The 63,977-nt window shown below is 48.1% G+C and overlaps 2 protein-coding genes across 2 annotated transcripts; both read left to right on the top strand.

Moving 5' to 3' along the window:
- Window positions 1–33,826: 33,826 nt before the first annotated feature.
- On the top strand, window positions 33,827–39,625 carry CCDC86 (coiled-coil domain containing 86). Its single transcript, XM_054971923.1, has 4 exons — window positions 33,827–34,118; window positions 35,178–35,307; window positions 37,613–37,687; window positions 38,739–39,625. Exons 1-4 carry the CDS (start codon window positions 33,904–33,906, stop codon window positions 38,856–38,858), a joined length of 540 nt encoding a protein of 179 aa, XP_054827898.1. The 5' UTR covers window positions 33,827–33,903; the 3' UTR covers window positions 38,859–39,625.
- Window positions 39,626–41,249: 1,624 nt separating this feature from the next.
- Window positions 41,250–55,384, top strand: LOC129324679 (acyl-coenzyme A amino acid N-acyltransferase 1-like). The gene is made up of 4 exons (XM_054972040.1): window positions 41,250–41,643; window positions 46,203–46,687; window positions 50,366–50,568; window positions 53,676–55,384. The coding sequence occupies exons 2-4, from the start codon at window positions 46,225–46,227 to the stop codon at window positions 54,270–54,272; spliced, it is 1,263 nt and encodes a 420-aa protein (XP_054828015.1). The 5' UTR covers window positions 41,250–41,643; window positions 46,203–46,224; the 3' UTR covers window positions 54,273–55,384.
- Window positions 55,385–63,977: the final 8,593 nt, after the last annotated feature.

Genomic DNA, 63,977 nt, shown 5'->3' with positions numbered 1-63,977 from the left:
GACTGGAATGACAGGCCCCTGACTGGAATGACGGCCCATGGGTGCAATCAATTATGTCTTGGCTCCTTGCTAATGCTATTTCTTTAAACTTGAAAATATTTGCCGTATGGTACTCTATCGTATCAGGACAAGCTTTACTGTATAAACTCAACATTACCTCCACTGACCTATCAAAATCTGCACGAAAAGTTAACTCATTCAGCCCCTACTCCTCATAAAGGAACTAATTCCAGTAAGAAACAACTGAGCAACAAAATGGAAAGCATTCCAGAGTAAAGAGATTGTTTTTTCCCCCATTTCCTTGCAAGCCGAATAAGTGGGGAAGGGGGGAAACAATCCAAACTTTAAAAAAAAAACCAGTTTTATATGTCACTAGCAGTTTGTGCTACCCAGCAGTACTGAGGTTCGGGGGGGGGGGACATTTTCTCTTTCTCCCAATAAAGACAGGCCCTTGATTTTGCACTTTTGTTCAACAGGCCCAAATGAGTTCACTTTCCACAGGGTCTCTCAGAGGCTGTACATATATCATGTTTTTTGATTTAGCATTTGGTATGAAAATTGCTTTCTTATTAATTTGAGTTCAATAGTTTTTGTTATCAACATTATATTGCCTTTTCAATGGGTGGTGGGTAGGGGGTGAAGTTTTGTTATTTTATACTAGAAACAGAGCCCGTTGTGCAAATAAATACAATGGGCTCTAGAAAGCTGGGGCTGCGGAGGGCTGGTGGGAAGTTGTGGTTAGAAAGGGCTGGCAGGTGGGGGGCAAGGTGGGTCTGGGGAGAGGTGAGAAGCAGGAGGGGTCTGGGGAGGGATGGCAGGTACGGAGGCAATGGAGGTTTGGGGAGGGCTGAGAGGCAGGAGGGGTGTGGAGAGGAATGACAGGTAGGGAGGCAATGAGGTTTTGGGGAGGTCTGAGAGTCAGTTGGGGTGTGGAAAGGCAGGTAGGGAGGCAATGGGTGTTTGGGAAGGGGTCAGAGGCAGGTGGGGTGTGGAAAGGAAATGCATGGAGGGAGGCAATGGGTGTTTGGGAAGGGGTCAGAGGCAGGTGGGGGTGGGGAGAGTAATGGCAGTTAGGGAGGCAATGGCGTTTTGGGGAGGGCTGAGAGCCAGGTGGGGTGTGGAAAGGCAGGTAGGGAGGCAATGGGTGTTTGGGAAGGGGTCAGAGGCAGGTGGGGGTGGGGAGAGTAATGGCAGTTAGGGAGGCAATGGGGTTTTGGGGAGGGCTGAGAGCCAGGTGAGGTATGGAGGGGAAAGGCAGGTAGGGAGGCAATGGGGTTTTCGGGAGGGGTCAGAGGCAGGTGGGGTGTGGAAAGGAAATGCATGGAGGGAGGCAATGGGTGTTTGGGAAGGGGTCAGAGGCAGGTGGGGGTGGGGAGAGTAATGGCAGTTAGGGAGGCAATGGGGTTTTGGGGTGGGCTGAGAGCCAGGTGGGGTGTGGAAAGGAAAGGCAGGGAGGGAGGCAATGGGGGGTTGGATCGGAGAGCGGAATGCCGTGGCTCCAGAGGCCTTGCAGGGCAGTGGCACTCCGCTCACGCCGCCTTTCCCCGGGCCCAAGGAGAGTGGAGAACTGCTGCCCTGCGAGGCCCCAGGAACCGTGTGCACTGCTCTCCTCGAACCCGGGTTGAGACGCCGCAAGAGGAGCACCGCTGCCATGCAAGGCCCCGGGTCTTTGCAGAGTGGCGTGCCCGGCTCCGGCAGGGCTGACATGGCAGCGGGTGCTTTGCCCTCGTCCTGTCCCTGCCGAAAGCAGCGCGGCGCAGTTCTGGCAGGGGTCAGAGGGCAGCAGGCTTCTCTCCTGCCATGGCTACCCTGAGGCTTTCTGACACGCCGCCCTTGCTGCCCTTCCTGCGCCACCGCGGGAAGGGCTGAGAGGGGCACCGCTGTGGTGCAAGGGCTGAGCGGAGTGCTGCTTTGCAAAGTGGCACACCTGGCTCCAGCAGGGCTGACGCGGCAGCGAGCACTTCGCCCTCGCCCTGTCACCCCGTCCCTTCTGAAAGCGGTGCGGCTTGGCTCCAGCATGGATCAGAGGGTGGCGGGCTTCTCTCCCGCCGTTGCTCCCCCAGGGCTTGCCGACGCGCCGCCCTTCCCGTGCCGCTGCCACCGCCCTCCGAACGGGCTGTGAAACCTGCGGCATCGAGCGGCACCCTCCAGAAGCGGCCTGCCTGGTGCACTTACTGGTGCATCGGAAACCCGCTAAGGGAATTATAAAGTAGGACTAGCAACAAAGCCCGTTGTGGGGGGGGGGGGAACCAACAGGCTCTAGAAAGGGCGGGGCAGGCGGGGCAGGCATTTCCTCTTCCACAGCAACATGATCTGGTCAAGGGGAGGGCCGGGCAGCCGGGCCTGGCATTGCCCCCTCTGCAGCACCCCAATATGGGCAGGGGGAAGACAGGGTGGCTGGGCCTGGCATTGCTTCCTCCCCAGTGCTGACCAATCATGTTGGGAAAGGGCTGGGAGGCGGGACCGTCCATCCTGCCACCTCCTCACCCCAACTGGGCTGCAGAGGGTTTGGTAGGTGGACCCTTCCCTCCACCAGCCAATCCCAGGCCTGATTTGGACACCGCAGAGCCAGGAGCATCCCTGGGGGTGGGGAGAGAGAAGGGCCCTGGAGTGCTCCTGTGCACTGCAGCCACCCGATTATGCCAAGAATTGGGCCACTGTGGAGACCAGGAGAGCTTCTGGGCAGGCAGAAAGGGCCCAGGAGCACTCCTAAGCCCTGCAGCAGGCTTATTTAGCCCTGATTTGAGCTGAATCGGGCAGCTGTGGAAACTTGGAGTTCTATCTGTGTGGGGGGCAGAAATGGCCCTGGAGTACTCCGGTGCTCCACAGTGCGTTGAATTGGGACTGCTTTGGTCTGAAATCGCCCTACTGTGGTGCACAGGAGCATGCTGAACCATCAGAGAGTGTGCCCAGGGAGCGGCATTCCCCATGCTTCCCCCAATTGGCCTGGCCCTGCAAGTGTATGGCAGATAGACCTGAGCTGTATGGGTCTGGAGGGCAGGTCAACTCACTGTGCAAAGCTATGGCAAGTAGACGTGGCCTTGAGACATGCAGGTGCCAAGTAGCCATGGCAAATAGATCCGGCCTTCGGAAGTGCGATCAGATCTACCTGCTTTGCAATGCCATGGCGAATAGACCTGTCCTTCAGACATGTAGAAGCCAGGTCTGCCCCCCCCGCCCCCACCGGGCCGTTCAATGCCATAGCAATTAGACCTGGCCTTCAGATGAGTAGAGGTCAGGTCTACCCACCAAACAAAGCCATGGTGAGTAGACCCAACCTTCGGATATGTGTGTTGGCCAGGTCTATCAGCCTGGCAAACCTGTAGCAGGTTGATCCAGAGGCCAGGTCCACTTACTGTGCAATATCATGGCAAGTAGACCTTGGTTCTGCACATCTGGCATGCAAGCTGCGTTACCAACTGCACACACAACCTCTCCATGCAGCAGATCGAGGCTTGGAGGTGGGAAACGGAGGTGGAGCTATGGAGATAGAGGGCAAGCAACACTCTCCACACCTGTGCCCTCTTCCCCACAGCAGACCGAGGCTTGGGCAGGATCCTTGGGAGGCGGAGCGCAGTCAAGCCAGGCATGCCCCAGGCCTCCTTGACCCAATCGTGTCTGGTGAGGGTGGAGCCGACAGCTCTGCAATGCCATGGAGAGTAGACCTGGCCTTCGGACATGCAGGGGCCAGGTGTTCTCCCCTTGCAATGCCATGGAAAGTAGACCTGACCATCAGAAGAGTGGAGGTCAGGTCTACTTACCAAAGTCTTGATGAGTAGAGCTAGCCTTCAGAGGTGTACAAAGGCCAGGTCTATCCGCTCTGCAAAGCAATAACAGATAGATCTGGCCTCTGCCACTTCGGAGGCCAGGTCTACTCCCTGTGCAAGGCCAAGGGAAGTAGACCCGGGCTCTGCAGGTCCATCATTCAATCCACATTACCTGCTGCCTTCTCCTCCTGCCTTCTCCTCCACTGCTGGGGGGAACCTTGGGAGGAGGATCACAGGGAAGCAAGGCTTGCCCCATAACTGCCGGCCCATAACTGCACTGAGCAGATTTTGAAAAATATTCCTTGGGCATCAGCTGACAATTCATTACAGGGATCTTCACCGTGTGACCAAAGGGACACTGCACCCAGTCTTTGCTTGCTCACTCACCTGCTGCAGCAGTCATTTAGTGTCTGCACCCACCATGGTGTGTCAGAATCACAAACATGCCAGCAGGCTCCAAAGGGTCGCAAGTTTGGGGACCCATTTTTTTTACTCTTGGATTTATAGTCTATTATCACTGCAACCTGACCAAAAGTGGATTAGAACAAACTCAGTAAATAGATAAAACAGCAAAAGCATGCAACAAAATAAGACCATGAGTTTGTCAACTGTTAAGCTAAGGTATGAAATGGGTTTTTTCACAGAGAGACGTGCTCTGGGCCAGTGGTCGACAGAATTAGCAAAATTGAGCAAGGAATTTGAGTGGGGTGTGACACTTGAGGGGGACATGGAAGTCTGGATGGCTGTGGAAAACGCTGTGGGAGCAGGAAGGGAGAGAACAGAAGGATTTATGCCTGAAAATAGAAGAGGTGGCTGATATAGACTTCATGAAATTGTGATGAAACTGACCAGGCGAGAGGAAGGATAAAGATATAGGAGGACAGTGGCATTTGGAGATCAGTTGTAATTTGTGGGGATCTCCAGGAGGGTTGACAACCACAGAGTCATCAAGCCAGGTGGCCTTAGCATGGACCTGCCTGCTGCCAGAACTGCCACTGTCTCCCAAAGAACCCCAGGAGCAGCGAAGGCTGAGGGTAAGGGCAGAGTCATGGGCCAAGCACAGGAGCGCATGCCTGGCAGCCCACGGCCTTCCCCCTGCTGAGGAAATGTCAGGAGAGCCAGTACAGGATCTGATCTACTCCTCCTGAGTAGCAGAGATGAGCCAGCTTGGAGAAAGAAGCTTAATGAACCCAGCCTCACCTGTAGGAGAAACTCCCTTTATAAGGCCGCAGCTAGCATGGGATTAGCTAGTCACAATTGTGCTATTCTCGACTTGGCTGTTGGTGAGCTCTTAGGCTCTGGCTGCCTGAGCCTTGGTGGGTCACAGTCTTTGATTTTGGAATCTGTTACTTGACCATGGAGTTTGACCTGAGAATCTTTGTTGTTGGCCCTGTTGTCGTCAGAACTTGCCTCCAACCTAGTGAGCACGATATTTTTAATCCTTCTGTTTCTATTTGATGCTCTCCATTATACTCTTAGATTATGTTGCTGCTGTTTCTGTGGGTTTGTCATGAAAATATGGTTTAGAGCAAATTATACTAAGTGATACATGTGTATTCTAATGAACTTTGTTTTAGAATTTCATTAGGCTGTCTTGTTTTTGGGCATAAATTGAGCCAAATGTGTAAGTTTGGTTTTCTATAGTGCCTTTAATAAATATGAATCTGCCTTTCGGATCTCTTAGTGTATTTTTACGTTGGAAGGGTAAATACTTTTACTTTACCCTTTCAACATAAATTTTAAATTTCCGGCATGAGAGAGATGGAGCTCTTTCAATGTGCTATCATTCTCTTCAACACCGACACCACACCCTCCGCTTTTCTCCATTTCTCAGCTTCTTCTGGTGGTAGCTAGGATATTTCACCCCATGAAGTAGGTTCAGGTATTTCTGCTGTTCTTAGTGCAGAGGTAGTCAAGTCAAGTTTATTATTACAGTCTGCGACTGGTACATATAAAACCATTTGCAAATCAGTTTAAAAACAGTTGAGACTGGATACTGGGGAAGAACGATGAATAAATATAAGAGTAAAAAAATAAGATAATCATAAATTAGTTGTTTAAGCTGCCTTATGTGATTTACGTTGCTTGTAGACCTGGGCACAGAATCTTGCTACTTGACATGGTGTCTGGTGATTCTGATCAGACAAAAGATAATCAAGTTTGATTTTATTTGAACTTCCAGGGAATCTTTCTACTAATAGAATAATGGTTTCCGCTCTAATTTTACTATGACTTAGGCAGTTGAAGAAGATGTGCTTCATTGAGTCAGTTTCTCTTAGGGGATAGGAGCAAAACCTAAGAGAGTAATGGACAGCTTTAAACTTTCCTTCCAGAACGGCAGAGGGTAGAGTTGAACTTCTAGCTAAAGCAAATGCCCTTCTGGAGTTACTGGATTCAAGAAAGTAAAAATAGGCTGCAGGAGCGGCAATATATTTAGTAGTATCTGAAGAAATAAAACCTGGTGCTCTAAGAAAATGTTTGTCTTTCAATGTCTGTCACTGTTTGCTTAATTAGTGATTTTTCTCGGTCTAACCCCATGACTAGCAAACTTTGAGGGGAAAGACCCAATTTTCCCAGGGATTTCAGAGTCGCCTTTTGCCAATTAGATTGAAATTTGTCTTGGAATAACAGAGGGAGCAGACGTTGCGGGTTTAGACACCCTGACAGCCATTTGAAAATTGAAAGGATGGTGATTCTGGCCTCTACCCTTAACATTCCTGTTTCCAGTCTAACCCATGAGTTAGGCATGCATTTGGGCACTTGTAATAGAGCTCTAAGGAATTTGGAGTGCACTCTCTCAAGCTGAGAGAAAGAGGAGGATGGCAGCCCCAAGAATGATCCGTATACTAATTGGGCCAATGGTTTGGCTTTAAACAATCTGAGTGCAGCCGGTACATACTGCCCCCCTTGTGATCGATAGAATTTCAGTATACCATGTGCTGTTTTTTCTCCCACATCAGCAATGAAACTGCTATGTGTTGTTTTGGTACCTGAGGCTTGCAAAACTACACCCATATATTTGAAGCTGGTAAGTTGTTCTAACTGATGCCCCTGAAGCTCCCATCGTCTGATCTTTGGATTTTTATTGAAAGCCAGGATCTTAGTTTTTTGGTAATTAGTTAGGTGTTCAGTATCACAGAATTAGGAGAATGTTAACCTTTTAATCCTTCTGCTAACTGAAGAGCTCTGGCTAAAGCAGTAAGTTCAGCTTTCTGAGCAGAGGTATTGGGTGGCAAGGGTTTAGCTTTTATATTCTTTGTCCAAGTTACTACTGCATACCTTGCGTTTCTAACCCCATTTTCGACAAAGCTGCAGCCGTCAGTAAAATAATGTCTGGGTTTGGCATGGGGACATCAGTCAGGTCCTTTCGGCTAGAGTAAACTTCATCGATGGTTCGGAGACAATCAAGGGTTGGGCTCTCCTCATCTACTGGCAGTAAGGATGCTGAGTTGAGAGCACTAATTACAGTTAGCTTCACTTGTGGGTTTTCAGCAATCCCTGATACGTGGTCATGCATACATTTGTGAACGAATCTCTTCCCTGTAGTCCATCAGGGCGAGCACAGAATGTGGGACTTTAACACAGACCTTCTGTCCCAAAGTCAGCTTCTGCGAATCTTTGACTAGCTCTGCTGTGGCTGCTACAGCACGGAGACAGGCTGGCCAGCCTTTTGCTACAGCATCCAACTGCTTAGACAGGTATGCTACTGGCCTTTCCTAATTTCCCAGATGCTGGGTTAATACTCCAGCTGCTGTGCCATTCCTCTTATGCACAGAAGAGCAAAAAGGCTTCATAAGGTCTGGCAGACCCAGGGCAGGGGCTTCCAGCAACTGTCCTTTAAGAGTCTGGAATGCTTGCTTCTGCTCTTTTCCCCACAGAAAAAGGATCCCGTTCTCCCCCCTTTGTAGCTTCATAAAGGGGCTTTGCTGTTTTTGCAAAGTTGGGAATCCAAATTTGGCAATACCCTGCAGACCCCAGAAATTCTCGCACTCGCCTCCTGGAGGAGGGCTCTGGAATGGAGCAGACTGCTTCCTTACATTCATGGCCCAGGGACCTGATTCCTTCTGATATATCAAATCCCAAATATTTTACTTGGGGCTGACAGAGCTGTGCTTTCTTCTGTGACACTTTGTAGCCAGCTTTGTATAGCACCTTTAGCAACTTCTGGGTAGCCTCATAACAAATCCCCTTACAATGATTGTTTTATCTGTCACGGGGACTACTGGCTGAGTTACTACTGAACGTTCAGCTCCAGTGTCCACTAAGAAAGAAATATTTTGGCTCCTCATGCAAATTTCAACCATGGGCTCCTGGGGGCCAAGATTGAAGGTGCTCAGTCTGGCTTATGCCTCCCATTCTTTGTCCCATTCAGAGTCTATTTGCCATCCATATTTGTCCTCTCTCAATGCTGCTTCCATGGCTGGTCCTCATCTTTTATACATTCCATCTCGGACTTCCCCTCGGCTCTGGGGGTCCCATCTTTTCCTTCTTCTATCATCTCGTCCTCTTCCACATCCCCTGATACTCTGTAGCCTCTCTTTGCACTCATCTTTCTAATGCCCTCTTTTAAAACACCACGCACATGTTTCAAAATCTAGGGGCTGCCTGCCTCCTCTCTCTCAGGGTGCCCCCCATACGTCCCCTTCCAGGGGGGTACTGTCCGTGTTGGTGCTGCTGGGCCAGTGCTACAGCCAGCAATTCTGCCTTCTTTTTCATTTTTCTATCGGTCTCTCTTTGTGCTTCCTGTTCACGATTAGAAAAAACTTTATGGGCAATTTCAAGCAGCTGCTCTATATTCATTCCCAGGAACCCTTCTTGCTTCTGTATTTTCCTTCTAATGTCCCCGGCTGCTTGGGTGACAAAAGTGTTCAAAACCATTCTACTATTTTCTTCTGCTTCTGGGTCATAGGGAGTGTATTGACGGTAGGTCTGGTAGACCCTTTCTAGGAAAGCACCAGGAGGCTCATTTGGTCCTTGTTGACACTCTTGTATTTTTCTCATATCGGTTGCCCTTTTTCCTGCAGCCTTTATCCCTTGCATCAGGGCCTGCTGGTACCCGGTTAGTTTAGCCATGCCTCCCTCTTCATTGGCATCCCAGTTCGGATCTGCCATAGGAAATGCCTCTTTCACCTTTTGTTTCTGCATCCTCCCCTTCTTTCACTAGCTTTGCTAGGTATTTCCTAGCTCCTTGTATAATACGTTTGCGTTCCTCTGTATTGAAGAACATGATTAGGAGCTTGTTACAGTCCTGCCAAGTTGGTTTATGGCTATTAATTATGGACTGAAACAAAGTAGTCACCGGTTCTGGCTGATCTGAGAATGGAGGTGTGTGAGTCTTCCAATTGTACAGATCAGTAGTTGGAAAGGGTATATATATTAAATGCGAGGTCCCTGAGCGAGGGTCCACTGTCTCTCTTAAGGGACAGGCTTTAGTTTTCTTCAAGGGATAGACATTGCTCTCTTCCCCTTCTTTTTCTAGCTCTGGGATATCTTTATACTCATCTTCTGCCTCTACATTTTCTTTCCGTGTCTAAGATCTGGTTTTGGCAGGGGTAGCATTGGAGGGGTTTCTTGGTCCACCCCCAGCTCCCCTTACTTGCTCTTCTACAGGCCCTTCCACTCTCTCTCCTCCTCTAGGCAGTGAGGGAGCATATGGTGGTGGGGGCACCTCTTCTTCTTGGGTTTGTTGAACAGGCTTAGACTTCGGCTGGAGCCTAGCTTCTAGAGGGGCAGTGGGGCAGGCAGTATCTCGCTTTACTGGCACCACCGGGTAGATGCCTCCCTTTGGTGGTCGCCTTCTTGACTATGGATTCATCCTCCTTCCTTTCCCTAGGGCCATAAGCTGCACCTCCTTCTTCCTAGCCCGGTACCCCGGCCAGTTCTTAACCCAGGGAGGGGGATTCAAACAAGTATCAAACCATGACTGTGCATATATAATCTGATCATCATGTTACTTAAGAGTAAAGTGATAAACATTTAGGGCAGTTGTTTCGTCAAAAGTCCCTTCCTTTGGCCAGCCTAAATCAAATGTAGGCCAGAAAATTTCCAACAGCTCAGGGGTTGGATTCTCCCCTGACTGGACCCATCCTCCATACACCTCCTGGAAATGTTTCAACATCAATTTCAAGGGGGTTGTTTCTGGGGATGAGCATGAACCACCCATTATCAACACAGAGCCCAGACAAGACGAGACAGTCTAGGGATTAATAACAGTGAGAAAGCAGTAAGGGGTCTGCTTCTCACGAGGCCCTACGCACTCGCTTCTCGTCTTTGACGACCTGACGAAGTTGCCCAGCCAGGAAATGCGTCTCGGAGATTCACACACCAATCGCCCTAGGTGTTCCATTCATGTCATTCACATGACAAGTTTCCATCCCAGTTCCTACAAGCACCAGCGGGTTCAGTTGAGTCCCTCTGACTCATTTACTTGGGCTGTGCTAGGGGGTGATCAAGCCCCTCTTCGCTCCAAAGTGGAACGGTAACCCCAATTACTCCATACTCACATGTCCCGGGACTTTCCTGGATCACTTGTTCCTGATTCCGTCACCGGGTCGTTGACGCCCCAGTGGCGCACCGCTGACACCCGAGGAAGGCAGGGCCTGCTCCTGAAAAACTCAGGGGGTGCCCACAGGTCCACTACCAGTCTAGAACCAGCGGCCACGGACTGGGGGTCAAGGGGGTACCCCAAGGGTCCCCTCAATCCCAGAAGAACGAGCCCCCAAAAATATAGCAGGGTTCAGTGTTCCCAAGAATTGAGACTAGACAGAATCTTCACGAAGGAATGATGTTTATTGCCGGCAGAGCTCAGCATGACTAGTGCCACAAAGAACTGAGCTCCCGATTCATTCACAGTTCCTCATTTTATACATACAGCATATAGACACATCACATGGTGTTGGTGTCAGGTAAGCTAAGCTCATTTTAGCTAGAATGTATCTGTTTTCCCATCTAACAGCGAGGCACTTCAACTGACATTTTAGATAAACATGTCCTCATTGCTTCCGCTTTTACTTTGAATGCAAGCTATTTTAGATAAGCATGTCTACATAGCTTCCTCTTTCACTTTGAATGCAGGCTACTGTAAAATGTGAGAACAAAGTTTATTTTTCATTATAATCATTCAGTATTAATGGCACTCAGCATTTGCAATCTATTAGTAATTAAACAATTGGTATTTCCTTCAGCTACATTGGAAGCTATTTCCCCACGTTTTTCCTGGCTGGCACAACAGGCTGTCTTCTACTCCCACCCCCTTCTCATGTTTGCTGTGAGACAATGAGAGAGAGAATTATGTTGTACTTGAAAAGGAGATACTTTTGTCTGCAGTTACTTAGTTTGTTTGCTTTCTTCTTTTTAGCTGGCTCTCTGGAGAGCTAAAAAGGAGTAGTTTCAGTAAGGATTGTTCCTCTCAAGTTGACTGAGACTTCTGAGATAATTTTGAGTCTCCTAGACTATTTTGAGATGCAGCAATGACTGGCAGTGTTATCTGAAAGCAGGATGTTATAACTCATAAGGTTTGCCTTTTTTGAGAGTTAATGATCTCATATTGCCTATTCAAAGCCATACCATACTGCTGTTATTCAAAGAGCAATATACACGAATCGCTAGCATCTTTTTCACCTTAATAATTACTTCAACTGGTCCACTTTGTTGGGGGAAAAGGTTAAAAAAATAGCTTTTCTTCAGAGGTGCAATGGATCTTGAATCAATAGAGAGTCAGCACACGAGTTTAGCTTTTAAAATCATTTACTTCTAAAGGAAAAAAGGTTAATAGGATTGCCTACAAAATAACAAATGCCTGGAGCTACATTCTCACTACTGGTTACAAACAAAGAGCTGGGATAACTGAATAGAGAATCTTCTTCTTCCTCTGTCTTCTTGACCCTGAAAGAAAATCACCTGACCTGTTGACCAATAACAGTTTACAAACACTAAAGTTTTCTGGGCTTGCAGATTATTGGCTTTGAGCCAAGTTCCCCTTCCAGGTCAATCTAAACAATAGCATGGTAGGTAAACACATTAACCCCATAATGAGTGAATCTCAGACCTTGCAACACACATATATTCCAACACATTTATGGTACAGGTTTCTCATATTTGTTTTACATATTGGGAAATGTCTTGTTGAGGTAGTGGTGCTCATTCGAGTCTTTCTCCATGAGGCTGCTCCCTTTGCCAAAGATTGCTGGCATTGATTGTGTGGGCCTGGTGTGGGATGCCGAGGAGAGTATAGCCATCTGTCTGGTGTACCGATTGCCCAGCGCACCAGCAGATGCTGTGCCTGGCCTGTTAGAGGTGGTGGCTGGCTGGGCCTTGGAGTACCCCAGGCTTCTGGTCTTAGGGGACATCAGTGTCCATGCTGATGATGCTACCTCCTCACAGGCCATGGACATGATAGCCTCCATGGCAGCATTAGGACTCTCCCAGTTTGTATCAATGCCCACACATCGAGCAGGACACACACAGGATTTGATCTTTGGGTTCGGGGTACAGGTGGATCTGGATGAAGCTATAGCAGTGCCATGGTCAGACCACCTCATCCTGAGGGCTTGTCTGGGCACCATGACCCCCTCCTGCTTGGGCGATGAGCTGATTTATGCTCACCCGTGGAGTCAAATGGATCCAATTGAATTGCAGAACACTCTGCAGGATCCGATGCCCCCTGGTGGCTCATTGGATGAGCTGATAGAGGACTGGAATGTCCGTTTCTCTGAAGCTATTGATGAGATCGCTCCCCATCGCTCTCTCCGCCCCCGAACTAGAGTAGCTCCTTGGTATACTGATGAGCTATGACAAATCAAATGGGAGCTGAGAAGGCTAGAGCGAGTGTGGCGGCGACTCCATGATGAAATGACAAGAACATCTTATAGGACGTTTATGAAGGCCTATGAGATGGCACTGAAAGCTGCAAAGAGAGACTACTATGCAGCTTCCACTGCGTCCACTAGTTCTTGCCAAGCACAACTTTCCAGAGTGATTCGGTCTTTAACGTCCCTCACACATGGGACAAATAAAAATGTAAATTCGGTAATAAGCTGTGAGGCTTTTGGAGACTATTTTGCGAATAATATCTTGTCACTCCGCTGGGATCTGTCCACCACAGTTGATGCAGTATGTGTACTGGAGGCCCCTTGGTCATCCTCAGGGTTGATATTAGATCAATTCAGGCCACTCTCCCAGGAGGAGGTGGGCAGGGTCCTTCATGCTGTGAAACCTACCACGAGCTCACTGGACCCATGCCATCACGGCTGGTGAAAAGTGGTGGTGATGGGATTTGGGCACCGTTAGCTGACATCATTAATCTTTCTCTGAGTTCTGGTTTTTTTACAGACTCACTGAAAGAGGCAGTGGTGCGGTCCTTCTTAAAGAAACCATCACTGGATCCTGCTGATCCAGCCAATTATCGCCCAGTTTCGAATATTCTGTTCCTGGGTTAGGTAACTGAGAGGGCAGTAGCGGAACAGCTGCAGGTATACCTGGGTGATGCCTCTATCCTGGATCCATTCCAGTCCAGCTTCAGGCCTGGCCATGGTACAGAGACGGCTCTGGTTGCCCTCACAGATGGTCTGCGGCGACACCTGGACTGGAGTGGGTCGGCACTGCTGATACTTTTAGATCTTACAGCAGCATTTGACATGGTCAGTCATAATCTTCTGACCCATTCCCTTGCCAATGTGGGGATTTGTGGAACAGCCCTGCAGTGGCTGAACTCCTTCCTTCACAATCTAGGACTGAGAGTGGCACTCAGGGAACAGATGTCTGCTTACCATTCTTTGGTATGTGGCATCCCTCAGGGGGCGATTCTTTCCCCGATGCCATTTAACATCTATATGTGCCCCCTTGCCCTGTTAGCCCGCAGCTTTGGGCTAGGTTGTCACTGGTATGCGGATGACACTCAGCTCTATCTGCTGATGGATGGTGTTATGACCTTTACTTTCTTTAGGGTATATTTTTCTTTTAATCTATCCCTTAACCCTCTGGGTAGTCTGCTGCCACCCGGAATATTTTATTCCAAGATATTTTATTTAAATTTTCCCTTTGGTAACGTTCCTAAGCGTCAGGCTCCTTCGTGGTTCTATGTGGCCCTGAAGATAAGAATGGGATATAGCAATGACAGCTATACTGGGATATAGCAAAACAAAAATAAACTTTTATTTAGTCAAGAAGTGTATCGGTTTCATAAACGTAGTTCTCGGTTCTTAAAGTTACTTCATTTACTCTCATTCACACAGCTGGCCTCTCTTTCCCTGACTGAGTGTCCTTTCACAAACATGCTCAGTTCAGGTTCCACACAGGTTATATTTCTCTCATAAACACTTCAACATATTCAGGCAGCACATAGCTAGCCTGCTTTCTTCTGACTAAAAATTTTCTCTCTACTCTCTGTCTCAAACTGCATTCACTCCACCCACCCTCTCAGTCCTCAACCAATCATATTGTCAGAAACTGTTTTAACCTAAGTAACGCCATATTTAATCGTGTAGTGTTTAGACTTCTTTCCCTCCAGGCAACACCTGCAAGGAGCTGATTCCATGGGAAAGGATCCTGTCTTATCTGCTGTTTCGACCTTGGCCAGCTCAGCACACCTCTGAGAAGTTTTGCTGAATGAACTTGGGGGGGAGGCTGGGCTCCGGGAGTGTGAAATGTAACAACCTTTGCTCTATGATTCATTCCTAGCAACGATTTGCTCGGCCAGGATCTCTAATCCTGGAATATGCACGTCTGGGCTTGAATGCTGTCTTTCACAATAAACCTTTTGAAATCAAAAGACCTCATCTTCTTGCAGAAGGGAGTGAAACAGACTATCGAGTATGGAATGCCATAGCCTGACACATATCACTCACTCATCCATCTCCTTCACCCCCCACTCTTCACCTATCTCATCAAGCATTTAAAGATACATGCACACATTTACTTGGAATCATTACAGATGGCCAGTCTGATCTTGCTTTGGATTCCTTGGTCAAGGGTCTTAAGGCTGTGACGGTATGGTTACATCAGAGTCACCTGAAATTGAATCCCCTGAAGACAGCGGTTCTATGTCTGGATCATGGGGCAATCGAGCTGGGAACCGGCTCCCAGCTGTTGATGGGGTACAATTGAAACCTTCCCTGATGGTGAGGAGTCTGGGTGTGACTTTGGATGCTACACTTTCAATGGAGGCCCAGGTCATGACTGTTGCCAGGTCTGCCTTTTTTCGTCTTTGACAGGGCAGGCAACTGGCGCCCTGTCTTTCACCACAGGACCTGGCCACAGTAATCCATGCAACGGTCACCTCCAGGCTAGACTATTGCAACTCACTCTATCCTGGACTGCCCTTGGGTCTGACCCGGAAGTTACAGCTGATCCAGAATGCAGCAGCATGTGTCCTTACTGGAATGCCCATCCAAGCGCACATTCATCATGTGCTGTGCCAGCTGCACTGGGTTCCAGTGGAGTTCCAGATCCGGTTCAAGGTGTTAACCTTGGTATTTAAAGCCCTTCATGGACTGGGACCTCCATACCTGCCAGACCGCCTCTTCCATTACGTCCCCTGCAGGGTGTTGCACTCTGCAGACAAGCAACTCCTGGTGGTCCCTGGCCCAAAGGATATCCATCTGGCCTCAACCAGGGCGAGGGCTTTTTCTGCCCTGGCCCTGGCCTGGTGGAATGCTCTCCCGCTGGAGATCTGGGCCCTGTGGGCCCTGTTACAGTTTTGCAGGGCTTGTAAAACGGAGATGTACTGCTGGGCCTTTGGCTGAGTGCCAGCGAGTGTCCTTCTTCTTCCATCTAAGACCACCATTTCTTCCGGAGCTGCCCTCAGCCATCTGCCATGCCTGTATACGGACTCCCAATATTTGTTTAAATAGCCTGCTCCTGGACCATTTTAATTATTTTTAAATAAATATTGATTTTATGTTTCTGTGATTTTAATGTATTTTTTAATGTTGTTAGCCACCCTTAGCCCATCTGTGGGGAGGGCAGGGTATACATCAAATAAATAAATAAATAAAAAAGTTATGGTGAGCTTTTGAGCTGCTTGATGTCTGTGGACAGGACCATTTAGGGGGTGCTCAATAGGTTTTCTCAGTTGCATTTTTTTCAAGAAAGTAATCTGTATAAAACTATGCCCCTCTTGAGGTCTGTGCCCAAGGCGGCTGCCTAGTTGGTCTAATGGTAGCACCGGCCCTGTCTATAGTTATGGCAAACAGAAATGGGGAAAGGGGACAGCCTTGTCTAGTTCCCCTTGCTATATGGATATCTATCGAATGTACATTGTTAGTCCTAACTGTAGCTTTTGGAGAAAGATAAAGAGCATTAATGGCATTTTAGAATTGGTCGCCAAAACCCATTTTTTGAAGTAAAAGGTTTAGATATGGTATTTCCACTTAACCAAATGCCTTCTCTATATCAAAGGCCAGAAGTAATGCAGGGGTTTTGTATGCTTCACAGAAATTAATTATAGTTAAAGTGTTACGTGTATTGTCTGGTCAAGGTGAATGTAGTTGGTTATTTAAATTTAGACAATGTTTTGGCAAATATGCTTGTAAAGATCTTTTGGTCTTCATTCAGGAAGGGTATTGGTTGAGAAGATTTAGTATTTGTAATATGGTTGTCCTTTTTTGGAGTAACTACTATTTCAGCCTCTGACCAAGATAGAGGGATGCTACCTCCTAACATAACAGAGTTGCACGTGGCAGTTAGTGGAGTTGAAAGTAGGTGAATGTATTTTTTTGTAAAAATTTGGCAGGGAATCCATCCCTGTCTGAAGCTTTGTTATTTTTTTCAAGGATTTGATAGTGACTGTAACATCTTCTGTTGTGACTGGTTGGTCCAGATATTGTTTATGTTCTTGTGAGGTTTTTTTCCAAATTTCCTGTGATGATAAATAATTTAAAATATGATTAGTGTCAGGATTGTCTGATGTACAAATGGTTTGGTAGTATTCAGCAAATACATCGGCTAATTTTACAGAATTAGTTTGAGTTTTTCCTGGGTGCCTTTAATAGCTTGTATAGAATGTGAGGAGGTTTTTTCCTCTAATTTTCATGCAAGCAAGTTTATAGATTGGGTGGCCTTTTTTGTGTTTATCTTCTAGTTTTCTTATTCTAGATATCATTTCATTTCTAATGTTTTCTTTTTGCTCTTCATGACAGGAGGCAACGGAGATTAATTTCCCTCTAAGTACCACTTCCATAGCATCCTACACGTGGATTTGAGGAATGCCACATAGTTTGTTTCTATTGTTTAATTTCTAAAGAGACTTCAGAAGAAATTTATTTGTTAAATAAAAGTGATTTATTTAGTTTCCAATTTGTTTGATGTCATTTATTCTCAGTGTACATTCTGTCCAAGCGTAGTCTGTCCACAACTTGTCACCAATCCTTGATGTAAGAGTTTGACTAATTAATTTAGGAGATAAGAATATGTCATTTAAATATGTAATTTAGAAGATAAGAATATGTAATCAATCCTTGTGTATATATTGTGGATAGAAGAGAAGTATGTATAGTCTGTTACCAGTGGGTTTTGAAGATGTCACTAGATCAATAAATAAAGCCTAAGAGCCATTAATTGATCTTAGCTGCTTAGTAACTGTATTGTTAATTTTAATCGCTTTGACACGATAGGCAGTAAAATTTAAAAGGTCATTCAGAGAGGAGTGATACAAATGTTTACTGCTGACACATCGATTTACCCATGTTGAACGAAAGCAGAATTGAAAGCCAAGAGAATCAAGCGCACTCTGCATGAAGACAGCTCGTCAGGTTGTTTTGATCTACAAGCAGCTCTCCACACTGAAAGCAGTGAAAGCAGCTTTCTCAGTAATCATGCTTTGCGGTATTATCCAATACAATTTTTAAAGTTTGTATATGTACACTGACACATTATGCAATGCATTTATATTTGGTATCACTTTCATATTTATCAAAATGCTTAATTTCACAGGTCAAGGGATGGTGTCATGGAAATATAAATAATAATAATAACCGTGCCTATATACTGCTCTTCTACACATATTAGTGCCTCACCCAGAGCAGTGAACTAGTTAGTGTTATTCTTATCCCCACAATGGAGCTGGGGCTGAGAGGAGTGGCTGACGCAAGACCACCTACTGAGCTCATGTCAGTAGTGGGATTCAAACCAGTAGACTGCTGATTATGGTTTAGAACACATACTTAGTGAAACATATGCATTCTAAATAACACTGTATGAACATCACTGTAGTTCTTTTTCTAGTATGGTGTATAACTGGTGCTTTATCTTTGACAGCCAATTAAAAATAGTGAACAGTATCAGATACATGTTCTGTAATTGTTAGCAGAGACCAAGGATGATCTGGTCATGTAACTTTTCTTGTCACTTTTACTATCCATATCTCTTATCTTACAGCTGGGCATAGTGGTACTTTTGGCTAGGTAGAATGTCACATGATTGGAAATAGTAAAAAAGAATTAAATTATGATTGGTTTGATATTTATCTTTGTTATCATATGAAAAGATCTTAGATTTCTGCATAAGATAATATATAAAAATGGTAATCCAAATAGCAGATCAGGGTTTTGGCCAAAATAAATCTCATGACGATCTAGGCAGGAAACCTACCCTTGTAATATGTGCTACAGTAACTTGAATGCATTTCATCGTTAATCTGACTGAGTTAGATTTCATTAAGAAATGTTAGGAAACTTAATTCTTGTTGCGGTCATCTGTTCTATTTTTCTATGTTTTATTTAAATAAACATTTATATTTTGATACCTCACGTAATGAAAATGACTAGCGATTGTTAATGAAAGAAGCCATTAAACTCTTAGGAGGAGTCTGTCTCCTGGTTGGGAGAGTGCAACAAAAACATACATCCCGTTTATTTTGTACTGAAAAACAGTTTCTCTAAAACAGAGAAACATGTTTTCAGTTCTCACTTGAAGGTTTCAAGCTGCTCAGGATTTAAGATAAAACCTTCAACCCATCTCTACCGAGTGTTTAATACTTATTACTTAATGTTTAAAAGTTATGTTTAATATTTATGCCTAATATGATTATAAAAGCAATACTGTTTGAATTGTCTGTAACGTTATTCGAGTTGGATTGTTAGTAAAATTACAATTTTATGAAATTTTTACCATTTTATAACATTACAACTTTGTACCAAAAAAGTTTTGCATGTAGAAGAGGTTGCCAAAAATAAAATTCCCCATCCCCATCCCCATCCCCATCCCCATCCCCATCCCCATCCGGCGGGCGGCGGGCGGCGGGCGGCGGGCGGCGGGCGGCGGGCGGCGGGCGGCGGGCGGCGGGCGGCGGGCGGCGGGCGGCGGGCGGCGGGCGGCGGGCGGCGGGCGGCGGGCGGCGGGCGGCGGGCGGCGGGCGGCGGCGGCGGCGGCGGCGGCGGCGGCGGCGGCGGCGGCGGCGGCGGCGGCGACGAAGACGAAGACGAAGACGAAGACGAAGACGAAGACGAAGACGAAGACAGCCGGGCCCCCGGGGGTCGCGGCTGCGCCGCTCCCCCCGACGCCCCCCGCCCCGCCTGCGGCGGGCCGGGGGCCCCCGGGGGTCGCGGCTGCGCCGCTCCCCCCGACGCCCCCCGACCCGCCTGCGGCGGGCCGGGGGCCCCCGGGGGTCGCGGCTGCGCCGCTCCCCCCGACGCCCCCCGACCCGCCTGCGGCGGGCCGGGGGCCCCCGGGGGTCGCGGCTGCGCCGCTCCCCCCGACGCCCCCCGACCCGCCTGCGGCGGGCCGGGGGCCCCCGGGGGTCGCGGCTGCGCGGCTGGAGTGTCTCTAACACATCCCACTGTTTTTTGTGGCACTGGCATTTCGTTAGTGCCCGTTCCAGGCTGTTTTGTGCCGTTCCGGGCTATTTGGCATCGAACGTGTTAATTGAAGGTTGCCAGTCCAGAGTTTTCATTTCTAAAATATTGTTCTGGAGTATCTCTAACACATTCCCCTCTTTTTTCTGGCACTGGCCTTTCTTTAGTGCCCGTTCCGGGCTGTTTTGTGGTGTTCCGGGAGCTTTTTGGCATGGAACGGGTTAATAAAAGCGGGGCAGTCCCGTCTGCCCTGCCCTTTCTAGAGCCTGTTGGTTTTTTCCCCCCACAACGGGCTTTGTTGCTACTCCTACTTTATAATTCCCTTAGCGGGTTTCCAATGCACCAGTAAGTGCACCAGGCACTTCTGGAGGGTGCCGCTCGATGCCGCAGGTTTCACAGCCCGTTCGGAGGGCGGTGGCAGCGGTACGGGAAGGGCGGCGCATTCTGGAGGCAAGCCGCACCGCTTTCAGAAGGGACGGGGTGACAGGGCGAGGGCGAAGTGCTCGCTGCCGCGTCAGCCCTGCCGGAGCCAGGTCTGCCACTCTGCAAAGATCTGGGGCTTTGCACGGCAGCAGCACTCCACTCAGCCCGTGCACCACAGCGTTGCCCCTCTCAGCCCTTCCCGTGGTGGCGCAGGAAGGGCAGCAAGGTCGGCGTGTCAGAAAGCCTCAGGGTAGCCATGGTAGGAGAGAAGCCTGCTGCTCTCTGACCCCTGCCAGAACCGCGCCGCGCTGCTTTCGGCAGGGACAGGACGAGGGCAAAGCACCCGCTGCCATATCAGCCCTGCCGGAGCCGGGCACGCCACACTGCAAAGACCCGGGGCCTTGCATGGCAGCGGTGCTCCCTGCCTCTGACCCCTCCCGAAAACCCCATTGCCTCCCTACCTGCCTTTCCTCTCCACATCCCAACTGGCTCTCAGACCTCCCCAAAACCTCTTTGCCTCCCTACCTGTCATTCCTCTCCACACCCCTCCTGTCTCTCAGACCTCCCCAAACCTCCATTGCCTCCGTACCTGCCATCCCTCCCCAGACCCCTCCTGCTTCTCACTTCTCCCCAGACCCACCTTGCCCCCCACCTGCCAGCCCTTTCTAACCACAACTTCCCACCAGCCCTCCGCAGCCCCAGCTTTCTAGAGCCCATTGTATTTATTTGCACAACGGGCTCTGTTTCTAGTATAAAATAACAAAACTTTACCCCCTACCCACCACCCATTGAAAAGGCAATATAATGTTGATAACAAAAACTATTGAACTCAAATTAATAAGAAAGCAATTTTCATACCAAATGCTAAATCAAAAAACATGATATATGTACAGCCTCTGAGAGACCCTGTGGAAAGTGAACTCATTTGGGCCTGTTGAACAAAAGTGCAAAATCAAGGGCCTGTCTTTATTGGGAGAAAGAGAAAATGTCCCCCCCCCCCCGAACCTTAATACTGCTGGGTAGCACAAACTGCGAGTGACATATTAAACTGGTTTTTTTAAAAAGTTTGGATTATTTCCCCCCTTCCCCACTTATACGGCTTGCAAGGAAATGGGGGAAAAAACAATTTTTTTACTCTGGAATGCTTTCCATTTTGTTGCTCAGTTGTTTCTTACTGGAATTAGTTCCTTTAAGAGGAGTAGGGGCTGAATGAGTTAACTTTTTTGTGCAGATTTTGATAAGTCAGTGGAGGTAATGTTGAGTTTATACAGTAAAGCTTGTACCATACGGCAAATATTTTCAAGTTTAAAGAAATAGCATTAGCAAGGAGCCAAGACATAATTTATCGCACCCACGGGCTGTCATTCCAGTCAGGGGCCTGTTATTCCAGTCCCAGAGCCCTTCTGGCACACCCAGGGTCCGTCATTCCAGCATAGAGCCAGTCATTCCAGTCCCAGAGCCTTTCTGTCACACCCAGGGCCCTTCATTCCAGTCAGGGGCCTGTCATTCAAGTTCCAGAGCTCTTCTGGCCCACCGTCATTCCAGTCAGGGGCCTGTCATTCCAATCCCCGAGCCCTTCTGGCACACCCAGGGCCCGTCATTCCAGTCAGGGGCCTGTCATTCCAGTCCCCGAGCCCTTCTGGCACACCCAGGGACCATCATTCCAGGCAGGGGCCTCTCATTCCAGTCCCCGAGCCCTTCTGGCACACCCAGGCGCCGTCATTCCAGCATGGGGCCTGTCAATCCAGTCCCCGAGCCGTTCTGGCACACCCAGGCGCCGTCATTCCAGTCAGGGGCCTGTCATTCCAGTCCCCGAGCCCTTCTGGCACACCCAGGGCCCGTCATTCCAGTCAGGGGCCTGTCAATCCAGTCCCAGAGCGCTTCTGGCACACCCAGGGGCCGTCATTCCAGTCATGGGCCTGTCATTCCAGTCCCCAAGCCCTTCTCTCACACCCAGGGCCCTTCATTCCAGTCAGGGTCCTGTCATTCCAGTCCCAGAGCCCTTCTGGCACACCCAGGGGCCGTCATTCCAGTCAGGGGCCTGTCATTCCAGTCCCAGAGCCCTTCTGACACACCCAGGGGCTGTCATTCCAGCATGGGGCCTGTCAATCCAGTCCCCAAGCCCTTCTGGCACACCCAGGGGCTGTCATTCCAGCATGGGGCCTGTCAATCCAGTCCCCGAGCCCTTCTGGCACACCCAGGGGCTGTCATTCCAGTCAGGGGCCTGTCATTCCAGTCCCCGAGCCCTTTTGGCACACCCAGGGCCCGTCACTCCAGTGAGGGGCCTGTCATTCCAGTCCCCGAGCCCTTCTGGCACACCCAGGGGCCGTCATTCCAGCATGGGGCCTGTCATTCCAGTCCCAGAGCCCTTCTGGCACACCCAGGGCCCTTCATTCCAGTCAGGGGCCTGTCATTCCAGTCCCCGAGCCCTTCTGTCACACCCAGGGCCCGTCATTCCAGTCAGGGGCCTGTCATTCCAGTCTCAGCACCCTTCTCACACACCCAGGGGCCTTTATTCCAGTCAGGTGCCTGTCATTCCAGTCCCTGAGCCCTTCTGGCATACCCAGGGCCTGTCATTCCAGTCAGGAGCCTGTCATTCCAGTCCCCAAGCCCTTCTCTCACACCCAGGGCCCTTCATTCCAGTCAGGGTCCTGTCATTCCAGTCCCAGAGCCCTTCTGGCACACCCAGGGGCCGTCATTCCAGTCAGGGGCCTGTCATTCCAGTCCCAGAGCCCTTCTGACACACCCAGGGGCTGTCATTCCAGCATGGGGCCTGTCAATCCAGTCCCCAAGCCCTTCTGGCACACCCAGGGGCTGTCATTCCAGCATGGGGCCTGTCAATCCAGTCCCCGAGCCCTTCTGGCACACCCAGGGGCTGTCATTCCAGTCAGGGGCCTGTCATTCCAGTCCCCGAGCCCTTTTGGCACACCCAGGGCCCGTCACTCCAGTGAGGGGCCTGTCATTCCAGTCCCCGAGCCCTTCTGGCACACCCAGGGGCCGTCATTCCAGCATGGGGCCTGTCATTCCAGTCCCCGAGCCCTTCTGGCACACCCAGGGCCCTTCATTCCAGTCAGGGGCCTGTCATTCCAGTCCCCGAGCCCTTCTGTCACACCCAGGGCCCGTCATTCCAGTCAGGGGCCTGTCATTCCAGTCTCAGCACCCTTCTCACACACCCAGGGGCCTTTATTCCAGTCAGGTGCCTGTCATTCCAGTCCCTGAGCCCTTCTGGCATACCCAGGGCCTGTCATTCCAGTCAGGAGCCTGTCATTCCAGTCTCAGCGCCCTTCTGGCACACCCAGGGGCCTTTATTCCAGTCAGGGGCCTGTCATTCCAGTCCCAGAGCCCTTCTGGCACACCCAGGGGCCGTCCTTCCAGCATGGGGCCTGTCAATCCAGTCCCCAAGCCCTTCTGTCACACCCAGGGACCATCATTCCAGTCAGGAGCCTGTCATTCCAGTCCCAGAGCCCTTCTGGCACCCCCAGAGGCCATCATTCCAGCACAGAGCCTGTCGTTCCAGTCCCAGAGCCCTTCTGGCACACCCAGGGGTCGTCATTCCAGCATGGGCCCTGTCATTCCAGTCCCAGAGCCCTTCTGGCACACCCAGGGCCCGTCATTCCAGTCAGGGGCTGTCATTCCAGTCCCAGAGCCCTTCTGGCACACCCAGGGGCCGTCATTCCAGTCTGGGGCCTGTCATTCCAGTCCCAGAGCCCTTCTGTCACACCCAGGGGCCGTCATTCCAGCATGGGGCCTGTCAATCCAGTCCCCGAGCTCTTCTGTCATGCCCAGGCACTTTCATTCCAGTCAGGGGCCTGTCATTCCAGTCCCCGAGCCCTTCTGGCACACCGAGGGCCCGTCATTCCAGTCAGGGGCCTGTCATTCCAGTCCCAGAGCCCTTCTGGCACACCCAGGGGCCGTCATTCCAGTCATGGGCCTGTCATTCCAGTCCCCGAGTCCTTCTCTCACACCCAGGGCCCGTCATTCCAGTCAGGGGCCTGTCATTCCAGTCCCAGAGCCCTTCTGGCACACCCAGGGGCCGTCATTCCAGTCATGGGCCTGTCATTCCAGTCCCCGAGTCCTTCTCTCACACCCAGGGCCCGTCATTCCAGTCAGGGGCCTGTCATTCCAGTCCCAGAGCCCTTCTGGCACACCCAGGGGTCGTCATTCCAGCATAGAGCCTGTCATTCCAGTCCCAGAGCCCTTCTGGCCCACCCAGGGGCCGTCATTCCAGTCAGGGGCCTGTCTTTCCAGTCCCCGAGCCCTTCTGGCACACCCAGGGCCTGTCATTCCTGTCAGGGGCCTGTCATTCCAGTCCCTGAGCCCTTCTGGCACACCCAGGCGCCGTCATTCCAGCATGGGGCCTGTCAATCCAGTCCCCGAGCCCTTCTGGCACACCCAGGCGCCGTCATTCCAGTCAGGGACCTGTCATTCCAGTCCCCGAGCCCTTCTGGCACACCAAGGGCCCGTCATTCCAGTCAGGGGCCTGTCAATCCAGTCCCAGAGCGCTTCTGGCACACCCAGGGCCCTTCATTCCAGTCAGGGGCCTGTCATTCCAGTCCCAGAGCCCTTCCGGCACCCCCAGAGGCCATCATTCCAGCATGGGGCCTGTCATTCCAGTCCCCGAGCCCTTCTGTCACACCCAGGGCCCGTCATTCCAGTCAGGGGCCTGTCATTCCAGTCCCAGAGCCCTTCTGGCACACCCAGGGTCCGTCATTCCAGCATAGAGCCTGTCATTCCAGTCCCAGAGCCCATCTGTCACACTCAGGGGTCGTCATTCCATTCAGGGGCCTGTCATTCCAGTCCCAGAGCCCTTCTGGCCCACCCAGGGGCCGTCATTCCAGTCAGGGGCCTGTCTTTCCAGTCCCCGAGCCCTTCTGGCACACCCAGGGCCTGTCATTCCTGTCAGGGGCCTGTCATTCCAGTCCCTGAGCCCTTCTGTCACACCCTGGGGCCGTCATTCCAGCACGGAGCCTGTCGTTCCAGTCCCAGAGCCCTTCTGGCACACCCAGGGGTCGTCATTCCAGCATGGGCCCTGTCATTCCAGTCCCAGAGCCCTTCTGGCACACCCAGGGCCCGTCATTCCAGTCAGGGGCTGTCATTCCAGTCCCAGAGCCCTTCTGGCACACCCAGGGGCCGTCATTCCAGTCTGGGGCCTGTCATTCCAGTCCCAGAGCCCTTCTGTCACACCCAGGGGCCGTCATTCCAGCATGGGGCCTGTCAATCCAGTCCCCGAGCTCTTCTGTCATGCCCAGGCACTTTCATTCCAGTCAGGGGCCTGTCATTCCAGTCCCCGAGCCCTTCTGGCACACCGAGGGCCCGTCATTCCAGTCAGGGGCCTGTCATTCCAGTCCCAGAGCCCTTCTGGCACACCCAGGGGTGGTCATTCCAGTCATGGGCCTGTCATTCCAGTCCCCGAGTCCTTCTCTCACACCCAGGGCCCGTCATTCCAGTCAGGGGCCTGTCATTCCAGTCCCAGAGCCCTTCTGGCACACCCAGGGGCCGTCATTCCAGTCATGGGCCTGTCATTCCAGTCCCCGAGTCCTTCTCTCACACCCAGGGCCCGTCATTCCAGTCAGGGGCCTGTCATTCCAGTCCCAGAGCCCTTCTGGCACACCCAGGGGTCGTCATTCCAGCATAGAGCCTGTCATTCCAGTCCCAGAGCCCTTCTGGCCCACCCAGGGGCCGTCATTCCAGTCAGGGGCCTGTCTTTCCAGTCCCCGAGCCCTTCTGGCACACCCAGGGCCTGTCATTCCTGTCAGGGGCCTGTCATTCCAGTCCCTGAGCCCTTCTGGCACACCCAGGCGCCGTCATTCCAGCATGGGGCCTGTCAATCCAGTCCCCGAGCCCTTCTGGCACACCCAGGCGCCGTCATTCCAGTCAGGGACCTGTCATTCCAGTCCCCGAGCCCTTCTGGCACACCAAGGGCCCGTCATTCCAGTCAGGGGCCTGTCAATCCAGTCCCAGAGCCCTTCTGGCACACCCAGGGCCCTTCATTCCAGTCAGGGGCCTGTCATTCCAGTCCCAGAGCCCTTCTGGCACACCCAGGGCCTGTCATTCCTGTCAGGGGCCTGTCATTCCAGTCCCTGAGCCCTTCTGGCACACCCAGGCGCCGTCATTCCAGCATGGGGCCTGTCAATCCAGTCCCCGAGCCCTTCTGGCACACCCAGGCACTTTCATTCCAGTCAGGGGCCTGTCATTCCAGTCCCCGAGCCCTTCTGGCACACCGAGGGCCCGTCATTCCAGTCAGGGGCCTGTCATTCCAGTCCCAGAGCCCTTCTGGCACACCCAGGGGCCGTCATTCCAGTCATGGGCCTGTCATTCCAGTCCCCGAGTCCTTCTCTCACACCCAGGGCCCGTCATTCCAGTCAGGGGCCTGTCATTCCAGTCCCAGAGCCCTTCTGGCACACCCAGGGGCCGTCATTCCAGTCATGGGCCTGTCATTCCAGTCCCCGAGTCCTTCTCTCACACCCAGGGCCCGTCATTCCAGTCAGGGGCCTGTCATTCCAGTCCCAGAGCCCTTCTGGCACACCCAGGGGTCGTCATTCCAGCATAGAGCCTGTCATTCCAGTCCCAGAGCCCTTCTGGCCCACCCAGGGGCCGTCATTCCAGTCAGGGGCCTGTCTTTCCAGTCCCCGAGCCCTTCTGGCACACCCAGGGCCTGTCATTCCTGTCAGGGGCCTGTCATTCCAGTCCCTGAGCCCTTCTGGCACACCCAGGCGCCGTCATTCCAGCATGGGGCCTGTCAATCCAGTCCCCGAGCCCTTCTGGCACACCCAGGCGCCGTCATTCCAGTCAGGGACCTGTCATTCCAGTCCCCGAGCCCTTCTGGCACACCAAGGGCCCGTCATTCCAGTCAGGGGCCTGTCAATCCAGTCCCAGAGCGCTTCTGGCACACCCAGGGCCCTTCATTCCAGTCAGGGGCCTGTCATTCCAGTCCCAGAGCCCTTCCGGCACCCCCAGAGGCCATCATTCCAGCATGGGGCCTGTCATTCCAGTCCCCGAGCCCTTCTGTCACACCCAGGGCCCGTCATTCCAGTCAGGGGCCTGTCATTCCAGTCCCAGAGCCCTTCTGGCACACCCAGGGTCCGTCATTCCAGCATAGAGCCTGTCATTCCAGTCCCAGAGCCCATCTGTCACACTCAGGGGTCGTCATTCCATTCAGGGGCCTGTCATTCCAGTCCCAGAGCCCTTCTGGCCCACCCAGGGGCCGTCATTCCAGTCAGGGGCCTGTCTTTCCAGTCCCCGAGCCCTTCTGGCACACCCAGGGCCTGTCATTCCTGTCAGGGGCCTGTCATTCCAGTCCCTGAGCCCTTCTGTCACACCCTGGGGCCGTCATTCCAGCACGGAGCCTGTCGTTCCAGTCCCAGAGCCCTTCTGGCACACCCAGGGGTCGTCATTCCAGCATGGGCCCTGTCATTCCAGTCCCAGAGCCCTTCTGGCACACCCAGGGCCCGTCATTCCAGTCAGGGGCTGTCATTCCAGTCCCAGAGCCCTTCTGGCACACCCAGGGGCCGTCATTCCAGTCTGGGGCCTGTCATTCCAGTCCCAGAGCCCTTCTGTCACACCCAGGGGCCGTCATTCCAGCATGGGGCCTGTCAATCCAGTCCCCGAGCTCTTCTGTCATGCCCAGGCACTTTCATTCCAGTCAGGGGCCTGTCATTCCAGTCCCCGAGCCCTTCTGGCACACCGAGGGCCCGTCATTCCAGTCAGGGGCCTGTCATTCCAGTCCCAGAGCCCTTCTGGCACACCCAGGGGTGGTCATTCCAGTCATGGGCCTGTCATTCCAGTCCCCGAGTCCTTCTCTCACACCCAGGGCCCGTCATTCCAGTCAGGGGCCTGTCATTCCAGTCCCAGAGCCCTTCTGGCACACCCAGGGGCCGTCATTCCAGTCATGGGCCTGTCATTCCAGTCCCCGAGTCCTTCTCTCACACCCAGGGCCCGTCATTCCAGTCAGGGGCCTGTCATTCCAGTCCCAGAGCCCTTCTGGCACACCCAGGGGTCGTCATTCCAGCATAGAGCCTGTCATTCCAGTCCCAGAGCCCTTCTGGCCCACCCAGGGGCCGTCATTCCAGTCAGGGGCCTGTCTTTCCAGTCCCCGAGCCCTTCTGGCACACCCAGGGCCTGTCATTCCTGTCAGGGGCCTGTCATTCCAGTCCCTGAGCCCTTCTGGCACACCCAGGCGCCGTCATTCCAGCATGGGGCCTGTCAATCCAGTCCCCGAGCCCTTCTGGCACACCCAGGCGCCGTCATTCCAGTCAGGGACCTGTCATTCCAGTCCCCGAGCCCTTCTGGCACACCAAGGGCCCGTCATTCCAGTCAGGGGCCTGTCAATCCAGTCCCAGAGCCCTTCTGGCACACCCAGGGCCCTTCATTCCAGTCAGGGGCCTGTCATTCCAGTCCCAGAGCCCTTCTGGCACACCCAGGGGCCGTCATTCCAGTCAGGGGCCTGTCATTCCAGTCCCAGAGCCCTTCTGACACACCCAGGGGCTGTCATTCCAGCATGGGGCCTGTCAATCCAGTCCCCGAGCCCTTTTGGCACACCCAGGGCCCGTCACTCCAGTGAGGGGCCTGTCATTCCAGTCCCCGAGCCCTTCTGGCACACCCAGGGGCCGTCATTTCAGCATGGGGCCTGTCATTCCAGTCCCAGAGCCCTTCTGGCACACCCAGGGCCCTTCATTCCAGTCAGGGGCCTGTCATTCCAGTCCCCGAGCCCTTCTGTCACACCCAGGGCCCGTCATTCCAGTCAGGGGCCTGTCATTCCAGTCTCAGCACCCTTCTCACACAACCAGGGGCCTTTATTCCAGTCAGGTGCCTGTCATTCCAGTCCCTGAGCCCTTCTGGCATACCCAGGGCCTGTCATTCCAGTCAGGAGCCTGTCATTCCAGTCTCAGCGCCCTTCTGGCACACCCAGGGGCCTTTATTCCAGTCAGGGGCCTGTCATTCCAGTCCCAGAGCCCTTCTGGCACACCCAGGGGCCGTCCTTCCAGCATGGGGCCTGTCAATCCAGTCCCCAAGCCCTTCTGTCACACCCAGGGACCATCATTCCAGTCAGGAGCCTGTCATTCCAGTCCCAGAGCCCTTCTGGCACCCCCAGAGGCCATCATTCCAGCATGGGGCCTGTCATTCCAGTCCCAGAGCCCTTCTGGCACACCCAGGGGCCTTTATTCCAGTCAGGGGCCTGTCATTCCAGTCCCCGAGCCCTTCTGGCACACCCAGGGCCTGTCATTCCAGTCAGGGGCCTGTCATTCCAGTCCCCGAGCCCTTCTGTCACACCGAGGGCCCGTCATTCCAGTCAGGGGCCTGTCATTCCAGTCTCAGCGCCCTTCTCACACACCCAGGGGCCTTTATTCCAGCCAGGGGCCTGTCATTCCAGTCCCTGAGCCCTTCTGGCACACCCAGGACCTGTCATTCCAGTCAGGAGCCTGTCATTCCAGTCTCAGCGCCCTTCTGGCACACCCAGGGGCCTTTATTCCAGTCAGGGGCCTGTCATTCCAGTCCCAGAGCCCTTCTGGCACACCCAGGGGCCGTCATTCCAGCATGGGGCCTGTCAATCCAGTCCCCAAGCCCTTCTGCCATACCCAGGGACCATCATTCCAGTCAGGGGCCTGTCATTCCAGTCCCAGAGCCCTTCTGGCACCCTCAGAGGCCGTCATTCCAGCATGGGGCCTGTCATTCCAGTCCCAGAGCCCTTCCGGCACCCCCAGAGGCCATCATTCCAGCATGGGGCCTGTCATTCCAGTCCCCGAGCCCTTCTGTCACACCCAGGGCCCGTCATTCCAGTCAGGGGCCTGTCATTCCAGTCCCAGAGCCCTTCTGTCACACCCAGGGTCCGTCATTCCAGCATAGAGCCTGTCATTCCAGTCCCAGAGCCCATCTGTCACACTCAGGGGTCGTCATTCCATTCAGGGGCCTGTAGTTCCAGTCCCAGAGCCCTTCTGGCACACCCAGGGGTCGTCATTCCAGCATGGGCCCTATCATTCCAGTCCCAGAGCCCTTCTGGCACACCCAGGGCCCGTCATTCCAGTCAGGGGCTGTCATTCCAGTCCCAGAGCCCTTCTGGCACACCCAGGGGCCGTCATTCCAGTCTGGGGCCTGTCATTCCAGTCCCAGAGCCCTTCTGTCACACCCAGGGGCCGTCATTCCAGCATGGGGCCTGTCAATCCAGTCCCCGAGCTCTTCTGTCATGCCCAGGCACTTTCATTCCAGTCAGGGGCCTGTCATTCCAGTCCCAGAGCCCTTCTGGCACACCGAGGGCCCGTCATTCCAGTCAGGGGCCTGTCATTCCAGTCCCAGAGCCCTTCTGGCACACCCAGGGGCCGTCATTCCAGTCATGGGCCTGTCATTCCAGTCCCCGAGTCCTTCTCTCACACCCAGGGCCCGTCATTCCAGTCAGGGGCCTGTCATTCCAGTCCCAGAGCCCTTCTGGCACACCCAGGGGTCGTCATTCCAGCATAGAGCCTGTCATTCCAGTCCCAGAGCCCTTCTGGCCCACCCAGGGGCCGTCATTCCAGTCAAGGGCCTGTCTTTCCAGTCCCCGAGCCTTTCTGGCACACCCAGGGCCTGTCATTCCTGTCAGGGGCCTGTCATTCCAGTCCCTGAGCCCTTCTGTCACACCCTGGGGCCGTCATTCCGGCACAGAGCCTGTCGTTCCAGTCCCAGAGCCCTTCTGGCACACCCAGGGGTCGTCATTCCAGCATGGGCCCTGTCATTCCAGTCCCAGAGCCCTTCTGGCACACCCAGGGGCCGTCATTCCAGTCTGGGGCCTGTCATTCCAGTCCCCGAGCCCTTCTGTCACACCCAGGGCCCGTCATTCCAGTCAGGGGCCTGTCATTCCAGTCTCAGCACCCTTCTCACACACCCAGGGGCCTTTATTCCAGTCAGGTGCCTGTCATTCCAGTCCCTGAGCCCTTCTGGCACACCCAGGACCTGTCATTCCAGTCAGGAGCCTGTCATTCCAGTCTCAGCGCCCTTCTGGCACACCCAGGGGCCTTTATTCCAGTCAGGGGCCTGTCATTCCAGTCCCAGAGCCCTTCTGGCACACCCAGGGGCCGTCCTTCCAGCATGGGGCCTGTCAATCCAGTCCCCAAGCCCTTCTGTCACACCCAGGGACCATCATTCCAGTCAGGAGCCTGTCATTCCAGTCCCAGAGCCCTTCTGGCACCCCCAGAGGCCATCATTCCAGCATGGGGCCTGTCATTCCAGTCCCAGAGCCCTTCTGGCACACCCAGGGGCCTTTATTCCAGTCAGGGGCCTGTCATTCCAGTCCCCGAGCCCTTCTGGCACACCCAGGGCCTGTCATTCCAGTCAGGGGCCTGTCATTCCAGTCCCCGAGCCCTTCTGTCACACCGAGGGCCCGTCATTCCAGTCAGGGGCCTGTCATTCCAGTCTCAGCGCCCTTCTCACACACCCAGGGGCCTTTATTCCAGCCAGGGGCCTGTCATTCCAGTCCCTGAGCCCTTCTGGCACACCCAGGACCTGTCATTCCAGTCAGGAGCCTGTCATTCCAGTCTCAGCGCCCTTCTGGCACACCCAGGGGCCTTTATTCCAGTCAGGGGCCTGTCATTCCAGTCCCAGAGCCCTTCTGGCACACCCAGGGGCCGTCATTCCAGCATGGGGCCTGTCAATCCAGTCCCCAAGCCCTTCTGCCATACCCAGGGACCATCATTCCAGTCAGGGGCCTGTCATTCCAGTCCCAGAGCCCTTCTGGCACCCTCAGAGGCCGTCATTCCAGCATGGGGCCTGTCATTCCAGTCCCAGAGCCCTTCCGGCACCCCCAGAGGCCATCATTCCAGCATGGGGCCTGTCATTCCAGTCCCCGAGCCCTTCTGTCACACCCAGGGCCCGTCATTCCAGTCAGGGGCCTGTCATTCCAGTCCCAGAGCCCTTCTGTCACACCCAGGGTCCGTCATTCCAGCATAGAGCCTGTCATTCCAGTCCCAGAGCCCATCTGTCACACTCAGGGGTCGTCATTCCATTCAGGGGCCTGTCGTTCCAGTCCCAGAGCCCTTCTGGCACACCCAGGGGTCGTCATTCCAGCATGGGCCCTGTCATTCCAGTCCCAGAGCCCTTCTGGCACACCCAGGGCCCGTCATTCCAGTCAGGGGCTGTCATTCCAGTCCCAGAGCCCTTCTGGCACACCCAGGGGCCGTCATTCCAGTCTGGGGCCTGTCATTCCAGTCCCAGAGCCCTTCTGTCACACCCAGGGGCCGTCATTCCAGCATGGGGCCTGTCAATCCAGTCCCCGAGCTCTTCTGTCATGCCCAGGCACTTTCATTCCAGTCAGGGGCCTGTCATTCCAGTCCCAGAGCCCTTCTGGCACACCGAGGGCCCGTCATTCCAGTCAGGGGCCTGTCATTCCAGTCCCAGAGCCCTTCTGGCACACCCAGGGGCCGTCATTCCAGTCATGGGCCTGTCATTCCAGTCCCCGAGTCCTTCTCTCACACCCAGGGCCCGTCATTCCAGTCAGGGGCCTGTCATTCCAGTCCCAGAGCCCTTCTGGCACACCCAGGGGCCGTCATTCCAGTCATGGGCCTGTCATTCCAGTCCCCGAGTCCTTCTCTCACACCCAGGGCCCGTCATTCCAGTCAGGGGCCTGTCATTCCAGTCCCAGAGCCCTTCTGGCACACCCAGGGGTCGTCATTCCAGCATAGAGCCTGTCATTCCAGTCCCAGAGCCCTTCTGGCCCACCCAGGGGCCGTCATTCCAGTCAAGGGCCTGTCTTTCCAGTCCCCGAGCCTTTCTGGCACACCCAGGGCCTGTCATTCCTGTCAGGGGCCTGTCATTCCAGTCCCTGAGCCCTTCTGTCACACCCTGGGGCCGTCATTCCGGCACAGAGCCTGTCGTTCCAGTCCCAGAGCCCTTCTGGCACACCCAGGGGTCGTCATTCCAGCATGGGCCCTGTCATTCCAGTCCCAGAGCCCTTCTGGCACACCCAGGGGTCGTCATTCCAGCATGGGCCCTGTCATTCCAGTCCCAGAGCCCTTCTGGCACACCCAGGGGCCGTCATTCCAGTCAGGGGCCTGTCATTCCAGTCCCAGAGCCCTTCTGGCACACCGAGGGCCCGTCATTCCAGTCAGGGGCCTGTCATTCCAGTCCCCGAGTCCTTCTCTCACACCCAGGGCCCGTCATTCCAGTCAGGGGCCTGTCATTCCAGTCCCAGAGCCCTTCTGGCACACCCAGGGGCCGTCATTCCAGCATGGGGCCTGTCAATCCAGTCCCAGAACAGGTTATCTGAGCCCAGACACTTTCCTTCAAAATCCATTCCACGTTTTCTTTGCACCTCTTTTTTTGCTCTAATGTGTTTCAATGGAGCCCATGCAAGTCAATGGGCATTCCAGTTTCCCATTATTTCCAATGGGCAATCCTGTCATTTGTTTTAGTACATCCCCTTGGGAGCTCTCCACTTATAAAAGGTCTTTCGCAAGATCTTTACATAAGCTCTTTAATTAAAGAAACGTTGCATGGGAACCTTCCAAGCATGTGCTCAGCTACCAAACGGCAGCCCTTTTTTTCCTTAAACGAGTAGTAACTATAACTACAAAACATTTGTCACCACTTTTATTTCCATCCTGAATTTGTGCTTCCAACAAGGCATTTTTAACAGACAGAAAAGGGGGAGGGTAATGGGTGAAAGAAGGTTCCCAATCCTCTAAATTTCTGTAATGGAACTACCAACTGTAATGGACAACCACTGGGCTACTACAGAACACCCTCTTGCCATCCAGTAGTCACACATCCCAGGATGCAACGGGAAAGCAGAGCGTTGGTCGTTCTAGGCTCTCTCTCGATGGTGAAATGGAGGCTGGGGCTGCGTCCGTTGTCGCGAACATAACGTCATTGTACAGGGACTCCTATGAGGCTCCCACGTGGAGCGGGGCTGTAGGTGGTGTGTCAAGAAGCCAGAGAGATCTGGGGGCTTTGTCGCTGGGATGCGGCCGGGCGAGGGACAAGCGAGCGCCGAGTCTGAGCAGGCTGTGAAGCTCTTGCCGCCCGGGAATGGAGAGGGAGTTGGCGTGTTGGTGGTAACTGGACCCGGGAAGCCGCAGGGGGCTACTTCGGGCACGAAGCGAAAGGAAGTGACCGCCGTGATCCCTAAAGGGAAACCTAAATCAGGGCGGGTGTGGAAAGACCGCGGCAAGAAGCGGTGAGAGCCTGATCGCAATAAGGGGGCTGGGCGAGACTCTAAGCGCTCTTGAGCACTGACGGCGCTGGGATTTTATACATTGGTTGGGGGGTGGCGCGCCGTATGGAGACATTGTTCGCGTTTGTCACGTCTTCTAAGACCGTGGACTAGAGTTTTTCTTTTATCTTATATTTGCCTACTCCCGTTCCTAAGAGAACAATGTTGGGGGTGGGGAGTCCCAGGGTCCCCAAAGAAAAGTCTTGTTTGATGGTGGTTTTTTCAGTTACAGATTTTTACAACAAACCGTATCTGACGAAGGGAGCTTTGACTCTCGAAATCTTATACTTTGGAAATCTAGTTGGTTTTTAGGGCAATACTGAACCTAGATCTTGCTCTTCGAGCCCAGAATAACACAGCTACCCACCTGAAACTATCTTCATAAGTGTCTTGTCATGAGTATTTATCCATTTTTATTTAGCCCTTCCTTCAAGGAGTTCAGGGCAGCACACATGGTTCTCTGTTTATTTTATCCTAGAAGCAACCTTGAGAGAGAATGATTGACCCCAGGTCTCCAAATCAGTTCCATGGCACAGTGGGAATTTGATTCTGTCTTTCAGATCTTGGAAACTAAGCAGGGTCAGCCTGGGTTAGCAATTAGATGGGAGATCTCCAAGTCCAAGGAAGACCAGGGTTGCTGTGCAGAGACAGTGGCAAACCACCTTCTTTCGTTTCTTGCCTTGAAAACCCCAGCAGGTGTCACCATAAGTGCTATAATTTGACAGCATTTTCCACTCCAGTCCTAGTTTAATGCTCTAACCAGTACACATCACACAGACTCTCAGGCTGATGTGTGAATTCTGAGTAATTTTTTTTTATTGATTAGCACTCTAACTCTTATGTAGTATCTCTACCATTCTACAGGCTTCCTCTTATGCACACATACATGTTTAGTCAAAAGTAAATCCCACTGAGTTCAATGGGACTTACAGGTAAGTGTGCATAGGGCTGTATAAGTTGTGCTAATGCCAGGGGATAACTATTTAGTCAGGGCTGCTAATGGATGTGTGTTTCCCTCATTAGATTTTCACATATGATTCAGGACAAGCCTTTGCATACCTCTTGGCAACACAAGATGAAGGAACGTCAAGAGAAGAAAATGGTCAGAGATTTTGCCCGGCAGCTGGAAGAAGAAAAACGGAGAGAGCGCGAGGTGAGGAGGCAAACATGATATTGAAGAGCCAGTTAAACAATTACATTAGTAGTGAAGTAGACTGTCACCATGGGTGCTAATGAAAAGTGGAGTTTCTCCAGTGATTCTTATAATTTGGTATGCTGTGAATTAGTCTATTTACATCATTTATACCATCACTTTCTACCCAAAGGGGCTCAAGAATAAGCACATTGTGGTCCTTCTCCCTCATTAAAATAACTACCGTGAGGTAGGCTATAATAATAATATAATAACGTTTGATGTATATACCACCCTTCAGGACAATTTAATGCCCACTCAGAGCAGTTTACAAAGTATGTTGTTGTTATCTTCACAACAAAATACCCTGTGAGGTGGGTGGGGCTGAGAGAGCTCCTAAAAGCTGTGACTGACCCAAGGTCACCCAACTGGTTTGAGGTGGAGGAGTGGGGAATCAAACCTGGTTCTCCAGATGAGAGTCCTGCGCTTTTAACCACTAGGCTGAGAGTTTTTAACTGGCCCGAAATCACCCAGAAAGTTTCCAAAGCGGTGTGGGTATTCAAACCTGGCTCTCCCATATCCCAGTCTAGCATATTGTCTATTTTCCTGTTAAGAATTCTGAGATGATATTCAACTGTATGACTTTGGAGACTTTACAGAATCTGGCATATAGCTTCTTTTCCCTCATCTCATTTGCCAGGAAGTGAATAGTGGTAAGTGGTCTCATGTCCTTGCTCGTGTCCTTGGACATGAGACCACTTACTACTATTCACTTCCTGTCCCCTCAATCCCACCCTTCCTCCCCACCCAACTACATCTCAGTCTATGACTTTTCTGGAACCACTGATAACTTTGTGAATTGATGCACTGGGAGATAACCCGTAGATCTGGGCGATAACCGAGACTTGATTTTAGGGCTGTTAAGCGTGCCCCATAGTTTGAAACAGACAGCACAGGAAATGTGATTAGAGTTTGTTGGCAAACTGTACCTAATCCTGACATCTTTCTTCGTCCACATGCAGTTTATTTAAAGAATTTTTATTAGATGGGTCATTATATCAATTCACACATACAACACATTATTTTGATGTGATCTAGCTAATTCTAAATCTTTCTATGAAAAGATGCTATTTATCTAAATAAGAAGCATTTGTTTTCAGCTTAACATTTGTTGCATGTGTCTTGCTTTTTCACTAGGAAGCCCAGAACACTTTATGCTGCTTCCATCTAGGCACTGATCAGGCACCCTTTAACAAAGCTTTAGCATTACCTGCCCAGCCACACTACCTGTCCTCTGTCTTTTATTATATCTTCCTTGTTTTTATGCAACCCCGGTATTTATAATTCTCATTTGCTTTGCCTTGGCAGCCTCCAAGATTCTCTATACCTTTGACCATTCAGTTTCCATTTATTATTCCTTTGGAGTACATCTGGTTTGTTCTGAATGTAGCACACTTTTTTCCTCTCCACTCAGAAGTTTCTCCCTCTCTTTTGTTTTTGCCCCACTGATGTTGCCAACCTGGGAATACCGGGCCCTAATTTATTTCTATGTTGCTGGGAATATGTCACCGTTTGTATTTCTTCTCCCTCCGTCCCCTCATTCTGTGTGCTCCTTTTTGATTTTCTTGTTGATGTTCTAAGATAAATTCACTGAATTGTGCTGCTGTTGTAGGCTAGTCTGCGCAAGAGTTGAGGAAGTACTTGTTAACTTTGTATGGGGAAAGCATTGGCTTTTCCTTTCTTTTTAGTTCTATTTTTAGGTATCTGTAATAAGGAAAAATCTCACAATTTTCTCATAATTTAAAAAAAATATCACAGCATTAGGTGTTATCAGGCTGTTCACAGTGTCTTTCCCTTAGAGTGTACTGTAAGTATATTTAATCTATTTCAATATGAAAAATTAGATAAGATTCATCCTAAATTTTAGAGGGATTTTTGAACTGTGGCTGTAAAAAGCTACCATTGAATATCTGACCTTGTAGACCATATACACACAACACAAATATTTTTAAAACTTGTTTTAAAGCTTAGATGATATGATTCTCATTGTATTGTTTCAAGTGTGGTAGAGGATGGAGGCTTGCACAGCTTGACACACATTTCATAAGAAGGCTATCTAGTACATGGCAGGTGTCAGTGAGGGGCAGGGTAGGGTTTGGAGCTCCTCACAAAATTTTACATTAGAATGGCATTCCCTGGGTTGCTAACGTTTGAGAATTGCTGCCTTAATGCTTCAGAATTCTCTGTCTTAAAAAATTTCTCTGGACTAATCTGGCTGTGTCCCATAAAGCAGCACATATGAACGTTTGATTTTCTCCACTTTCAGGAGAAAAAACTGCGACGAGAAGAGAACTTGAAACGACGGCTGGAGAATGAGAGAAAAGCAGAGATTGTGCAAGTGGTGAGTCTCAGAACAAGTTCTTATTTCCCCCTGAAAGAAAACTTGCACAAATCTTTCTGTGAGGCAGAGGAGAACCACTGTCCCTTCTCTCTGAGCCTTATTATTGGACAGAAATGAAATACTACAATATCAATTAGTTTGGCCATGCACAAAAAATGTGCTGAATCCTACCAGCTTCTTGCTGGTGCTAGAAAGAGAAGTGAGCTCTCTTCACCCTCTCCTGAAAAGACTATGCCAGCGATCATGAAATCTGCATAAACAGAAAAAAAATGGAGTAGGTCTGCAGTGAGGAAGAGAATTGTTAAGATCATTCTTGATTTGTCTTTTGCCAGTGGAAATTTTGGTATAACCCAACCGCATATGTAATTAGCAGCTTACGTTTATCACTTTTGTTGTTGTTGTTGTTGTTATTAACTCATTAAAATATTGCCCTTAATTCAAGAGGAGTTCTTTGGGGAGATCTGCAATGTCAACACATAGGCACGCTTTTTTGAGCCTCACTGCTTTCAGTTGATGTAGATGATTCAAAAGTCTGATGTATTGTATACATTTTTATCCCATCTTCCTCCAAGGAGCTCAGGGTGGCATTCATGGCTTCCCTTTCCCAATTTTATCACCATAACAGTGCTGTGAAGTAGGTCAGACTAAATGACTATGATTTATCCCAAGATCACTGAGTGAATTTTAACCACTACATCACACTGGCTCTCATTTTTCATATAAATCTACCTAAACTGGGTTATTGGCCACAAAGATTCCATTTGAATTTTCAATGGGAGACAACTGAGAAAGATGCATTCTGGGAATTAGTCCTGTGTGAGATCCAAGGTCCTCTGATGGGTGATACTTCAAGTTAGAGAAGTGGCACTTCATCTCTCACATCATTGGCTGTGTGCCCACTCATTTGTTCAGCTGAATGTGCTGTAGGCCAGAGGACCAGTCCCTAATTTCCCAAAGCCTTTTTGCTTTCTGGGATCTCTAAGTAGAAATTTTCCAGAGAGGTCTTTTACATCAATGAATCCTGCAACTTTTCTTTCCCTTCCTTCCTCAGATTCGTAATCCAGTGAAACTGAAGCGTGCGAAGAAGAAACAGTTGCGTCGCATTGAGAAGCGAGACACGCTGGCTCTGCTGCAGAAACACCAGGCACAGCGCAAAGCAACCAAGGAATGAGGGGGAATGGAAAAATAACTTTTAAAGACAGATAGGACAGCGGCCCCAGTTCACCAGGGAGCTCAGATGCATTGCTCATTCCCTCCTATCGTCTCTTGCAACTGAAGTTCAGCTTGTTAACAAGAAGTTTCTATTGCATCCAAGTGTCCCTTTGTTGGAGCCTCTCTTTCATTTTTCTTGGCAATGAAGAGGCAGTATGTAACAGGCTGACTTGTTGGAACCTGGTTCTAAATACATAGAAGAGCAAATGTCTCTGAACTGAAGCAAAGTCTTAAAGAGTTTGTTTGCAGATTTGCATTTTTATACTGCAAAGTTATATATGAAAGATCCTAACTAACCTAGTGGTAATTTGTAAAAGTGTTCTTCACAAGGAGAGTGTAAAAAAGGGCAGTCTCCTGAAATTATAATGTTACCAAGTTTGGAAATTGCCTGTGATCTTTTAACTATAAGGCAACATTATGGGCTGGACTGTAGAGCTTAGTGCTGAGGAGGATATCTATTTTCTGTTGCCTTTCTCAAAAAGTGAAGGTGTCATAAGAGCAATCAAAATCACACACTCAGCTATATTTTTTTTTGTATCAGTATTCACTAAGTTCCAGCGTCAAAGGCTCCAGTCTAGCTGGCCTCTTTGAGTGCACAACTGAGTGTGTATATGCATGACAGATACTTTTGCAAAGACAACCAACTGTATAGCCAACTCGAGGGAGGTTTAAAATGAATGTGTGGTACTGCTCTTTGCCAAAAATAAAATCCCTGCGTCACATACAGATCTCTCCCATGCTTTGTTTCTGGATTGAGGTCAGTGGTTTTATTTGCACAATTGTATAACAAAATCCTGCCCTTGACTGGTCAAAATCAAAGGCTGAATTCACTCAGAGACAGCCTATTGTGAAGAATTTGGCAGGGGTAACGATTTCACTGCTGTAAGCAGAAGAATTACAGCAAGTTAAACTCCATTGTATGAACAATGCATTATTATCAAACAAAACATTGCCGTGGAACAGAAGAAAAATGAGTATAATACGTATAAAAACAAATCTTGTTGATACAGGCTTCAGGATATATATAAATTTTTATGCTGAATTACAAGGAAGTTAATTGGCAGGGGTAAAGAGAGAGATGCAGAATTGGTTTCTAGTGCAAATATCTGTAGCCATTTTTGATAGACACGGGCTTAAATACAAAACAGTTGTGTATGAAAAGTGGCTAATATATTGTTCAGTAGGGAGTTATGACCTACAAAACTGAGACTTTTTTCAGACGGGCATGAAAACACAGCAGCATTAAGTACAGCAGCAATAGTGTCCTCACATAGACACACACACGTTCCTGCATCACTCATTGCTTCTTAAGACTATCTGTGCTTGAAAGTCAAAAAGAGTCCAGTAGCACCTTTAAGACTAACCAATTTTATTGTAGCATAAGCTTTCGAGAATCACAGTTCTCTTCGTCAGATGCATGGAGGGCAAAAAAAACCCTGGAAAGTGACTCATAAGCAATGTCTGCTGAAATTTCAGAAGCCAGAAAAGAGCCTAGATACATGGGGGCAGGGGGGAGTGGCAGAGTAGCAAAAGTTAAACATACAAAATAATACTATATTACAGAATAAATTATGCAAAACCAAAGAAATTTACTTGTACAAGTTATAGAATTCTGCTTTTTTTGTCTTTTGTCCCAAAGATTTGAATTGCCTAGATGCAGGATTAAATACAATTATAGAGTGCACACTGTGTAAATACTTGCTTTATTTAAAATGGAAGCTGAGGTCCTCTGGATGCTGAAATCTGCAACCAGTGCCAATTTTCTACATTTAATAATATGCAGAATGCATACATCGCTACCTATTAGAAATAACGTTTTTCCTTAAAACTAATCACATAAACTCATCTAAATTTTGCAAACTTACTGTTTTCACTTCAAAAACTTAATTTCATTTTCCTTTTTTTCCTGCACAAATTGAATCCTTCAGTCCTTATTTAAGTATCTGATCTTTTTTAGTGGTGGTATTACATCTGTTGCATATGAGTGGTGTATAATACATAAAGGGCAGTACATTGTGTAAAAATGCCAACAAGAGAAGTAATTATAATGGATGAAATGAAAAGGCTTACAATAAGAATAAACGCAAACATCCTTAGTAATAGAATGCTAGTTTTTAGTGCTGGGTTGAGTGACACGTAGAGTGAGACCTCAAAAATGCAATAAAATGTGTGGAGGGACAGGATTTCAGGGTCATTGCCCCCTCGATCAAGCTGAAATGTCTGAATTAGACATGTATATGTTACCATTCCTTATATCTATCAGTTAATGATTGCTTAGCTGAACACTATCTAAGCTAAACAGAAGACATTAAGTCAACTGTGGGGATCAAAGTCTTCCAATTTTAGAAAAACAGCTTTGATTTTATATATCACACAGGGCAAGCCTCCCCAGATAGACAAACTGAAGCACAGCTTGGTTTTTGGTGCGCCGGGTCTGACACACCCGAAAATGTTATGTGTGTCGGCTGATCTGGGGTGACATGGAATGAGGACCCCTGATGAAATTGTAACACATGAAACAAGCGAACTTCAGCCTGGCCGCTTGTCAGGTTCTCAGAAGGACTGAGTCCTGACACCTCAGGATCCATTTATAGAAGGAAAAAGATTCAGTGGAAGTTCAGTTTGGACTTTGGTCTTTGACCTGTGCCTCACCTGTTGGATTTTGTACATTTACTTGAAGCACCACGGATCCACACACCTATAAGAGAACAGAACATACAACCTGTGGTGTTGTTGGACTTTTGGTAAGTATTTGTGTATGAAAGTATTTTTTATAGTAGTTGGAAAAGACATTAATATTGTGCATATTGATTCTGCACTTGTACACTTTACACGAATATATTTAATAGGAGGCATTAGATAATTTGTTAACTTTCAGTGAGTATTCTATTCCCTGGATTGTGGTTTTCCACTTTCTGCTTCAGTTTGATTTTATATATGGCAGGTTGGGACTCATGAAGAATTCATAAGGAAATGATGTGTGAGAAGAGAGGGAATTGGGCAGCCCCCCTCCACTGCTAGAGAGAAGCGAGGGGCATTGGGGATGTTCTCTGAGCATAACTCCCCCCCTCATCTAGTCACTAAAGAAACAACCAGCTTTCACGGCCAAAAGGATCTGCTGTGTAGTGGGAGGGGCTTAATTCTGGGGGGGGGTATATGTCCACAGATCCTAGTTCCCCCCTCTCCTTGTGATCTTTTCATGGTGAAGGAGCATATCTCCACTACTGAATATCAGGATTTGAAAGCAGTGACTCCTTAGAGACCAACAAGATTTTCAGGGTGTAAGCTTTCAAGAGTAAATCTCCATCAGATACCAAAACAAACGTATCTGAAGAAGGGAGCTCTGACTCTCAAAAGCTTATACCCTGAATTTTATGTTGGTTTCTGAAGTCCCACTGGACTCAAATCTTGCTGTTCTATTGCAGACCAATATGACTATCCACCTGAAATCTTCACTACTGTAGGGGGTTTTCTGCTGGGAACTGAGAGAAAGACCCAGAGATGTGGCAACTACCTGCAGCTCATCTAGTGAGAAAATCAGCAAGCAGAAGCTTGCTTCTGCATCAAGTTCCCTTCAGCAGCATTTATTTAGTATATTTTTATCCTACTTCTGTTTCACTGAAAAGGTAAACCAATGTGTAGCTAGGGAAACTGCATGCTGCTTGGAAATATAGAATGGAACTACAAGTGACAAAAGGCGCAGATTGGACACTTGTCAGCTTCTCTCAAGTTTTGATGGGAAATGTAGGCAGCTTGGCGGAATGTTGGACAAGTGACAGTTGAAAAGTCCATTGGACAGCAGTCAGAGAGCCAGGCTGCAAGACTAGGATGCCTACATTTCCCATCAAAACTTGAAGGAAGCTGACAAGTGTCCAATCTGTGCCTTTTGTCACTTGTAGTTCTGCTCATAGCCTCAACAAATCAAGGATGGCCAAACTAGAGAAGATACGAGAAACCATCTCCTAAGGATTTTTTTTTAACTACAATGTATTCATGAGATGGCCGTGATTTTTCACTTCTTCTGGATCTGTTTTTCTGATCAAAATCGTGTCCCAATTGCTTTCCTATCTGTGGTGAAGAAGATACAGGCGCTAGTAATGAATGGGATGTTATGTTAGCTTCTTGCCTGGTCTAAGGATAGATTCTTCAGAGGGTTGTCATATAGCTAATTAACCATAAAGATCAAAAAAATCACACAGAGGATTCAGCCATGACTAGGGAAGATGGTTTTGCAAACTTGGAGAAAGCCATGGCAAAGGAGCATCTGTAGGGACTGCCCAGCTGCCACTATCTTAGAAGATCCTTGGCTTGGAATATTTCAACATTTGCTGTAACCTCCTCAGCATTTGGCAATTGGCTGTGCTCCCAATGATAACCATTTTGTGTTGGTTCTCAGCATTCCAAAAAGTCCCATAGGCTGAACAGGTTGGGGTTCCATGCTTTAGAACTTGAGACTCGGATACTTTTTAGGTGTTGTTTTTATAACTTGCTTCTAGCCTGAAGGTTGTTTTATAAGTGCCTTTAGGTTGTTGAATATTGTTTTTATGTCTCTAATAGATTCTACTTGTTTTATTACTGGATTTGTTTTATTTGCTGTCTTTATTATTTCATTGTTGCATTGTTTTATCTTGTGAACTGCCTTGAATAGATATCTGAAGAGGTCACATAAAATATTTTAAATAAATAATATAATGTATGTGTACTTTGCCTCCCCAAGTGCTAGGCAGATAGGTAGTCTATATGTTGTTCTCCATACATGAATGAATGTTAGGTTACCAAAGCATTCTTGGAACCAAGCCTTCCAAACCATTTGTTAAAGGAACCTATCAGGGAAATGTTTTTTTTCCCAGATCTCATGACAAAATACTGTTTTCATGGAACGGTCATAAAGCTTTTCTCTCTCATGCACACTGTCTCCCTTCCACCCTCTCATATCTAGTTTCATATTAAAAGTAATTAGAGTCCAGCCAATTATAGCTTGTTTCCTCCGTCCTCCCTTGTTTTTGTGTCTCTAATGTTTATGTGAGGTATACTCAGATATAGTCACATGGTGGTGCTAGGCTCCTCGGTGTGAATCTGCATCCTTATAGGTAGTGTGAACAGTTTAGAGCTCTTGCCTGAAAGAGGTGTGCAAGCAATTCTCAGCGCAGAGGGTGTGCTGTACCCCTTCCTTTAGCTGCTTGCTTACTGGTGGACCACGATTTCCAAACAACAAAGGAGCCCACAGGTATCACATATCTCATGAGCCTGGATCAGGGTGGGGGAGAGAGGAGTAGGAGGGAGGAACTCTCCCAGTGAACTTCTACTGAGCCGTTGCAGACCCAGAGAGTGTCACGTTCAGCCATGCCTAGTACTGTGTCTGCTACCAGTAGGTACCAGCTCCAGATTAGGAAGATCCTAGAGATTTTGAGGGTGGAGCCTGGGGAGGGTGGGTTTGGGGAGTAAAGCGACTTCACCAGGGTATAGCCCACCCTCCAAAACAGCCATTTCTTCCAGGGAACTGATCTCTGTCATCTGGAGATCAATTGTTATTCTGGGAGATCTCCAGATCTCACCTGGAGGCTGGCAACCTTAAGAGAAGACATAAGAGTGTCTCCTGATCAATGCCAAGCTAGGAACCATTCACTGCCTTGTGTGAAGGTTTTCATTCATGAGAGTAAGAGAAAAAGTTTCTCCTGCATGGGAGGTGGGTCAACTGTAAGGGGGGAAACAGCTCGGAGAAAATTGTTAAATGCTTTCTCATTTCCTCCACCCTCCTCTGTTTCTTTAACTAAGGAACCTCTCAAGGCTGCTTTTTGTTTTTGTTAAATTGGGGGGAAATTACAGGCAACATACAATGTCTACCTTGTCCAAAAGAGGATGAGCTTAACTTCAAGTTCTAGCTTATCCACAGCTTGGTAGATCACTTTAGGCAAGCTGTACAATCTTAACCTCAGCGGTCCTCAGCTACAATATGCAGCTACATTTCATACTGTTCTCAAGCCCCTTTCCCCCTCCCCTCCCTCCCACCAATGCTCAGGGGTAAAGGTGAGAGATTTCCGTTTCCCAGAGGGGGCTGTGGTTGTGCTGGACCAATTGTGGGAAAGGGGTGGGGCCAAATCTGGGAAACCCTATACCGTATACTGAATGAAACAAAGGACCAGGTCCCCCCAACAAAAATAAGTCAAGATATTTTTTTACAAACTAAATATTACATAAATTGAAAATAAATTACAAGAAATAATACCACCAACTAAAAGAAATACATTGTATGCATATTGCTGTAATTCTTGTACACTTGATATATTTCTTTTAACTGGCATTCTCTGGATAATCAAGGAAGAAGGTGTTATGTAAAATTATTTCATAAAAGGTTTTCCTGTAGAACTCCTTAGAAGATTCAAACTGTTGAGGATTACACCGACATCAATGTACCTAGGAAGAATGGAACTCTCTAAATCTAAAGATTGTTGTTGTAGTGGTCTTTGTGCTCTCACACACACTGGATAGTGTACTTTCAATATGCTTCACCAGTCATTTGCAACTGGATTTTCCTGTGTGAAACAGGGTAAGTCCAGTCGTTGCAACTTGCAAACAATTGCTGAAGTGCATTATTCAGTGTAAAAGCAGCAAAAACTGTTCAAAGCTGTTCTATAGTTGCTTCATACTATCCTCAGAAGAAGCAAAAAGTTCTGCTTGAGGTGCTTTATTTAGTGTGCCCAAACAGCCTACAAGAAGCAGGACCACAAGAAGCAGGACAGTAAGGAGAAAAGAGGGGAAAGGAATGGCTGTAGGCCAGGAGTGGAATAAAAAAAGAGGGAGTCATCCCCACAACCCTCTGTGGGAGGGATGGGCGGGCCGTGGGCAAGAAAACATGAAGAGGAACTTCTCCCTAGGTACAGCTTGTCAGGCTACGGTGTTTCAGGGATTTGAAAACATTACTCGCCATAATTTCACCTATATAACTTTAACAGTAAAGAAACAGTCATAAAGAAGGACATGCTTTTCGGTGGCATCAAGGTCTGCAGAAACGGGAAGGTGGAAAGATCAGTTCTGCTGGCAAAGCTTTGTTCAAAATTCATTGGATTCAAATTAGAGACTGAAGGAGTTTTTCAAAAATAGTCTCATATAGTACCTGTCTAGCTTCTCCTGATTCCATAATATGAACTATTCCCTCACACAAGAGGAATAAATAAAATGAGTGGAAAGGTCCTCAATACTGCCCCCAGTGTTACTGGTTCCTCACATGTTTCCCACTGTGCTCCTATCATATCACATCATCTCTTTCTCTTTATTTCACTTTAATTTTCATGGACCTTCCCAGGTAACATCAGAGGCTAGCTGCCATGGTCCAGCTCACAGTCACCCCTGAAAGATCACTTGCTGACTTGCCAGTGTGGATCCGAGCCTCTGGCCTGAACCCCTCCCAGACAGTGACCCTGCATTCATCATTAATAGACGAGAAGGGAGTGAAGTTTGAAGCAAGAGCCTTCTACCAAGCAAATGAGGCTGGAGAAGTGGATGTGAAAGAGGCATCTGCTTTGGGCGGAGACTACACAGGCGTGTGTCCCATGGGCCTTTTTTGGTCCCTGAAGCCAGAGAAGATGTTCCACAGATTGATTAAACGTGATGTCATAGGAAGCCCCTTCCATGTCCAGATCAATCTTTTTGATTCTTTCGTTCTCATGCCTTCAGCAAAGGATACACCGCTGGCTACTTGCTCTATTGAGAGGTGGTATGTAACCCCTGGAGTGGAACGGTTCCAAATAAAAAAAGGGCAAGTCCGGGGAGCCCTTTTCTTGCCTCCAGGTAAAGAAATGGAATTCTGCTTTTTTCTCCCCTCCCTATCCCTGCCCCAGTCTTTTGCCTAAAGTGGTCACTAGTCCAGTGTATGGCCTGAAAACACTCAACACATTATGGCATGACTGCAGTGATCATGGATTTGATTAGTGGTTGGAAGCTTCTGCAACATACAACTGGATATAACATCCTCACTACTTTTATATTCTGTGTCCATTTCCCAGTCCTTGGAAACACTCCTACATTTCTAACGTTCTTTTCTTTCCCTCAATGTTGTTCTCACATCAATCGCATACATCCCATCTTAAAAGACTGAGGTCACTCCAACAGTCTAACCCACCCAAGTCCCTATTTATTTATTTATTAAATTTATAGTCTGCTCTCCCTGCAAGCAGGCTCAGAGCGGATCACATCTGTTTAAAAGACATCAAATAAAACAGATAAAACTGGTAGCATTAAAAAAGATACAATTTACAGATTCATCCTCAGCAGTACACATTGCTCAGTCCTGTATACAGCCATTCTGGGTCCGTAGGGGCCATAGACAATCATCAGATGAAACAACAACAGTAATTACAGTAATTACAACAGATAAAAATTAATCCAGTGGTTCCTTCTGCTACCTAACACCAAACATACATGTCTCATTACTTATTTCCCGTTTTCGTGGTGTCACGAAAACGGAATCATCACTGCCTGCATCCAGATGATGTCAGAAATTGCGTGAGGAAGCTGCTAGCATTCGGTGAGTGTCGCGCTATTTTAAGAATGTTGGGAAACGGCCCTCTCACAGTTATAGTAGGCCTTGTGATCTCCTTGAAGCCATTATTAAAGCCAATTCATATGATCAAATTAATATGTTGAAAATGTGGGTTGGGTAAATATGTACAGTGCTCAACACATGGTGCAATAGGCATGTTGTTGCTTTATCATGCATCCAATTCACAACTCAACTCATATTGAATATAACTACTGAAAGTGGGTTGAACTGTGACGCACAGCAAGCATGACTTGAGGTGCAAGATGGATGCAAACTGATCAAACAATATAAAGAAGAGTCTTCCAGGACTGGAGCAGATGCTTTAAGGAAGACATTTCCTGTGCCTAGCAAATTGCCTCTGAAAATGGAAGCTCCAGCAAACTATGCTGGCTAGTAGTGATTGACAGACCTGTCCTCCATCCTTCGTCATGTTCCTTACCACATACTGAACACAACCAATTCAGCCCTGATTCCCAACAACATGTCTATTTTATTGTGCTTATATTGTTCCAGCAGCAAGCTGAATATATTACTCAGTATGTACTAGACTAGAATGTATGCCTGTAGTTTTAAGAGAAGTGCATCTTGGGAGTTGTAGGGCCTTACTGCACAGGTTTCAGTTCCTGGGGCATTCAGAGCCTGCCAAAACTTGTTGGCGCCATTTCCTCCTTTGTTCAGTCACACCTTGGCAGGGAGAGGAGCAAGTCATCTCTTTTTCCCTCCACATTCACTGGGTCTACAAAGCTCCACCAAGCACTTTTATGCATGAAAGATGCACTCTCTCCTTTCGTTATTTAGTAAGAACTGTGAGTAGAAATTCCTTGCATGGCATGAAGAAGTTGAATAAAAACCATTTAAGTTTGTAACCCATGCGTGTGCGTTGACACTTGACGACAAAGGGTTGGGATTTTCTCCTTGCTTTGGAATAGTGCTGGCTCTCCTTTGATCTGTAGAAAAATTAATGCCTCTGTAAAGGGGAATGCTGACGATCGACTTTAAGGCAAAGCTAGTACTGAGGGATACCATTTCAGATGGTTTACACACAAAATCAAATAATAAAATCAGTGTAATTTAAAAACATCCCCAATCTGGCCAGTATCCCAAACAAACTACTGTTGGGGGTTTGACAAAATAGTGACAAAGCAAGATTGGAAGGAATACTGATGATCTAACAAAGTTAGAGCCCGATCTTGTCAGATCTCAGAAGCTAAGCAGGGTCAGCCTTGGTTATCAATTGGATGGGAGACTTTCAGTGAAGACAAGGGTTGCAGTATCTTGCCATGAAAACCCTGCCAGGGGTTGCCATAAGTCAGGTATGACTTAAGGACACTCTCCACTCCAACTCCATGTTACAAAGTCCTTGCTTGGGTCATGTCCAGGTCTACCTGGTGACTTTCAATCACATGTGAGTAGCAAGCTGAGCTCCCTACTAGGAATTCATTTCCCAGGTAAGGGGGGGCCTGATTTAGACTGATGTGTGAGAACATGAAGCTTGTGCCTCCCCCTAGGCCGTTTTCTGACCTGAAAGTAACCTAGGCTCCTGTTTGCCACCTGGTGGGATCCACATGTACTGATGGGCAGGGCTGGCGTGCCCATTGAGGCCAGGTAGCCAGTGGCCTCAGGACGCAAGGGCACCGGAGAGGCGCCAGAGGGGGTGTCAGAGGAGGCGGCGTGCACAACACAGAGCTGGTGTGGCTGGGCCGCAGCTGCTGTAGCCAGCCAGCCCCATGCCGCCACCACATGCCCCCAGCCGGGCGCAGCAGCCACGAGCCGCTGCCGGGGCGGAGCACGGATCAGCCTCCACCTGCCACCCCAGCCATCCGCCAGCCAATGCCCCCAGCTTGCGCTGCGTGATGACATCATCACATGTCATCACGCAGTCCGTGGCGCGCGCGCTGTGCGCACACTGTGTGTGCGCGCGTGGGGGGGTTGCCGCCAGCACCAGAAACCCTGGAGTCCACAGTTCTGATGGGGTAAACATAAATTTTCTCAATGGCACCCTTTCCCCACATGCTGAAGTCCTGATCTGAACTAGGCCGCTGCATGCCTAGAAACTTGCAACTCAAGTTTGACTTTAGAATCATAGATTTGGAAGGTACCCCCGGAGTAACCATTGTAACATGCGGTTAGGGTCTGCTTATCTGGTTAGAGTGAAATCAGAAATAAAGTTTATTAAGAGTAATAATACAAATGTCTGGGATGGAAAATCAGCAGAATCAAGCAATCAGAATAATCCCAATCATTAAGTTAATATCCACCTCTAGAAAGTCCAACATGCCCACTGACCTACTTTTCCAATAGGGTTGCCAGGTTCCTTGGGGCCAAACCAGTGAGACAGTGGAGGGTGGCAGGTACTTATGCATGCACATGCAAAGCATGCACACATGATCCCATATCAGCAGAAAATGAAGTCATTTACAGCATGAGGAGGAATGAAAAGGTCATGATGGGGGACAGTTCTCTAAAAATTGCCCCCAAATTTTAGAGAATCACCCTGTTCCCAGCACAACACAACCCTTCCACATTGCACCAGAAATGACATTATTTTCTGGTGACATGGGGGAGCATGCACTCATTTCTGCTGCATACCTCTCAGGCAGAATGTACACACTCATCCAGTTTCTCATGCCTCTTCTCCGCCGTGAACTTGTTTGCTGACCACCCATGATGAGGCAAGGAAAACAGTAGCTAGTCATGTGTCAAGATGGGGTGGGAGAGAGAAACTAAAATGGAGGCTTGCTCTAAGAAAGGCAGTTTTAAAACATAAAATGCATGCACAGTGTAGATTTTTTTTTTGTAAAGTGGAAATACCTCTGGGGTATAAAAGAGTCATGTCTTACATATCGTTAGTTCCCTGTGAAAATCCTGTAATTAAATTTTAAGTTCTTCATCTTTGCCTCCTCTCTATTGTTCTGACCTGTCTCCAGGACCTGGCCCATTTCCAGGGGTGATTGACATGTTTGGTGGTGGTGGAGGGCTTATTGAGTTCCGAGCTGGCCTACTGGCCAGTAAAGGCTTCGCTGTTTTGGCTCTGGCTTACTTTGCATATGAGGACCTGCCACGGACCTTGGTGGAAGTGAACCTGGAGTATTTTGAAGAAGTCACCAGGTTGCTCTTAAAACACCCTAAGGTAGGCTCTGAGAAAGGTGTGTCTTTTTCTGTGTCATTAAAAAGTACAATAAAAATGTCCTCTTCCACAGCAATATTTGCTGTTTAGAAAACTTGTAATCCTCATTTTGTAATCTCACTTTCTATAGGACAGGATAAAATGTGAAACTAGCAGTTGAGCATACTGCCTGCTGACAGTTTAAAGACATTTGAAATTACTTTAAGAGAGGTATCATATCCCACAAACAACAAATATTTCTTTTATCTCAGGGCTTCATTATGTTTTACTCGTATCTTCTCAAAGTCCTGGTGATCAGACAAATTCCAGAACTCAGTTCCCACATACACAGAAGCCAGATCAAGATAGCAGTGTGCAGGGAGAGGGGGCTTAAGACTTCCTCCCCATGGCTATTGGCCTGACCTAACATAGCCCTGGAGGCATTATTTGCCCCTTATGAAAACTTACGTGCAGCCAGCCCATGGTTACATGTAGTTTTCTCAGTGTCCCCTAAGGACCATTTCACTTTGGGAAAACAGTGCAGTGGAAAGTCTTAAACCCACCCCCCACCCGTGTCAGGGTTCCAGCCAAAATCGGGCCATATGTACTTGGGAGTTATGGAACTCTCTGATCAGACCCGGAACTAAGGAGGATGTGTGGAAAATATAACATGTAATTTTGACTGCTATCTAGAACAATGCAAGGAAATGCACAATCTTCATATGGCTGTATCATGAGCCAGAGACTTTTAAAAAGTCTTCCCTTTGAAATTTCCTAAAGGCTAGAGATCAATGCTAATTCCTATCGAATTGCAGGCTGTCCTTCATCCTACTTGTGCCTCTGCTAAAAGGTTTGTTTCAAATGTTTACTTGACTGGAAGCAACAGTGAGGACCTGACTACATGTTATATGTGCCTGTATTTCCATGCAGGGTACTCGAGGGACCCATACAGATTGAGAACATGGTGCATAAGGAAAAGGTCTTTCCCCTAACCAGAAATGGCCCCAGGGAGCCTCAATTTGCCCATTGAGGAAACTTAAAATGTACAGTGGTGATATGTAAATTTCCTCAATAGACAGATAGCCTCCAGTTCACTAGCAGCCTGGGGTCTTTTGGGGCTAGGATAACAACTGAGGGGAGGGTGGGGTTAAACCTCTTCTCCTCATATTCTGCTCACATAACTGTTCCCAGCTAGAAACTCCCAGAACATGTCTGTACAAAGTCCGTAAGGGGGACACATGGACTTCGTAATTTGTGAATTGCTCTATTTAATATTATGGACTCCTACGAAGGTACCAACGCATAGAAAGGAAGGGAGGGGACGACCACTGGAGTTGCTGTTGCCCAGGGCTTTTTTTGAGGGGGAACGCTCCGGAACGGTGTTCTGGCAGCTCTAGAATCTGCCCATGTGATTCCTTTCCCAGAAAAAAAGCCCTGCTGTTGCCTTTCTACTCAGTACAGTACAGATGGAAGGCACATGATGCAGCTGGATTGAAGACACTAAAGGCAGGAAAACACCTAACATTTATACCATTTGCATTTTCAAAAGCTTTCCTCCTTTTTTCAAATGCAGGGAGAGAATGGTAGGGGGGCTATTTAACTACTTACTGCTCTACTGTATATAGAGATGCCATTCCCCTGTTGGGGGGAGGGATCCCCTGCTCCCACCCTCTGCCCCCCCACCTCTACTTATCTGGCTGGCAGGGGAGGAAAGGTGGGGGGAATGCCACCCTCGGTGTGCTCCCAAGGCAGAGCCATGTCACCTCTGGGGGGGTCATCATCGCACCAGCCTTGAGAGCACATAAGTGCAGGCGTGCCAAGAACACCAAAAACATAAGCACAGGGTCTTCCACCCTCCCATATAACCAGTGAATAATGTCACCCCCTTCCCCAAACAGTGCTTGCCTCCCTGGATTTACATACAATTATTTGTTTTACATGGCAGAACATTACAAAAAATCACCTACCTGCAGTTAGGAGTCACGAATGCTAGCACCTTGGCCTATGAATTCATTCTGCATGATGCATAGAACCTCTCATTTCTAAGATATTTATAGTTTACAATATTTATATCCCCCCCCTTTCTGCCTTCATAAGGGCCACCAGGGTCAAGGTTAAGGTGTTACCCTAAAGGGGGTCTCCTTGCCAATTGGGGGAACTAGCATACAAGGAGATGGAGTGAGAGGGGATAACTAGCAGGATCCCCACCAATGTATATCAGGATCATACCCTCAGAGGACTTTCTAGTAAACAGGCGAGTGTTTAACAGGAGTGGTTTTTATTAAGGGAGCAGGAAAAAAACAATTGCACACAAAATACACACAACACACACAGAAGGCTAACTAGGAAATCAGCAAGGAAGAGCAAGAGAGATTTAGGGAAGGGCAATATTTACCAGTCCTGGGAGAGAAGAAAGTCCATGGAAGTAGCAGCAAGGACAGCCAGCGTCTCATGGAAGGGGGAGAAGAGGGCTCAGATGTAGTCTGAAGATGTGTGGAAGGGTCCAGAACACACACTGAGCACGTGGCAAGGCAGTCCAATTATACTGTGGAACTTACCTTGGTGCAGGATTGTGTCTTCTGCCCCAAAACAATAGCTTAATGGCTGTCTCCAGAGGTGAAACAATAAATTGGGAAAGGCTTGCTTGGACATATCTAGGCAGAACTATAGGTGAAAATGTGGCTGATGACCTGTAATTGCTGAATAGGAGGAGCTATCAGATCCCTGAATAGCCTTATTTAGGGAGGAGAACGTGGCAAGATCAGAAAAGTGTGGATGAGATAAACTCAGGAACTCTTGGAAGGCCTCTTGTCTTAAATCTTTGCACATCTCTGAGGTGTGGGGTTGCTAGTCAGTCTCGCCTCATGACTGCATTCATTATCCATTCCAGCCTGGTTGAGAACCATTCTGCCTAGCCAGGCAGCATGTCTTGTGCTCAGAGCACATGAAGAGAAGAGCTTAATGATATTGCCATATTCATAAACCACCCTTTAGTGTGAGGGAGGGTTTGACTACTAACAAAGGGTTGCCAGGGTCATGGTATAAGAATCTTCCTCGTTAACAATCTATGTTCAAAAACAGCCTCCCAAATCATTGATGCAGTAAGTATTTTAACATTAATTTTTTTCCAGGTGAGAGGCCCAGGACTTGGGGTCATTGGACTGTCCAAAGGATCTGAGATTGCACTGGCCATGGCTTCCTTCTTAGAGCAAATCGTCATTGCAATCTGTATCAATGGTCCCACAACAGTGAATGGAGCACCGCTTCGGTTTCAGGATATCTATATCCCTGCTGTCCCCTACTACCCAGAGAAGATTCTCATAAACAGCATGGGAGCAATACATAACTGCCGTATCATCGGAGATCCTCAGGATGAGGCGAATCAAGCCTCTGTCATCCCTTTGGAAAAGGCCCAGGGGCAAGTGCTGTTTGTGGTGGGAGAAGATGACCACACCTTCAACAGCAAGTTGTTTGCAGAGCTGGCCATTGCCAGAGCAAAGAAGTATGGGAAAAATAATTGTACTTTGTTGTCTTATCCAGGGGCTGGACACCTCATAGAACCTCCTGCTTCCCCTTTGTGCATCTGCTCTTGGATGCCTGGTTCTCCCAAACCTACACAATGGGGAGGTAAAATGGAGCTTCATGCCAAAGCCCAAGAGCACTCCTGGAAGGAAATCCAGAAGGTGCTAGAGCTTCATCTTGGTCCAGCTGGAAGCAGCAATGTGTGATGTTAGGAGGGAAAGCTAGCTAGGTGCAGCATCCCCCCCCAATTAATCTAATAAAAATATATAAATCAAGTAAAGATCATCAATGTGTACAGGTCTGCTTCCAGATGCACATGATTCTTTATGCAGCTCACACTGCTACTGTGAATAAAGAGGCATTCGCAGTGCAACAGAGCATCCACATAAAGTTTACCTTGTATTTTCCTTGTCTCATCTTTCTCTGGGAGCTACTTTCCCCGCATCACTGAAAGGTGCTGGGGGCATCATTAATAGCATTGCTATACCATTATAACAATCTAATTACTACATTAACCCTGCTTTCAATCTATTACAACAATAATCCAGCAGAATTATAAGGAGAAATGTGCAGTCAGTAACTTCCCCTTATAATTCCACAATTCAAAGGGCCACATACTGAAAGAAAGAAAGAAAGAAAGAAAGAAAGAAAGAAAGAAAGAAAGAAAGAAAAAGAGAAAGAAAGAAAGAAAGAAAGAAAGAAAGAAAGAAAGAAAGAAAGAAAGAAAGAAAGAAAGAAAGAAAGAAAAGAAAGAAAGAAGATTTTTTTTATAAAGCTAAGAGTTCCAGTCACAGAATTCTCTGGTTTGCCCTCAGCCTTTCTGATCTTTAGCTGGGGTGTTGATGGCTATGACTAGCAAAGTAATAGCAGAATTCCTTGTCTGAAGAATGAGGTAGTTTCTCTATTTAACAAATAGGAAGAAAGATGCAAAAACTGCTTTGAAAGGTTATCCTAATGGCTAAGCTTACACCAGACACTGAAAGAAAATTATCATTATCAATGACATCATCACCAATTTATATTTCTCTCTGACAAGTAGCCCTCTCTTCTGTACCTTATACCAAATCACAGAATTGGTCCCTCAAGTACAGTATTGTTTCTTCAGTCTGGCAGCTGCTCTCCAGGGTCTCAGACAGAGGTCTTTCACATCACTTCCTACATCAGGGGTGGGCAATTGTTTTGGCTTGGGGGCCACTTTGTGGGAGCGGAGGTTAGCGGAGGGCCGCACCTTTTAAAATGATTGCATTCATTAGTTAACTTTGCATTTCAGAAAAGGTATAAATTGTATCATAAAAATCAATAAATATAAATTAAATAAAATAGTGGTAGTTTTATTCAATTTATTTATTGTGCTAATTTCATATCATCTATAGCTGCAAATGAGACAAATGTACCCTATCACACTTTTCTACAATTTTTTTGAAATCAGGAGTGAGATTGCTTGTTGAGATTCTCATCACAGCCTGCAAGTTAATGTCTGTCAAAGAGCATCTATATTTACTCTTGTTGATCTTCATGCAAGAAAAACTTTGCTCACAAATATATGTAGACCCAAATATAGAGAACATTTGCTTCTTCAGTTTTTTCACACACTCCGCAGCTTTAATTTTGCGTTCTTCCGTGGAAAGTTTGCAGCCAAATTCGCTATGTTTTGTTTCGTGGTGTCGTTTTAGATTGTACTCCTTAAATACGGCTATTGTTTCATGACACAGTAAACACACTGCTTTATTCCCTGTATTACCAAAGAAATATTTGTTTGTCCATTCTTCACTAAACACATGACATTCATCACCGATTTTACGTTTTTTTTTTAGGGTTCATGGTTTCACTAAAGTTGGAAATTTATAGATTTACTGTTGCAAAGACAAAATTGAAATTAACCAGATCAACTGGAAAAGCGCGTATCTACACTGCGCATGCGTATTGACGTAGCCGTCCTAGTGGAAAATACAAGACGAATCTTCAGTCGCGCACGGGAAGGAAATCTCGGTTCAAGGCGGATTTTTCTGACTGTCTTGGGGAGCCACAAAAAACTCTGTGGCGGGCCACATGTGGCCCGCAGGCCGCAATTTGCCCACCCCTGCCCTACATGATCCTTTTAACTGGAGATGCCAGGGGCTGAACTTGGGAACTTCTCCCAAGAAATACAACTGATCTCCAGACAACCAACATCAGTTCCTCTGGAGAAAATGGCTGCCTTGGAGAGTGGACTCTATGGCATTAAACCCCACTGAGCCTCCTCCCCAAATCCTACCCTGTCCCAACTCCACTCTCAAAATCTCCAGGTATTTCCAAACTTAGAACTGTGTTCCATAAATTTTGGGTGGAAATACACATTACTAAGTACCTAGGGCTCTCAAGCAAACCGCATTTCATATGTCCCCCCTCCAGTGGTTAACTAGCTCCACATTCTAACATAACCTGATCATTAATTTATTTTTCTTCTCCAGTCACAGAGAGTCATCAAGGGCCTCCAATTTGCTATGTATACAAACCATATTTTTTAATCTCTTTATAACTATAACTTTGGCAATCTCAATTAGAGCCCACATCAGTCAAATCCAGTCCCTCCACTATCAGCAGACAAGGCACTTAAATATTTTCCCACATGACATTAAAAACAACCCATAGTCTCTTCTGCATCCCCCCTGTCACATTTCCATACATACAACTCTGGTCTAAACTAAAAATGTATCTTTCAAATAAACATTAACCACTCAAAATAATAGAATAATACTTCTATTCCCCTTTCTAATCTTTAATTTGTAATCCTTTAATCCTTTTAAAGCATGTATCCTCCTATTTTTATTGGAAATTCTCTTTAAAGAATTTTACAAAATAAAATTGGGACCCCCTTATTTACTACCCTTCATCTCTTATTTATTTATTCCCAAAGTTCTTTATTCACGTCTTCATGACTGTTCTAATCTTAAGTCTCTTCCACTTCTGGTCCCAAGTAGTCTTCTTTCTTCCCATTCTTTCAGCTCTTCACAACCTAAATTGTGGCTTCTCCTATTATTATTATTTTTATTATTGTGTATTTCATTACCACATTTAGGTTGCCAATCTAGTTTGACCTTTATATATTCCAACTTTACAATTGAGTTAACTGTCTGATGTAAAGTTTGAACAGTCCAATCTTTAGGCATACATTCCATTCCATTCCATCTTCTCCTTCTCCTTCTCCTTCTCTGTAGTAATGACACGAGACCCAGATCCAGATACAAAGTCTCTCCCTCCTTCCGGAGGCGAAGGCTTTATTGGAAAGTTTTCAGGAAGTCCCGGAAAAGAGCAATGAGCAAATATGTCTATAGCAACAGTTACACATTCTAAACCAGTCACAGCTAGCTAAGCAGATATGCTGTGATCATGCTTTTGTCTTATCTATGAAGCATAGTGAGATGAACACAGTGAACCTTAAGACATGTAAGAATATTACTTAGAGTGTATGGGAATATTGTGCTCTGAGAAGGATGAGAGATTTATTGTGCACAGATGAAACATATTGACACTACTCCCCTGATTCCCGTGTGGTGTGCCAAGTGACCAGGAATCAGGAATGTAGAAATGTAAGAGTCAGCTTGTAGACTGTGTGGTGTGCCAACTCCAGGCCTACATTTCCACTCTCTTTTGTTTGTTAAGCAGCCAACAATGGGCCGTTCTCGGTATCATTCCAAGAGCAATCTTCTTCCCCATCCTCACTATCAGAGGATGTAAGCCAGGAGGTTGGGAAGCTAGACACTGAAGTGGTAACTGAAAATGCAGCAGGATGCTTTCTTGGAATTTTTAAAGCAACAAGTGAGGGGATACATTGAATACAACAGCATCCTGCAATAAGCGCTGTTAGGGCGTACGCACCATATTGTATGATGGTACCAAACAGCCCCCCTGGCAGCCAACTCCAGAGAGCTTGCCACCATGAGGGAAGGACATCTTCTTTTAGAGAAGATTGCAAGTGAAAAAGTTGTTGTAGTTGCTTGCTTACAGTTTTAGAGTTATCAGACAAATTAAAACAACACATATTCTTTACAGATTCACATCCGTGATGGTGAAGAAGCAGCAAATAGTCAATAGCAGCTCTATTGTCTAAAACAGCATTGCGAAGTTCTTGTTGCTCAGAATTTAGTGCTGCTAAAGCTACAGAGGTGGCATTAATAGTTTTAGCTAACTTGCAAGCCAAATGCCTCAAATTGTTAGCATTAAGTATAGCAAGAGCTGGAACCCCTATAAGAGAGGCCCCTAAAGCAACAGCTTCAGCCGTATTAATGAGAAAGGTTTCTTCAGAGCATGTAGCATCAAGGGTAACTGAGGGTAATATTAAGCAGTAAGCATGGCTTTAGAAGGTAAAGCAATAGCTAAATGACTTAGGCAGCAAAGAGAATCAGACAAATTAGCAGGTATGTAATTAAACGTTTGTGAGCCACAGGTAAAGAACCAACCTTGGGGTAATTGGGTATATGCAAAGGCAAAAGAAAAATTTTCTGTTTTTGAACAGTTAAGCACATTTGGTCCTACAGAAAGACAGTGAGGCTTGGATTTGTGCTTGGTGCAGTTCACTATTCGAGCACAGACAGTTTGATTTGCTGATGAATTGGAAGCTACATAAGAAGTGTAAAGAGACATTGCAAACAATGGAAGTCGGGCCGCAGTGGGACCCCAATTGTACATCTGAGTATATTTCATGTTACTACTTTTCAAAAACATGCTTAAAGACATATCATTCATAAGTAAGGCAAGAGGGGTACACGCAGGAATAAGGCAAGAAGCTAGCAATAAGTTCATGTCATTTGTTTGCTGCAGGCAAAAGTTGGAACTGTTCACTTGTGCAGCAAGCCGTTCCCACAAATTGTACTGAAGGCGATCCTGCAAAGGCTAGGCTTCAGTGTGTACAGTCATTGGCAGAAAACAAAGAAGCACACACAGAATGAGTGTAGAATTTGCAGTAATAACTGCAAAGATGGCAGCGCACAGGTTCTCGGGGGTCTCCTCTTTGCCGTTTGCCCTCAGAATCTGCTGGGCTTTGCTGGTGGTCCTCTTGATTGCTCCCCATGTTATTGGACAGGTGCGTCGTTGGTCCGCAGCGTCCCGGCGGTTCTGGTGGCGAACCGGTGGGCACGTGCTCTCGAGCATCACCTTCTCCATCTCCGGTAGAGGGTTGGCTGTCACTTGATGCCACTTCATGAGTTGGCCGGATACACCTGGTAGAAACCCACAAAGGACCTGCGGATGACAAAACAGAAGCATACCCTCTCCCCCACATCAACAGGGGGATTGGCCCTTGCCAGGTCTTATCTGGCAGGCTACGATAGTACACCTGCGGAGTAGGTAACTGTGGTTTCTGCCAGAAATGTCTATCAAAGGCAGAAGCAGGTGAAGAAGCAGCAGCTTGTGGCTGCGAAAAATTAAGCTGATTATATGTAAATAAACATTTATGAATTTGCTGCATAGTCATTCCCAGCGTTGGGACCCTCCTCCCCCCTTGTTGTAATTGTTTAGAGAGAAGGGTTTTAAAAGAGCGATTGGCACGTTCCACAATCACCTGACCTGTGGAATTGTAAGGGATCCCATGAGTAAGAACAATGTCCCACTGTGTGCAAAAGGAGGTAAATGCTTGAGAGGTGTAGGCGGGACCATTGTCCATTTTCAACTTGGCAGGCTTCCCTAAAACTGCCATAGCTGCTAACAAATGAGAAATGGCATGAGAGGCTGTCTCCCCCCGGAGGGGGGTGGCCCATAAAGCTCCAAAATAAGTATCAACACAGACATGCAAATATTTCCAAGGAGAAAGGTGAGGAACGTGTGTAACATTCATTTGTCAAAGCTGGCAGGGGCCCAGACCACGAGGATTAACTCCTTCTCGCTCTGGGGAAGAAGAAAAGCCAGCGCAGTGTGGGCAAGCAGAGACAATACTTTGTGCTTGAGACAGAGGGAGATGAAACTGAGCAGCTAGACTTTTAGCATTCTGATGAAAAAATTGATGGCTTAAAATGGGTCACTAAATAAAGAATGGACTGCCTGATCTGCCAAAGCATTCCCTTTGGTCAGAGGTCCAGGCAGGGAGGAATGGCTACGGATGTGTGCTACATAAAAAGGATGGCAGCGCTGAGAAATGCACTGCTGCAAGGTGATGAACAGAGCCATAAGGTTGGAGTCTATATGTGGTGCCAAGTAAGCTCCAGGCAAGGAAGCAATAACATGAGATACATAGTGAGAGTCAGTTATCAAATTAAAAGAGACTGAGTCAAAATTATGAAAAGCTAAAATTGCTGCAGCAAGTTCAGACCGCTGCGGGGAGGCTTGTGGCACTGTGTATTTAGTAATCCAAGGGCTGTCGGGTGTAAGTTGATAGACAATAGCGCCCCTGGAGCGACCCCCATCACTAAAGACAGTAGGAGCCGCTGCCAAGGGTTGAGAACAGTTGAGATTAAGGAACTGTACGAAACAAAGAAAGGCGCTTATCTTGAGGAAAATGGTAAGAAATTTTTCCTACAAAGTCAGCTAAAGCCAATTGAAAGAAAGCAGCTGTCTGATGAAGGAAATCAATTTCTCACTTTGGAAAAGGGCTTACAATCTCAGATAAATCTTGACCTGTGCGGAGTAAAGCTCTCTCCCGGGCAATGGCACATAATTCTGCCACTGCCTCAGGATAAGGGAGAATATTTCTGTGGCTACCATGTGAAAGATACAGCCACTCACACAAAAAAAGCTTAGAGTCTTTCAAGACGCCCAAGACTCCTGTTGGGGTCATGGGTGTCAGAATAATAAACAATTGCAGTGGAGGGAACACTTCAGGCAAGCGATCCACACACTGTGCTGCCAGCAGGCTGTTAACCTGCTGTAGGGCAGCTCGAGCGGCAGCAGAGGGATGAATAATGTCAGCTGGGGATTTTCCTAGAGTAAGCATTTGAAAGAGAGGACTTAAGAGATGAGTAGGTAAAGACACAAAAGGACAAACCCAATTAAGAGTGCCCAGGAGTTGCTGAAGGGCTACTAATGTACATGGTTGAGGAAAACCCAGAGAACGGACAACAGGAGCTGCATGTGTAAGCAGCATCCGATGCTCCAAGTAAGTATAAGGATGGTGAGATTGATTTTTTTCCGGAGCTACAGTGAGTCCAGAGCATTTCAAACTTTGAGTTAGTTCCCCAACCCATGTGGGGTGAACTTCGGGGGCTGCCACCAAAATGTCATCCATGAAATGATAGACTAGGGCATTGGGGTGTTTTTTACGAAACCCTTGAAGGGCTTTATCCACAAAAAGCTGACATAAAGTTGGACTATTGAGCATTCCTTGTGGGAGTACTTTCCACTGAAATCTCTGCGTAGGCAGTTGATGATTCTGGACAGGTACGATGAACGCAAACCGTTGCCTATCCCTAGGACAAAGAGGAATGGAAAAGAAGCAATCTTTAAGATCTACCACAAAAAGTTGGTAATGTCTTGGAATCAAATTTGGATTTGGGGTGCCACACTGTAGAGCACCCATAGGCTGAATCAGAGGAGTTAGCCGTGTTAGTCTGTAGTAGCAAAATCAAAAAGTCCAGTAGCACCTTTAAGACTAACCAATGCAAGCATTTACTGCTCTCAAATCATGAAGCATTCGCCACTTGCCACTCTTTTTCTTAATGACAAAAACAGGAGTATTCCATGGGCTAGTGGAGGGCTCCACATGCTGGGCTTGCAGCTGTTCCTGAACTAAATCATGCAATGCATTAAGTTTATCTTGAGGAAGGGGCCATTGGTGGACCCAGACTGGTTCATCAGTCAACCAAGTGAGTGGAAGGGCCATTGAACACTATTCATCAAAAGAGAGAGAGGTTTGGAGCTGGGATAGTAAATCCCTGCCCCACAAATTCACATGAACTGGAAGCACGAATGGCCGGAGGGCCACTGAGTGCTCCAAACTGGGCAGTGAAACTTGCACAAAGTTAACACTCTGCCGTGCTTTCTGCTGTCCTCCAACCCCCCAAACAGTTGGACAGCCCTCTAAAGGCCACTCTGGGGGCCACTGTTGTGCACAAATTACAGTAACATCTGCCCCAGTATCAAGTATACCTGAGAAGGAGCGGCCATTAAGAAAGAAACGCTGTTGTGGGCGAGCTCTGGAAATGGATGTGGTAAGACCCACCAGTGTTGCTTGAGTCTGGTCAGTGGACCCAAAGCCTCCCTCCCCGCTATCACGATCTTGTCCCCCTGTGGGGAGAAAATAGGGAAGGAGAATCAGCTGTGCCACAGAGTCACCAGCTGCTAATGACTGTGGCAAATTAGTCCACAGTTGAATTTGAATATCTCCTTGATAATCACTATCAATGACTCCAGGGACCACAAAGATACCCCGTTTAGAACTAGAAGACCTAGGAAGAACTAGACCCACGGTCCCTGAGGGAAGAGGTCCTTTCAGCTGAGAAGGAGCAATCAAAACTTCCCCTGGAAATTTAAAAGTTACAGCACTCTGTAGAAAAAGATCCAAACCTGCACTGCCCCTGGTGGCTGATTTTGTTGCAGAAAGATGGGATGGAATTAGCCTAGGGTCAGATCCTGCACTGCCTGATCCAGTGCTGTCTCTGTTTGTACCGGGGCCAGAGACCAAGGGCCTGCTCTTGAGTTTCCCGACTGTGGGACAGAGCGGCAGTCACTGGTCCAGTGAAAACCTTTTCCACATTTTCGGCATTTGGTTTTTGGCTGTTGAGTGGACCGAGAACCACCACTTCCAGGAGGACGGGACTGAGTTGCACCCCCTCCTTTAGCTCTGCACTCTGCTTTAAAATGACCTGGTTTTCCACAATTATAGCACTTCCCTGTCGGTTTATTAGCTTGACGTTTATTAGCTTGACGCTTGACGTTGATGATTCTCTTCACATTCATAGTAGCATTGAACTTCAAATAACATGAGCTGGTGTCTCTGCTTTCACCTAGTAGCTGATGTTCAGGCTTCTACCGTTGAAAAGTATTATGGACTCTCCTGTTTTCTCGCCATCTCTCAAAGTACTTATTCTTTAATTGATGCTGCATTCATTTTCATCAACAGATGAGTTCAGGACAGCCTTTGAAGTTACAAATTGTTCCAGCTGCCTTCATTGGATCACATCTAATGCAGATGGGGCTGCCATTTTCTCTGCTGGGTACAATGGCTGTCTTGTACTGGAAAAGGTGAGACGTATTAATGGGGCCACCATACATTAGCTACTTATACTGAAGTTTTCCAGTTAATACAAATCCTATGATCACATTATACTAATGAAAGAGAAAGCTTAGATGACCTCTGTTCTTTGTCCTGTACCTATTGGATACAATATCCTTTGTTTAAATCTATGAATAGGATTATAGTTAAGACACTTGAAATTGTGAGGATACTATAAGTCTAGGACAGGGTAAAACTGGCCTCCAAAGATCAAAGCATAGTATTGGGTCCTGAAGAAAGCAAAGAAGTTTATGCTAAAAACATAATATCTTGGCTCACTAATACTGAAACAAGAATGCTTTCTTAACTTCCAAGAACTCATTGGTTGACAAACAGTCACATTTAATTGGTCAAAGTCACTATATACATATATACAGTAGGGCAATATTGCTGTGGTCATTGCAAATGTGTCCTTATCAGGAATTGACTAATTGAACCAGAAGGAAGATCTTTCTTCAGATGGTACAACTTGTTTTAGAAAAAAATTGTAAATCTTGATTGGGTAGCCCAAGCCAAGTCCTTTCCTTCCTTTTTTTTCAAGCCCCTCTGATCCAATGATCTTGAGCAGTGGATAAAGAGTCTATTTCTTTAACGAAAATATGATGGAGAGATACTTGGCCATAGCCAACATAGTCTTTGGGTCTCCATCCACCAATAGATAGGGAACTATATTATCTTTTAATACAGTGGGAGATAATTTAGTAAAAATAGGGGCAATCCATAATTTGCA

The sequence above is a fragment of the Eublepharis macularius genome, chromosome 2, assembly GCF_028583425.1.
Source record: "Eublepharis macularius isolate TG4126 chromosome 2, MPM_Emac_v1.0, whole genome shotgun sequence".
NCBI classification, from domain to species: Eukaryota; Metazoa; Chordata; class Lepidosauria; order Squamata; family Eublepharidae; genus Eublepharis; species Eublepharis macularius.
This window is presented reverse-complemented; position numbering and strand designations above follow the sequence as displayed.

Bases quoted from the DNA above. Each gene is read 5' to 3' on its own strand.
- CCDC86 (XM_054971923.1), top strand. From the start codon at position 33,904: ATGCGGCCGGGCGAGGGACAAGCGAGCGCCGAGTCTGAGCAGGCTGTG. The intron at 34,119-35,177 runs GTGAGAGCCTGA...TTCCCTCATTAG, and splicing joins AAAGACCGCGGCAAGAAGCG to ATTTTCACATATGATTCAGG. The intron at 37,688-38,738 runs GTGAGTCTCAGA...TTCCTTCCTCAG, and splicing joins AAGCAGAGATTGTGCAAGTG to ATTCGTAATCCAGTGAAACT.
- LOC129324679 (XM_054972040.1), top strand. From the start codon at position 46,225: ATGGTCCAGCTCACAGTCACCCCTGAAAGATCACTTGCTGACTTGCCA. The intron at 46,688-50,365 runs GTAAAGAAATGG...ACCTGTCTCCAG, and splicing joins AGCCCTTTTCTTGCCTCCAG to GACCTGGCCCATTTCCAGGG. The intron at 50,569-53,675 runs GTAGGCTCTGAG...ATTTTTTTCCAG, and splicing joins TGCTCTTAAAACACCCTAAG to GTGAGAGGCCCAGGACTTGG.